The sequence below is a fragment of the Ochlerotatus camptorhynchus genome, unplaced genomic scaffold (assembly GCF_037179485.1).
Source record: "Ochlerotatus camptorhynchus isolate MF236.1 unplaced genomic scaffold, CSIRO-AGI_Acam_v1.1 ptg000379l, whole genome shotgun sequence".
Classification (NCBI taxonomy): Eukaryota; Metazoa; Arthropoda; class Insecta; order Diptera; family Culicidae; genus Ochlerotatus; species Ochlerotatus camptorhynchus.
In genome coordinates this window covers 1,407,882-1,460,886 of record NW_027040867.1, presented here as the reverse complement: position 1 = coordinate 1,460,886, position 53,005 = coordinate 1,407,882, and the positions used below count along the sequence as shown (strand labels likewise).

The 53,005-nt window shown below is 38.7% G+C and overlaps 2 protein-coding genes across 2 annotated transcripts in view; both read right to left on the bottom strand.

The window, feature by feature from the left end:
* Window positions 1-10,022: 10,022 nt before the first annotated feature.
* LOC135710370 (uncharacterized) lies at window positions 10,023-33,758 on the bottom strand. Its single transcript, XM_065232926.1, has 7 exons — window positions 33,584-33,758; window positions 33,368-33,519; window positions 33,134-33,302; window positions 31,967-32,161; window positions 20,209-20,364; window positions 10,434-10,767; window positions 10,023-10,351 (listed from the first exon to the last, which is right to left on the bottom strand). Exons 1-7 carry the CDS (start codon window positions 33,656-33,658, stop codon window positions 10,242-10,244), a joined length of 1,191 nt encoding a protein of 396 aa, XP_065088998.1. The 5' UTR covers window positions 33,659-33,758; the 3' UTR covers window positions 10,023-10,241.
* A 10,665-nt stretch (window positions 33,759-44,423) lies between these two features.
* The window catches only part of LOC135710363 (uncharacterized), a 16,398-nt gene continuing 7,816 nt past the window's right edge, over window positions 44,424-53,005 (bottom strand). Inside the window, exons 2-3 of the mRNA XM_065232917.1 lie at window positions 45,257-46,095; window positions 44,424-45,195 (exon numbers count right to left, since the gene is read on the bottom strand). Of these exons, the coding sequence (XP_065088989.1) occupies window positions 44,760-45,195; window positions 45,257-46,095 (1,275 nt within the window). The 3' untranslated portion in view covers window positions 44,424-44,759. The remainder of the gene's footprint in view (window positions 45,196-45,256; window positions 46,096-53,005) is intronic.

Sequence of the window (53,005 nt, the reverse complement as noted above, 5' to 3'; positions counted from 1 at the left end):
GGGAAGGAAATGTTGATGTAGTACTTACTTAACGAGAGGCCACCGACTTAGCGACACCCTCATAAGTGCTACGGAGTTGGAGGCTTGGGTAGGGTATTCGGTTAGGATTTACCTCAAGTTGGCGATGCAACCAAAAGTATGTATTTTTTATTTGTTGTTCAAAAACCAAAAGTATGTATTGTTTATTTAATCTCTCGATAGCCAGCTATCGAAAGAACACATTCATTTTGTTTAGTGATCATAAATTTTAAGAGTCATGACGGAGAGCTTGGGATTAAACCCATGATTTTCTACTCAGTAAGCAAAATCGATCCCTCCAGGGTCATCGAGCATCTCATAATCCACAGCGCTTCGCGTCAAAGTATGAATATATGGATGAACTATCTATTATTGAATAACTATTATTTACGATAATTACATGAAAGAAATAAAATATAAACTACAAACAAAACGTGCCTACTAAAATCTCAAAAAAGTATTCTCACAAATATATTTCACGCAACCAGGAATCTCAAAACCATTAGACGCTATAATGATACTCTGCACATGTTAGACACAAGAAGAGGCCAAAAAGCAAGTGTCCGACACACAAAACCCGCCAAATCCACTTGCAGTCACAATCAACGATTCTACGAGTCACGAGCGCTCACGAATCATAAAACCGCTGACTGCGACACTCTGAAAGCGAAATTCACACCCACCTTCCAATCTCCTCCCGCATCCAACAACAAAAACCTCCATTACAACATCTAACGAATTCAAAAGTCCGAAAATCACTCATCTATAGCAAGTGAGTGGAAGCAACCCTGCATGCAACCATTCTTCATGATACACTTTTTCTGCCTATCCTTCTATTAGGCCTGTGGACATGCGTTAGCTTCGAAACTTCTAACCAACCTGGGAAAATTTTCGGAACGCAACAAAAAAGCTTGAAAAAAACTTTCAAAAGTAATTACAAGTAAAATAAATATTGATTATTTTACGCAAAAACGAGCAAGTAGTATTAAATCTCTTGTATCGTATGCTAATGCTAATTGGCTGTAACAAAAATAATATGCTTAAATAAAATAATATATTAATAAAATTATATGCAAAATTTACTAGAAGATCATTACTTTTTTGGTGAGAAGTTTCTAATAAGCCCTCCCAGTTCCTAGGTATACAGAACAAATCTGATACTATAATCAGAATCGCTCAGTCTGCATGAAGCAGCCGATTTCATCAAGGAAGTTCTATTAACAACCAAGAATTAATCGTTTGAGGCATACTGAAGCATTAAGAAGGTGATATGTGTCACTATAGGAAATCATCATCGTTGCAAATAGAAAGAAATTAAACACAACCCTTTGCTTCAGTACCGTTAACCTCCATGTCCATGGGGAGGGCATCACTGCTAGTCGCTACTAGTCTCCCGAAAGACTCCCACCAGTGCGTAAAATAGACAGTGTCTTCTCCAGGTATACTAACAATTAATACATTTTTCAATATGTTATCTCAACTAATTTCTGAATTGAATTGTGTTTTATCGAAGACGTCATATCAAGAAGACTGGAAACTTTGCCAGAATCCAAGCGACATATACAGTAGCGCTGCGCTTTAGTGAGGTGGAAGCAACGCATAGAAAAATGAGCAAATACACAAACTTTTCTTCTGAGGATGTAATCTTTGCTATCAAATTCGTTCGAAGCATTTACCTTTGAGCGACAGATGACGCGATTGTACTAGTCGCATAGCGTTCGTATGAGAAAATGGAAGAGTTGCCAGTCTTCTTGATATGTTGTTTTCGATTTTATACAATTCGTATCAATGTTCGGTTTTATACAATTAGTATCAATATCCGTCATATCGTATCTTTAAGCGATCTTCGCAAGCACCACATTTCATTCAGGCTTTTATTAAATACATGTTGGGATTTCATGTGTGAGTAAGAGATGACACTGCACATTGTGCAATCCCCTTTAAAAGGTGCGTTTCATAACACCTTTTAAATTGAATTGCACAATGTGCAGTGTCACCTCTTACTCACACATGAAATCTGCCTCGACCAACCTGGCAGAACGCGCCCTAACCCTCACTGAACCAAAGGGCAGGGAATAGCAGTAGTGATTATTCTGTGCTAAACTACTGGTCTGGTTTCTGTGCGCCGTTCGAGGTACAAACGGGAAGAAATACCTCCGAATCCTGGCAAATACGAAAAACTTTACTGAATAAATAGATTACTAAACGTGTTTAAATAAAAATCTTTAATACACGGGAGCATGGGGCAAAATGAGTGCCAAAACACGTACTTTCCGTCTTTTAGGAGTTAATCAAAGTTTGTAGAACTGTATCGAATATTGTGAAAAATTAGGGAATTTAAACAAATGTAACGAATTTTGCAAAAAATCAAGGAACCGAAGTTCAGTGTTTTTCTTTAATCTCATTAGAGATGTTCAGAAGACCTCTTCGAAATTCAAGAAATCTATGCTAAATTCGAGAAATTTAATAGAGAAAAATTCAGAGAAAATCGAAAAATTAGGCGGTGCTTAGAAGAAATTCGGGAAACTTCATACAATGACGTTGATTTTAAGGGAATCTTGTTAATGTTTAAAAAACTTCATAAAACTTCATTGAGATTCAGTGTTCTGAACGGTTTAATAGACTTAAACTATCATTTGGAAAATCTGTTGTAAATCTGGAAATTTTGAAGAACTTCAGGCAATTTGAAGGAATGCAGATAACTTCGTAAGAATTATGAGAACTTCGAAGAATTTATGCAAATTATGCTGAAATTCCAGGAACTTCGTAGAACTTTATAGAAATGCTGAGATTTTTTTTAATAAATTTTGCCAAAATCGTAGAAGTTTAGCAAACTTTGAGGAAGTTCAAGAAACTACATAGAAGCTCAGGGAGTATTGTAGAAGTGTAGCATACTCTTCAGAACTACAGTCTTTGATTTGCGAACTTACTGGAAGTTTTGGGAACTTTGTTTTGCACCTTTTACAAAAATTCGTAGACATTCCTCCAGCTTAGAGGTCATGGGCGATCTAATATTTTGGCAGAATAGAGAGAACTTGAAAAAAAGTAAGGAGCTTGAAAGTGATGAAAGCTTGTAGAAGATGAAAACATTTTCAGAAAGTAAAGCTAAGGAAAATTTGTAGGCATTTTTTTTTGTTTTCCGTCGATCTTGATTTCCGTGCTGAGCACCAATGCAATTCTACCGACGCCGGGGTGAGAGGCAATCACGCTTACCACTACACCACCGGCGTCGCTGTTTGTAGACATTGATCATTATAGAGCATTTCCAGCCCAAAACGCAAACCGGTTGGTCATGAGTGTTTCCGATTTGAATGAAACATTTCTCACGTGTTCGCTGCTACTAATGGTTGAATTTTTCATTTAAATTAGATTTTTTTCTCCAGAGTAGCTTTTGAAAAGGGCGTATAAAAAAATGGATTATTTTTTTTTCAAAAAATCATAACTTGAAAATTATTGATCTGATCAAAATGGCATATGAGAAAAAGTTTTAGGTAGTTAAATTATCTTTGCGGAAAAAAATACACTGAAAGAAAAACTTAGTAAATTAGTATTTAAAAAACGTAAAACGATGATTATCTCAAAACACCCCCCCTTCGATCTTCATAATTTTTTTTTTCAAGAAAACTGAAAAAATGCCCTAATATTTGGTAAAGAGTGTATGCTGGTAACTTTCTTAAAAAAAAAATTATAATTTTTGAAATTTTTGTTGGTTTTTACAAGTTGGTGAAATTGCATATTTTTTAGTAAAATAGTAATTTATTTGGATTCTACGCATAATTTTCAAAAACTTTGTATAAAGAAACTTTTTTCTTAAGTCCAGCCGTTCTCAAGTTAATGCAATTTAAAAGAAATAATTATGATAATTTTCTACATTTTGGGCCATTTTCAAATGTTAGTCGTGATGTCCAGCAACGAGATGTTTTTCCATGAATATATATTAAAAAACAGACAATTCATTCTCAAATATGGTAGCTGTCAGACTTACCCGTTTCTATTTAGACGCAGCGGAAAAGAAACAAGTTTATAAGTAAATACTCTCAAATATACCCAAATAATCAACAAACCCACTCATGTGCCTTTTTTCTGTCCTCTATTAGTTGTTTACCTGTATAGAATTGTGTATGTCATAACAGAGGCTCAAAACATAAACAGGTAAACAAATATGTTATTAAACCTGTAATTGAGGTAAATTATCTAGGTACTTCTCTGACGTATACCATATTGTGCCTTAAGAGCTCATCCCGCGATATCACAACTACATAAAAAAGCACCCCGTGGAGGCTTCTTACACTCACACCTAAAAAAGTTTGCTATAATCAATTGTACCTAATGAAGATAGGTATAATGTCAACATTGTAATTATTCTGCTACATATATATATATATTGGGACGATCTTCACATGTTCCATTCAGTTCATCTCTCTTAGCGTTTCAAGTTAAAAAGCAAGTAGTTTTTTACGATGGATAACAATTTCAAGTGTTGTAAACCTCTACCTAAATCAAATTCAAAGCATGACACAGTAGCAGTTCAGTTGTTTATCTCAAAATTATTAGAATTTTTAAAGTTGCAAATAACAGTCCAAAAGTGTATTTTTATGTCAGATGTAGATGTAGATGTAGAAATTGAATGGCATTTTTTTGCAACTTCACACGGCAAAGGTCCTTGTGATGCGATTGGCGGTACCCTTAAGAGAATGGCAACCAGAGCAAGTTTAGCTAAGCAACACGAGCACCCTATAACGAACCCTAAACAACTGTACGACTGGGCAAATAGTCGTAAAGAAGATCTTCAAACAAAAATGTCATTTTGTTATGTTTCTACGGAAGAATACAAAAAGGCTGACACGGAATTTGATCCAATTTTTATGAAAGTGAAACCAATTCCTGGAACTCGAAAATATCATTGCTATATTCCAGTTTCAAACAACCAAATTGCAGTAAAAATATTCTCTAATTCAAATGATACACCCAAATTATTCAATGTATTCAAATAATATGAGTTGTAAAATAAAATAATAAATATATACTGTTTTTTATCTCAACCAATCTTTCATTTGACCACATCAACGTGCTTCTCTTCCGCTGCCTCTAGATAGAAACGGGTAAGTCTGACAGCTACCATATCTGAGAATGAATTGTTTGTTTTTTAATATACAATCATGAAATAAAATCTCGTTGCTAGACATCTCGACAAACATTTGAAAATGGCCTAAAATGTTGAAAATTGTTATAATTATATTTTTTTAATTCGCATTAACTTGATAACGGCTGGACTTAGGAAAAAAGTTTTTATATGCAAAGTTATTGTAAATTATGCGTAGAGTCCAAATAAATTATTATTTTTCAAAAAAATATGCATTTTCATCAACTTGTAAAAATCAACAAAAATTTAAAAAATTATAGATTTCTTTTTAAGGAAGCTACCAGCATACACTTTTCACGAAATTTAAGGGTATTCCATCAATTTTCTTGAAAAAAAAAATTATGAAGATCGAAGGGGGGGTGTTTTGAGATAATCATCGTTTTACGTTTTTTAAATACTAATTTACTAAGTTTTTCTTTCAGTGTATTTTTTTCCGCAAAGATAATTTAACTACCTAAAACTTTTTCTCATATGCCATTTTGATCAGATCAATAATTTTCAAGTTATGATTTTTTGAAAAAAAAATAATCCATTTTTTTATACGCCCTTTTCAAAAGTTACTCCGGAGGAAAAAATCATATTTAAATGAAAAATGCAACCATTAGTAGCAGCGAACACGTGAGCAATGTTTCATTCAAATTAGAAGGGGTCGAGACAAAATTGACATTTTTTTTAACGATTTGAGCTAGAAATGCTCTATAGCAATTTACCACCCTTCAGGATTTTTTTGTTGGCGGATCACACCTTTGCCAAATTGTATTGTATAGTGAACAAGAAATCTCGGTGACGTGATAAAAATTTTGACCGGTTGATTTTCACCGGTGATGGCTTCGACGCATAGGTCTACTTTAAATCAACTGTGCCTCATTTTGACTATCGAAATGGTGTCAGACATAGGTTTTCACCTTTTACAAAAATACTCATATCGAAGAGTTTCAAGTGGTTTTGAGCCGCCTTCACCCGAGTAGCACACTTTCATCACAATAAGTTACAGCAACTTGTTTATGACTGAACTAAGTCGTATATAAGTTTCTACAATTGATTTGTGACAAGCGTGCTACTAGGGCATGAATTTAAGTCAATAATCTTGAATTTGGGGGGGACGACAGATATTTAATTTAAACTTCTAATAGTCTAGCCCATTCTCATATTACATGGTTTCAAATACGTATCCACAGTCCAGAGTTTGAGACCACCATGATGAATTTGAGAATGTGTACAGACGTCGACTGTCAGCATCTACTAGTCGAGCTCATTACAAAAATAATCAAATCACATGGTTTAAAAAGCGTATTCGCTATCCGGACGCCGCTCTTTAATTTGAGTTAGTCATTTTTAATTTCGAAATGGCAACAAATATCTATTTTGAGCTTCTACTAGACGATTTCCATTCCAAAAATACCCAAATTGCATGGTTTCAAACTCGTATTATGTCTAGAAGCCGCCATCTTGAATTCAAGTCCACCATCTTTGATTTGAACCTATAATATGAACTATTATGCCGTTCTACGCATATCTGTCCCATGTTCTAAAAGTAACATCTGAGAAAATCGTGAATAATGTTTCCAATCATTTCTGCTCATTAGAAGAAATATAAGTTAAAATTAGTTAGAGCATTGTTCACATTTCAACAGAATCAATTTGTTTTAGTGAAAAGTACAGACATTACCTTCAATGAAATTAGTCAAGCCTATTTGTATACGAAAACAATCCAGTGGGACTGTTATGCCGAGAAATTTGCTCTGAAGTAGGAAATTATACGCATATCAATCCCACTAAGAGCTTTTACTTTCCGTGTTGCTTTGATGGCCACGATGCGTTTGACGTCTTTACGCTTGTGGTTGTGTTTACATGAGCGTGCTTGAGTTCTCCGCGAAGTTTTGAAAGTGAATAGTTTGCATAGGTTGGCATCATTAACTGAAACCAACAATAAGTGAGTAGACATTGCTGCAATCGTCGTTTGCTACATCTATAAAGCCAATAAGTACGGGCATCTTGAGAATAAACGATGAATGCTCTGTGTAGAACACAATAAGATTGTCGATCGTGGACTTCGATTTCAAGAAAGGCTTTGGAAAAGTTAACATACACAGTAAGGATTTCATTATATTCAACCAACTGCATCTACAGCAGTATATTGAGAACATTCTAACGACTAAATTTACGACAACGGATATTTTGAATCAGTAAACAGGAACCTTATTTTAACTACACAATATGGTAGCAGCTATCAACTAGATGAATGAACACATCATGTAAAAGAAAGTGCCATCATTGTTTACTGCGTTGCTTCGAGTTGGTTTTAGACAATAATACGTACTTTTTTAATCATGCCAATATTGGAAGACGTTTATACATCGTTGCTACATACAATTTAATTTAAAATCATGTTATTTTGTCTTTGGTTCATTTCAAGATCATTGCACTGCTTTTTATCAATTGGTTATTATTACTATAATAATGCACAGTTTGAAATGTGAGCTATAATATGGTATTTTAATATGAATTCCCGTTTCTCTTAATGGTGGGCGTTGGCCAAATTTGGATTTTTCAGATATAATCCTAAATAGGACCTAGATTATTTAATACTCTAGTAACCTCAAGTCCGTGCTCTGGCACAATGTTTCATTGTGATTAATCAACACTCAAAGGGGTAAAATATAAAATTTGGGGTAAATTTGAAAAAAAGGAAACTTGGAGTGTAGTGCGCCCACTGGACGATTCTGAAGCCTGGCCAAGTGAGTGGGGTATGGGTTTATTTGATTAAACGTCATTTCCAATGTATATATTGATACATTCAAACCATTGGCATTTGAGATAAGACAAAGATAGGATGCGGAGGGCCCGCTTAGGAGGAGCGTAACCCATGTTATGGTTTCCATTTATTAAATAGTTCAGATAGGCTAGAAATGACAGGTTTATAGTGAGAGAATGTACCATATTGGGAAAGCATAATTTTCATAGGCTGGTTCAGAGCGTCTGAGCTGTTCGTTTGTAGTTTGACCTTCCTTCAAAACCAATTTGGCTCTAAAACAATTTTAAACTTGTTCTGCATTATTCACATGTTGTAATTATTAAAAAGAGCTCGATATAAGATAGCCACAGAGGACAGACGTTGAGGCTCCAAAATTTCTTTAAAAACTTGTGTAAAGATTCCTATTCGACTTAAGCGCCACTAACGGCGACTTCCCCACTTAAAAAACCCTCTTTGACAACATGATGGCGCGGGCGTTGCAAAACTTACACTAGACACTAAGTGCTGGTAGCGCCAAGTGGCAATTTTCAGCAGATAATTTATCGATACTAGCGCCAAATTGGTCGAAAGTGATAAATGTATAGAGAAAATCAGGAGATGCTAGCGCTACGTAACGGCAACGTTTCCACTTAACTTTACACAAGTTTCTGAGCAAACTTGGACGTCTGGTCTCTGTGAGATAGCTTAATGGAATTAAATAGAAATGCCAAAATCTTACCAAGTAGTCTAGCTGTTCTGATTTCGGTACAGTTTGTTGAGGTCGGGTATAGTTTCTGAGTATGGATGCCCATTTTGAAATAACTCATATAAGCACAGAGTAATAGTTTTATTGCTACGGAACTTTCTTTTGGGATCGTCTTTTTTTCATACAATTCGCATTATTCATACTATATTAATCATGATCAGTCTTAGAAAACGTTATATGTTTAAGCCCCGTTCTAGATTTGTTTGTTATTCATATCTTATGCATTGCAGCTCGCGAGAGGTTACCAAATATGGGTTCTTTTTCTCATCCACAATAGTTTGGGGGGAGGGGGCGATCTGAGAGCTGAATAGAGGCAAATAAAATAGGAAACACAACACCATGACCCAAACGACTAACCAACGCATGCGGCTCACACTTAACTTAACTTAACAAATGGGAACACGGCCAGATTTTCAATAGGAAGAAGGAAAAAAAGCGAGAAAACGTAAGAGAGTAAGCAGTCAGGAAGGATTAGGCCATTTAGAAACAGCCAATTTATACTGGACGGAACTGGTAAGTAGGATAAGAATTGTAAAATGTATGTGCTTGCATGATTTACCTATTTTAGAATTACCTATAAGCCACATGGGAACCTCATTTCCTTCAATTACTACTCCATTGCAGCACACACCTAATAATGATTACTAACATTCATATAGTTTCAGCATTATCGACATTTATAATCAAAAGGTGAGTTGTAAAGTATAATTACCATGCATAGATATAAGTTAATGTACTAGAACCTGGACGGAGCCTACCCAGGGGAGGACCCGGATACGACCACCCATGACAGGTGGTCTAGAGTATCGCACGAGCTGACGAGTGCAACGGGAAGGACAGTAGGTGTATAAACTAGGGGGTTAGTCCCTAGATAAGCCAACTTAGCAGTTGGCACAGCCTATACACTGAACAATAACAATTACAATTAATATGAATTCCCGTTTCTCTTAATATTATTCATCATAAGTTAAACCTTCTATTTCTCGAAATGACTCATTGAGTTTCTTTTGATCATATAAATCCTGTGTCAATCATTCGTGCACTCAAATCGATTCGTTAATAAAATATTCAGATAACAATTCTTTGTGGGACAGTTATGCGTAGAATTTCTACATAAGATAATTAATTAAATGCGGATTATGTTTGCGCGATACTTATCCTCCGCGCAAATTTAGATTTTGAAGTGTTTGGAAAATTTTCCACTTATTTTTCTCTCCATTCAATCCACAGATAGAAAGATCGATTCTATTGTATTTCTAAAAGTAGGAATCAAAATTCTTGCGTTATGGACAACGTATGAGCTAATAATACAAATTTGTAAATGAATCTTTTTTGTTCACGCAAATAAAATCGATGATCAGTTTACAATCCACCCTGCGGAAAAAGTTTATTCATCCATACAGTCATATATCTACATATGGTGGGTCGTGAAATGCACGAGTTTCAAAAACGGTTAAATTGGTGACTGTGGCCCGCCATGCCCGACGGAGATGGGATTATGGAAAATAGACGCCGTATGATGTGGTTCCATTCCGATGGCTTTCACAACCTCACCGTCTTCGTCGCGTCGGTCGTCATCATCAATGATGGAATCGATAAACGAACGCAAATGGAATGAATAAATTAAAGAGAATAAGTTTGAATACAATTCCGGAGCTGATTGATGGCGCTGCTGTGGATTTGGATTTTCCTGTGGAAAAAAGAAGATGAAAAAAGAATGGTCCAGGGTTAGGGATAAACTAAGCATGTTTTTCCGGGTAGGACTTCAGAACCTGGAGTGATAGCATTTTTTTCCTGGTCACCCCAGGACGGTATTGGAGCTGCTGGTGATCCATTTGGGTTAGGTTGTGTAGCCATGGGACCACTCGTTGCTACCGTGCCATTGACTCCGGCTGGGCTGGGTGCGGTGTAAAGATATCCAATTTCACTCACAATCCAATCGTGGTACGGCTCAATCATGGTGTAGTAAGCCGTAGAGCGTTTTATCGAAGTGCAGCTCTGCGGATTCGAGGGTGGATTTATTTCCGCCAAAATGGCCACTAATTTGAAGTTACATATCAGAGCGGTGCCCCGTTCCTCGCTGCGCCTCAGGGAATTTGCATCGAGCTGTGAAAATATGTGGAAATCTGGTTATCGTTTTGCCCTGCTGATATTATTTGTTTCATTGAATTTGAAATTATTCCTGGGCTGCAGGGATTTGTTCGGAACGATGCGGGACTGAAATGTGTAACTTAGTCCGTGTGATCTAATTTACATATGTACACCGTATGGGTGCAGTAGGATGTGCTCAACATGTTGCTTGTTAATTTTGGCATGTTGATTATCTGGTTAAATATGGATGGCTTTACTTTGGACATCACATTAAAGAGTAATTCATGCACGGTTTTATTACGGAGTAGTTTTGTTCAAATGAATACATACACATGTTGTTTTATCCGGGATTAGAGGAATAAGCGATTTCAAAACAAGTCTCAATTAACTTACTGGTAATACCTTGGAGTAGGGCTAATAAGGAGAAGTTATGTAGAAATGAGGTCAATTTACATCAAGGAAATCACGCTACTTCGTCAAGAAGTATAGTAAGTAAATGTTACCAAAAATAAATCAGAATATTTATTGAGCAATTTTCACAGGAAATATAAATGTGCCTGTGTGATAGAAAACACCGATTAGAACTGCTGTAGCTCTTGAACTTTGCAAGGTCTTGGTAGTCCAAGATTGATAAAGACACTGGGATCCCCGTAACGTGGTGCATTACAAGTTCAAATCTACAACAGAACTCTACACGCTAAACAAAGTTATCTTACATTCAATATAAGGTTAGATTTATTATATCCTCTGCTTCAAATGTAATAGCAGTTCGTGCTATGAACTGCACTGTACAAGCAATGCATGTTTTTGTATAAAACCTTCTCGAGATAATTTTCTAGACGCAATGCATTTAGGGAAACAAACTTTGTTCGAAAAATTAGCTTAAATAAAAATTATAACATTATTATAAGAACCTTACGGTGACCACATTACAAAATTTGTTCATGTCAAGTAAAAAATTGCATATTGTGTATACTTTTCATACAAATCTGTGATGGAATCTTACATTTCCCGGTTGGGTGTAGTCATAACTACTTCAAACTAGGGGAGCAGGCTTTTTATTGAGTAATCAAAGGAACACATCTTAGTCTTTGGTACGTTATACGCCTTGTTGATAGTGACAAGACTTTTAGGTTGCCACACAGAGGATGCTCATGGAACAAGGAAATGGGTTGGTCTTCTCTTTGATTCATAATCTTCTATTTGTTGTTCTCTGAAGCGGTTAAGACTAAGGACCTGATGCATGGTTAATATCGGTATCATTTTGATTTTGGAGTTGATTTTGTCACCAAGGTATCCAATTTTGACTGTCATTGCGATACAAACTCTCCAATGGTCTCACTCTTCTAAGATTGATTGATTTCTTTATTATAGAGACTTTCACACTCTTGTCTTCTAAGGGTTTAAATAGCGAGACCATACATTTAGAATCGGTTCCTTGCAATAAAGACAAAAGAAACAACCGCAGGGCTGATAGCAGTGTTAAGCAATAAAAATAGTGAACTAGTGTCTAAAATCAACTAAATAAGTGCCTGAAAAGTGACCAAAATGTGACCTAAACATCGATCGATTTTCTATCTTTACGCATCAGGGATGCCAGATTTGAAGATATGCCTTTGTGAAGATGTTTGAAGACACGTAGAAATTGAAGAAAACTTCTGAAGCCTTTTGAATTTTACGGCTTTTTTGTGTGCTACCTAGTGAGCAACTGCCCAACTAAACTGTTCACTACTGAACGGGTCTTGTCCATTTGCACAACTTTTCTGAAATAGGAAACTTCTATCTGGACACGACCTCAAGTTATCACTAGAAAATTTGTATTTTTAATCTGGCGCGACCTAGTGAATCGATTGTGAACGCCAGATGGGTATTGTCCAACTGAATAACTTTGCCGAAGATTGTATTTTTCTATCTTTTGTAGTTCAAGAGCTATAATAAATTAAAAAAAGATAAGAAATTGTTCACCGTGTGCTCAATACACGACGTGACTGCTCGCGTAACCATTTTTAAATGCGGGTTCCGGAAGGTTAACATTTTTTATCGGCGCCTGCCAAAACCAAAACAATCTGAATTGTAAAATTTAGTTTAAAAAAAAAATCAACGTTCAAACTATGGTTCGAGGTCCAGCGTTGAGTGAATCAGAAAATTGACGTTGGCTCAAATTTACTCATCTATCGAGTAATAATATATGAAATACAATTTAAGATTATTTCTGTTAATCATTGTTAAGCTCAAAACGTAATATTTTGCATTATCTATTGATATAACACTTTCCGAATTTGTTTAAAAGTTACACGTTTGTGAATTGTGTTACATAAAGTAATTAAAGAAGAATACCTCAAAATGTTTATCATATATTTAATTTAACTAAAACAAGCTGCGATTCAAAGTAAAAAAGTACTTTTGCGGATCTTGATACTTACTTGATCATCTAAGGCAAACATACTTTTGAATATAAAAACCAACAAATGATCCATAACAAATTTAAAAACGCTCCTTAAAAAACACCCAAATGAACCATAAAACTCCAGTGAAAATCCCTTAAAATGTGTGAATGATCCATTAAAAATCTCACTAAGATCCATATTTTCAGTCAAATTTAGCAACACAATTGAAAAAATGTACCGCTAAATATTTAAAGAATGAGCATTGAAATTGTAAGAATTACCCATAAACATATTGCAAATGATCCATAAAACATCCAGCAATGAACCTCAAACTAATGAAAGTGATTCATAGAAAATAGTTGGCGCTCTTAAAATATATACTACCAATAATCGCATATCAGTCCCATCTTTGCTTGATTTCCTATCCATATGGGACTGATATGCGATTATGAGCAGTATAGGTATGATCCATAAATTAGACATATACTGTTCATGTTTTGGACACTAACGTTTTGATTTTGTTCCATAAACCTTGAAATGATGTTCCATTGTTTTTTGAGTTAGAAGTGCGAAGCGACGGATAAGCGTCTAGAATTAGCGTCCATAAAAGATTCTATAATAATCTTCTTAGTACTCTGAACACGATGCCTCTGGTCAAATGTGTAATGGCAAACTTGTAATGTTTGAAAAATCATAGCTCAGCTATTTATTGACGAATAACCAATCTATGGGCGTTAAGACTTTAAGATTTATTCGGTATGAATAGGTTTAGAATCTATTGATAAATTGCTGAGTAATGATTTTTCAAACATTACCATTATCGTTCCACATTTTACCGGTTGCATCGTGTTCGGAGTGTTAAGAAGCATCCTACGGAATATTTTTTAGAAGCTTCTCATAACAGTAAACCTGAGTAGCTACACAGTAATGGGGCAATTTTCCAAGGTTAATGGAACAAATTTTAAAAAATAGTGTCAAAAACATGAACAATATATGTCTTATTTATAGATCGTCCCTATATTTTTAAGTGCGCAAGCTTGATTTTCTATGTATCACTTTCATTAGTTTAAGGTTCATTGCTGAATGTTTTATGGATCATTTGCAATATGTTTATGGGTAATTCATGCAAAAATGCTCATTCTTTAGAAATTTAGCGGTACATTTTTAAAATTGTGTAGCTAAATTTTACATAATTTATGGCCACATTGATATTTTTTAAGGATCATTCAAACTTTTTAAGAGATTTCCTGTGGTGTTTTATGGATCATTTGGATGTTTTTTAAGTAATGTTTTTCAATATTTTATTGATCGTTTTATCAATTATAAAGGTGCATACTTAGGGCTGCCATCATCTAAATAGAATTCATTGCATTTGAAATAATACGAAGTTGAAAATTGGAATAAGCTTGTAAATCCGTTGAGCCCACTGTGCACTAACACAACAACACTTTTATACTTACCTTACCTTTCTATTCACCTTACCTTTGTACACCACACCCAACGCCGCAAGAGGAGCGCGAACCATTATAGTATCTCCTGGAACAGACGAACTCAAGAAGGATCAACCGTCACTCCTCATCCATCAACATACTTGGTTCGTGCGGTCCCCGAAAAATGACGATTTTGCGTTCAAAGTTCCTGGTATTCCACAACTACAACAATTTACCAAATGCATTGTCCTGACGGATATGTCGCAGTTTTTCGACTCTTTGGGTCTCACCGGTCTGAATTGGGACGATGGACTTCCGGAGACTCTTCAATCTTGGTGGCTGTCCTTTCGAGAATCGGTCTGTGTCATCCGCGATCTTCGTATACCACGATGGGTATTCAGAGATTATGCAGTAAGGTAAGAGCTGCACTGCTTTGTTGACGCTTCTTCAAAAGGATACGAAGCATTGCTTTTTGTAAGTAGATCCCAAGGGTCGACTGCCACGCGAACAAGCAATCTTCTCATAGTGAAATCCCGGGTCGTTCCAATCAGCGGCTATTCCACGTTACGTTTCGAACTCACCGTACCATATATCCGTAAAACCACGAAGTTTAACGCCAAAATCACCTTCTGGTCGGACTCAACGATCGTTTTGCACTGGATCAACTCCCCGTCGTCATCGTGGAAAATATTCGTATCCAATCGAATAGCAGAGGTCCTCAAAACCACAGAAGGCTCTCAATGGCGTCACGTTCCAACGCTGCAAAACCCTTCCGATCGATTTTCTCGCGGAGTACAACCCGAGGACAACAGCAATGATGCGTTTTGGTGGCATGGGTCACTAGACTGATGCAAAATTTGAAATTTTCGCTCCACAGTACTCACACGGTTTCAAATCAGGTCCTGATTAGCCTCCCAAAATTTAAACTCATTTGGCAAGAAACTGACTTGCCACAAACTATTCGAAATTTAAATGGAAATTACTATGGGAAAACCATACTTTTTGTTCATTGTCTTCTACCCATTTTCCATATTGCTCTTTCGAAAATTTATATAACTACTCTTACAGGAAATTTTCTAAGCTACAACTTTGCCCCATATCTTTTTTCAGCCAAATGTCAAACTAAATTGTTATTAATTGTTTAAGAGATTGATAATCTTATGGCATGATCAAGCAGCTGTTCTGTGGGCAACACTGTATTCTGCAGTGTGACATAGTAGCCATGATATTTGTGCTCTATTCTTCGCACCAAAAACACCAATGTTGCCTGCTGAACAGTTGAATGAGCATAATCATAAGACATCAGTGACATGAATCATTAATATCTTTTGTTCCTTACATTTGATTGAAAAGTGGCAATGAACAAAGTTGTAGCTGAGAAAATTTGCAACAATCACTGTTATCAATTTTAAAAGCATAGTGATGTGGTGAATTGCTAGATAGATATGAACAAAAAGATTAGTTTTCCCATAGTAATTCCCATATAAACTTGAAATGGTTTGTGCCAAGTCAGTTTCTTACTAAATTAGTTCAAATTTTGGGAGGCTAAGCAGGACCCAATTTGAAAACGTTTAAGCACTGTGGAGCGAAAATTTCAAATTTTGCATCAGTCTAATGGGTCACCTAATACCTGCTGTCAGGACCAGAAGCCTGACCAGCTCCAATAGTAGCATTAACCTCGACCGACATCCAACAACAAACTGTCGAGGAGCGGCCGACGGTCACACTCGTTTGTGTTACGTTCGACGATTCGCTCATCCAGGACTTTTCGCAACTGTCTCATCTTCTTGAGGTTGCTTCGTACTGCCTTCGTTTCGCGAAGAATTGCCAATTGCCGAGCCATCCTCGAACTTTCGGGGGAGTACTACAATGCCCTCAAATCTCTCATTCGAGTTGCACAAGGAGCAACCTTCCATCAGGAACTGCGAGTCTCTGAAAACTATGAGAAAAGCAGACTTCAAGTCTCCGCTCAAGGACATTGACGTGATGATCGATGACGCAGGGCTTCTTCGTTTGAACGGGTGCCTAGCGCAACAACTGCAATCGCAATCCGATCCTGTTACCTGCCGATCATCATCTCTCAAGGTTGACTGCCAGATCAATTCATCATCAAACTCTTCACGCCCGGCTAACACAACTGCTAGCGGCCATTGAGCAGCTTTTCTGGCTGATCCCTGGTAGAAACACTTTGCATTTTGTGAGTCGCGTAGGTCGCGTTCGCGTTATACGCTGTGAAAGCTGCATCTCGTTCGTCGGCGTGTTCCGAGAGATAAAGGAGATGCGACAGCAACTCGTCCAGCAGCTGAAGTCTAACGAGTGCCTGAAAAAGGGTATCGAGTTCCAGTTTATTCCCCCGAGAGCACCGCATTGTGGTGGGCTATGGGAAGCAGCGGTAATGAGATTCAAGCACCATCTCGTCAGGATCATCGGCTCATCATCTTACCACTTTGACGATTTTCACACGGCTGTCGCTCAGGCGGAAAGCATCATGATTTCACGACCCTTAACTCCACTTTCCAATCATCTTAAAGACCTCTCCGTGCTCACCCCTGCACATTTCATGCTGGGCGAACCAGCCTTCTGGCTTACCGAGCCAGACTACTCAAGCATTCCCATTAATCGCCTATCCCACTTCCAGACGACCAGCGAGCCACTAACGACTTGTGGAAGCGCTGGTATAAATAATACATCGGCCTGCTGCATTAGCGTCCAGCTAAATTAAGGAAGTTCCCTACCGATTTCGGGGATGGTGCTAAGGTTGTGTTGAAGACCGACAACGCTCCACCCAGTCATTGGCCTCTCGGACGCGTTGTAGCGGTCCACCCAAACAAGGACAACAAAGTACGGGTAGTGGATGCCCGCCCTCAAGTCGGAATTCGTCGTTGTGCAACAACAGAGCTGTGTCTGCTACCGATTGATGACATACCAGGTGACACAGCAGCTGGGTCGACTGATTCAGCTCAGCTGACCGATGAACCTTCTTCATCTTCTGTCGGTTGAATGCTGCGCTTCAATGGGGGCCGAGATGATGCGGAACTTGATACTTACATTACCATCGAAATAGAATTCATTGCATTTGAAATTGTACGAAGTTGAAAATTTAAATTATTTTGTAAATCTGTTGAGCCCACTGTGCTCTATTACAACTAAACTTACCTTACCTTGGTACACGAAGGCTGAAATGAAACACGACATACGCACAAAAATTGGCGCTGACAGCGGCTCAGTAGCTCTTTACGCCTATGAGAAAATCCATAAGCAAACGTCAGACTGTGCGTGAAACATGGCGGACTTTGTACTTCACCGAAAATTCCCATAAGAAACGGTCTAAATTAGCTGGAAGAGCAAATTTTTCGACGGTGCCGTCAACGCCAATACTTACCTAACACAACAGATATGGAGACAGATTAAACGAATACCAGAATCGAAAGGTTCATCAAGCAAACCACTAGCAAGCCAAATTCGACAAGATCCACCACAGTACTCAACCGACATGGTTTCACCGTTGGCTACTTTTAACATATTTTTGGAAGAAAATCATAGCAACACTGAAGCAAATAAACTTGAGAATTTCATAAGGCTCGACACATAATCTCATGGTCCATGGTTCGGTTTCAGTCTGCTCCGTTTTATATTTTTTTTTGTCAACATTATTTTTCATAAGGCAAATCAGTGAAATTCATACTGATTTCTTGTGGCTAAAATTCATAAGTGGACCTTACATCCATTTGCCTCAGTGAAACTGCGCATGGCTTTTTTTGTGCTCCATCGCATCCGTTCGTGCTCCATTAGTCATCGTATTAGTCTTCGTTAGTGTTTGGTACAAAGTGACAAGAAAAGTTTGAATGCTGGTAAATTGTGAGTGCTTTTAGTTCCATTGTTCACAGAAATCTTAATTTGTATCTTCTACTGCAGGTTTGCATCGACCATGAGCATCCTAAAAAGTTGAACTTGGTATAAGCATAGAGGTAACTCTAAGACTAGTAGGTCCCGAAGAAAAGTGCTCAAGTTTTTGACTCAGCTCTGGTACTATCTTCGGTCCCAAGTTAATCGAAACATAGGAAAATCCACGAACCCCTCATTTTATCTGTTAAACTTTCATGGCAAATCAAAACAAACATTGTTTCTTTTCCTTTATTTAACGTCGGTCTCTGTTCCGCAATCTAGTGCCAATCACCGACGGACATCGATTGCCATCTATTGACGGCAATCGAATGTGCAGGAAGGCAGCTTCCACACCTGCGTAGGATATCGCACCCATTCAACACACATGGGCCGGGACCAACGGCTTTACTTCCCTTCCCAAGGAAGACGTGACCAGAGATTTTTATGCCTCTGAAAAATCCCACCGACTTCTTCTGGGATTGAACCCAGACCCATTGGGGTGTTAGAAAGCAGTCACGCTTACCACTACACCACCGACGTCGACTAAAACAAACATTGTGTAGTACTAGAATTTCGATTAGAATGGGGTACGTTAATCGATTTGCTTGGGACCAATAGGCTAGTCAAGTAGTGAGCCAATTTAAAATCGATAGTTTCGTATTGATTGTTGGTATAAGTAAAGTTTACCTATTCCGTTCGTTAGGTAATTTTCACTCAATGAATTTTTGATCAGGATTACTCAAAATTGAGTTTTATTGTTCAACTTAATTTACCCAGCCCCACTGAACCCAAGTGTTGAGTGATAGGAACTCAATTTTCGGTACGGGGAGACATAGGGCCAACATGATTATTGAAGCAAATATCTCGAATATACAGAAAATGATGACAAGAATATGTTCGTTGAACTCTTGCCGTAATATGTATCAGTTTATCAGTATTAATAAGTTTTTTTTATTTAAATAGTACTGTAAAATTAAGTGTCATAAATAGTAGCAAAAACACGTTTTTAAAAATTTTAACAGGCAAACAAAAGTTTGAACACACTTTTATGTGAATAGTAACGGTGAAAAAAATCTTTAGCCATACATATGAAGGACATTTTGATCATATTCAAGTGAATTCCTAATAGCTACGATACATTTACATATTTTTACCAATTTTTTAACACCCAGCATACAGTTTACATTGGTCTATTTTTTATTTAATTTTTGTTAAATTAGATATCAATTTTAACCAACCATTTCCATGTCAGTCATAAATGTATTATTGAAGAATATATTCACATGCTTCAAATGGTTTACCTAACTAAAATGTGAATGTTGTAAAGTAGGCAAATATTTTTTTTTTGATTTTTTGGCCCATTGTTACCCCTACTTACTGTACTTAAATTTTTGACAAGTAAATAATCCAAATTGAGCTTATACTCCTCAAAAATACGTTGTGATTATCGCAAAACAAAGTGTCCAATGTTTGAAGTAACTTTTCGATACACCCCATAGTTAAAGCAAAGGAAAAAAAAAACCATTTGAAAATTTATCTCTCGTGCAAAATGTTGAAATCATCATCATTTTGCCAGTTCTTGTGTTCCCAACACGGATAATAATGTAAGATTGCCAGGTCACCGGGATAAATAGTCTTCAAAGTATGCGTTTTTTGTTTTACATGCATACCTGGAAAAAATTGCATCCACACAAAGTATGAATTGTAGCACTTCAGTTAGAGTAATACATTGTTATCACATAAATTCAACTTACCCAGCATGACTGTGGATTACTGAACCGATACTCGATACAGGTTCCATTCCTACCCACTGCGGTTTGACCTACAGCAATCGATCCTCTCTGAGCGTCACAAACCCATTTTTGGAAAAAGCTAACATTTCTAACCAAAGTGTATGGGTAGTCGGAAACCTGCAAACAAAAATCCAATGCTTTCAATTGTGCCAACAATGTTCGAGTATAATTTACTGTTACGAAAGAATTTTATTACCAGCGAGAATTTTAAATTGAGGCAAAGGAGGAAATTAATTGCTTTCTGTATAGTTGATTCTGAATTTTTTCTGACTTTTTTTTTGCAGAACTTTCCAAACTCCTCTAGCAACCAATAAATTCCACAACGAAATAAAATAATCCTCACGTAACTTTCTCCGCATCCCGGAAGTATCCGGTTTCCCCGCGGGATGACGAGATCGGTGGGAGAACGACAGAGTGTAGGTTAGGGTGGGTCAATTTAATGACCTCCTACTCCCCTCCTACTCTTTTGATCTGTATTGGGGTGCCGAACAACTGTGCCAAATTTAAACGAATTTAGCTACGATCTGGATTTTGGGAGAATTTCATAGTTTGTATGGGAAACGGAAGAAGACTGTTCAGTAGTTTGAAAAACATTCGAAAAATGCTCAATTTTTATCAAACCTGAGCTTTAGATTGATAAAACTATGCAGAACAACTTTGTCGAATATCTGAAAACGATTCGACCTTTACAAAGAGTTGTTACCCTTTTACTATATGTCATGTTACATCGTACCCTATATAGTAGGGGGTGTATGTGTGTGTGTGTGTGTGTGTGTGTGTGTGTGTGTGTGTGTGTGTGTGTGTGTGTGTGTGTGTGTGTGTGTGTGTGTGTGTGTGTGTGTGTGTGTGTTGTGTGTGTGTGTGTATTCAATCTAACCCCCACTGGCCGGCAGTGTTATGGTCATTGTTGACATTTATGGTCATTGTAGACAGCTTTAGTCCGGGAGTTAGAAGGTGATAGCTCTATTGCAGATCCAGCAACCCATTTCAGAATGTCTGGAGAGTCACGCCCATTCCGTGGTTTCTTTCACTTACAATAAGCCCCGCATATTTTTTTTTAATAATTGGAAAGCTCTCACCATATTCTGCTCTTCCGCCGTCGTTGATTACTTCTTTTGGAATCCCTTGGACTTTTTCTCTAACGCTTCGTATTTCATTCCGTGCTTCACCGGCAATTTCCTTCTGTAGATCGTCCTTGGTTGGTTCTAATATGATTCCGCCTTTTTTGGTCGGTTCCATTGAATTGATTTGAATTGCCATGGTGATCTGGGACGAGGCTCACGTCCAAAGTCGCTGTTCCACCGAGCGCTCCGAGTGTTCCAGAAGTGACAGTTTCATCAGATTCCCCAACTAACCATAGTCAAGCAAAGTAAGAATATACAAGCTATATTGCGACTATATGGTTACTTGGGTACTCATATGGGCCGTCAGAATGGTTCATCGGTTGCGAAGTAAAATATTTCTGAAAGTGATTTGATTATATCCTAACGTTACCTCCATGTTATATCACAGACAAGCAGACACAACACATTGAACATTTATCATTGTAAACCCTACCGCCATCTGTCGTACATACTTTGATGGGCAATACACTCAACAGATGGTTGTAGTGTGTAAACGTCAAACGCTAGGGAATTGATTATGTGCACCACAAGTGGCGGTACTACCAACTAAGAAACATTTAAATTGACCGTTAAAAACGATTTCGATGAAGGTTTTAAGAGTGTTATGTCTGCTTGTCTGTAATCATACCTTCACTATCACAACTTCGGGTAATCTGCGAAAGTATTTGCATTTTTCTCAGGCACTTTTGATTTAACTGCAATTACTCTCTTATACTCGAAATGTGCCGCGACCAAATTGGCACAACAACGCCCTATACGCTCTCTGACCGAAGCGCAGGGTCGTACCCTATACAGAGGGTGGCCCAAAATAACACTTTGCCTGGAAACCTGGGGGCTTATCCGTCAAATGTTAGCCAAGGGTAGTAGAGGTAGCCCCGATGAGATTTTTTAAAACTGTCGATTTTTCATAGCCACATCTGAGCAAATATTTTGAACTAATGCATCGAAATTTAGTGCAACCCAACCATTTTGCATATGTTTACATCTTCCTTGGGGTCCCTTCTACATGAGAAAAAAAATTGTTAGCTGGTCGTGCACCTATTTTTCATGACATTTTTTTTAATTTCTCAGAAATATAGATTTTTTGAGCTGCATATATCTAACTATTGCGTGGCTAGAATTGGATTCTGGAAAATATGTGTGGAATGATTTCGGTTCATGTCGGTTTGTCGGTGGTTATCGTGAAGAATGATTCGGAGTCGGCTGCTCTCACATTTACTTTTGGTATCCGAGATAACCTCGATCGAGCGTCCGGTTAGTGCGATTAGTCAGGATTTTGTTCACGCGGGTGTGGTGTGTTCCAGAAAGAATATTTAGATACCGTAAACACGTTTGATCATGGAGTGTTATTCCTTGATTTGTTTTGACTTGGTTTCCGTACTAAGTACCAATGCTACCGACGCCAGGGAGGCGAGCTCCCACACCTGGACCCTACCTATCGACCCATCAATTCATGGACCGGAGACCAACGGCTTTACTTCCCTTCCGAAAATCCCGATAAGATAGTGGAAATGAATATTGTGTCGGCCTAAATACTCCTAATATGGACCCATACATAAATTCAGTAATCGACTAAATTTTCAATAATATTCATTAGTACCGTCCCAATGACGCGTTTATCTAGATAAATAGCAGATTTTTAGCGATGGGTTCAATCTTAGATCCATAGGCCAACATTAGAGCCATTTCCCCTATGATTCATTTTGAGGGAGAAAACAGATGTCATGATAGCGATCGAACATACAGGCTTGGTACTTGACTAGATTTCGTCTTGTTTGGAAAAAAGTTGACAAATCCTAAACCCTTTTTCCTAGCTCCATGTCTGATTGTCGGTCACAGTGATTTGTTTCGATGTAAGAGGCTCAGTTGTCTAGTACAAAAGTTTTTTTTACTGGGCATATGATCACAGGTTCTATCCCAGGCACCTTTATTACCTAGTTGAAAGGGTTGCATCCTTGCATCATTGCTTTGCCATACTTCTAAAAATAGCGTTACTTCTCAAAGTGATTCGAAAATATCTAATTCATACTTTCCGCTAACGAAAAAATCCTTCGTGTGAAAACCATACACTCATTAAATAAATCACATAATCAGTGAAAAATATACATGTGAATTTTTTCAAAATTTTCATATGATCCCATAATTCAAAATTGCTCCAGTAAATCACATGAACCTTATGTGTCCAATGAAAGCTATATGATTACTCACATGGAATGTATGATGTTATGTGATATTCAGATAAAAATAATTAATTTTGTTATTGGAAAAATATCATGTGCGTTCCTAATAGAAGCTATGTGAAAACTTTTTTCAGTGTAGAGACGTAGAGGTATACAGTAATGACGGGACTGAGTCTGTCCCTATTGAAAATCTTTTCTAATGTTCTATAAAACCCATGCGGTTTTCCAGTGGTCTTATTGAATCAAAGTATATATTAAACATCCTTCTTGAAGAAAGATTTGGAATTCCGGTTATGTGATATTTTATATATTAGTTTGATTTGGAGGCTCAATTGCGTTTGCTTTATGGAGCCGATGATTTGTTGTTCATTGTTTGTAACAAATTGCACTCAATTCTATGTCTAGTTGAGTTGGGCCGAATACTCGTGACTTACTCGAGGTTGGAAGGGGTACATTGTCGAAGGATCAGGGGGAGGAGGGGTGAGGTTTCGTTGTCTCATCAGAGCGTTGTCACCAGTATGAACGGTAGTGCAGTATGTAAAATTATTAAAATATAAATGTCTGATGCGGGGAGGGGCTGTCAAAATCGGGCCATTACTTGGTTTCTTGTGAGAACGGGAATCGAACTAACAATGTTCTTCCCGATGAAATTAAGGACTTCGTTGGCACAGATAATGATCTTGAATGTACGGGTACACCAGCAAAAAAAACTTACTCTTATGAATATTCTACTCAAAATTAAGTTTAATTCACGTAAATTTGAGAATATGCAATTTACTCAAAAGTAACTTATTCGGCTGAACTATATCGTTGGGTCGAATCTCTCGTTCATTTTTTGACAACAATAACGAGTGCAAGTGAGAAGCCCAGCTAAGTAAAAAGAACTCAAATTTTGGATAATATTTTTTCTCCGTGTGCATAGACCTTCTTGACGTGTAATAGTCTTTCTCTCTCTAGCACACATGGATGAATTAACGGTTTGATTTCCCGCTAATCTGTTTTCCTCTTGCTCGCACTTGTTCGATTTAAATTGTGTAATTAAACGTCAAAAAGCTCTATAGGAGAAGAAGAAGTGCATAAGGGCGTTTGCAATGCTTTTGTTTTTATATGGACGCAATGCTGAGTTGCAGTTTCATGATCGAGCACCAGATTCGGTTTTATATCTGAGTGGGTTTGAAACACGAATGGAACTCTGTTTCAAATTTCTTCGGGTGTATTTATTAATGTTTCTCGTAAATGTTCAGAAAACTTCATAGAAGTTGAGAAGATTCAATAGAAATTCGGGAATTTTACAGAATTTTTGGGAACTTCAAAGAAGTTTTAGGATATTTTAAAGAAGTTCGGAGAACTTCATTTAAATAACGAAGAGCTTCACAATAAGAAATTGGATAACTTCATAGAGAACAGTAAATTGTATGGAAATTGTATTTTAAAAAAGTTTCAGAGAGTATCATTGAAGTTTAGGTAATTTCAAAGAAGTGGGAGGTATTTCATAAAAGATCGGGGAACATCATAGTAGTTCTGAGAATTTCTTAGTATATTATAGAACTTCATGGAAATCCATGGATCCTCACAGAATTTCATCAACACGCTTGCGTCAAGAAGATATTCTCTCATATGATACCAGGCTGCTCAAAAATTATTCTAATGATCTTCAGGTGATCTAAAATCTCCATGAATTCCTTTAGATACTTTTCAAGACTTCTGGTGGATAAGGTATCATTCTGAAAATATCCAACTATCCAAAAATCTTAATTACATCTCTCAGATATCCTCTCATATGATACTAGGCAGCTCAGAAATTGTTCCATGTGTTTTAAGATGTCTGTAAAGTACTCTGAATATTTTTTCAAGACTGTAGGTTGATCAGGTACTATTCTGATGAAGATCTTAAGCTATCCAACAATTCAAATTTTCTTCTCCCAGATATTCTCTCATGATACCAGGTGACTCAGAAAATATTCCAAAGGCCTTCAGGTGATCAGAGATCTTTAAAAACTTCTCATGATGTTCTCATGTCTTCAGGTTGATTTAGTATTAATCTGAAAGGCTTCAACTGCCCAAAAATTTAAATCACGTCTCTCAGATGTTCACCCACGATAGATTGACGAAGAACTGCTTTATAGGTTTTATTTGGATACTAACTTTTGATCATTGAATGTCATTTCCCAAGTAACAATTTAGGTTTTATGAATGTTCTGTAGACCATGATTCACACTTGTAGAATGCTTTAAATCCTCGATAAAACTTTCAATGTTACTTGGGTATGCTCCTAAACAAACTTGATTTTTGAGAACAGAAAAAAATATGAAAAATTGAACATCTAACAGGCCATGACATATTATCCTCATATAGAGTTTCTGATCAAATTACAGACCTACTATGGACGCACTTAACCTCTCTTTTTCGAACGGATATGAGCCCAAAAATTGAGTTACTCTACTATAGATGATTTATAAATTTATTTACCGTTGGATTTGATAATTGATAAATTATCGAGTTATTGTTAAAAATCTAACACTGCTTCTTGATTTCTATTTCGTTCTTCGAGTTCCAATAGGACATGATCCAAAGTGTTATATTGCAACAGATGGCACGTTTTCAGTTGAACTTTTGGGGCAATCAAAGCATTCCGGCTAGCCATTTATACATAAAGGGTGATACGGTCAAAATTTGGTCAATATCAACTTGACGTATTTCTTTCAATTTTGCATTTAAAAAACCTGAACACCCCTCATTTTGAAGGTGTGTGTGTGTAGAATGTTGCTCCTATTTTGATTTTGGAATTCACTCTTCAGTTGTCAAAATGCCGTCCAAGCAAGAAGAGCAGCGTATCAAAATTTTGCTCGCGCATCGCGAAAATCCGAGCTACTCGCACGCAAAGTTGTCAAAATCGCTAAAAGTTGCCAAATCAACCGTTACAAATGTAATTAAAGTGTTTGGGGAACGTTTGTCGACAGCCAGGAAGTCTGGATCGGGGGAAAATCGAAAACCGGAAGCCGCTGAGACGACAAAGAGAGTTGCCGGTAGTTTCAAGCGAAACCCTAACCTCTCTCTCCGAGATGCCGCAAATAAGCTGGGTGTATCGTCTACAACCGTGCATCGAGCCAAAAAACGAGCCGGACTATCGACTTACAAGAAGGTAGTGACTCCAAATCACGATGATAAACAAAATACGACGGCCAAAGCGCGATCCCGGAGGCTGTACACGACGATGCTGACGAAGTTTGACTGCGTGGTAATGGACGACGAAACCTACGTCAAAGCCGACTACAAGCAGCTTCCGGGACAGGAGTTTTATACGGCAAAAGGAAGGGGAAAGGTAGCAGATGTTTTCAAGCACATGAAACTGTCAAAGTTCGCAAAGAAATATCTGGTTTGGCAAGCCATCTGTACCTGTGGCTTGAAAAGCAGCATTTTCATAGCTTCCGGGACTGTCAACCAAGAAATTTACGTGAAAGAGTGTTTGAATAAACGTCTGCTGCCTTTCCTGAAGAAACACGGTTGTTCCGTACTGTTTGGCCGGATTTGGCATCTTGCCATTACGGTAAAAAGGCTATGGGGTGGTACGCCGCCAACAACGTGCAGGTGGTTCCCAAGGACAAGAACCCTCCCAACACGCCAGAGCTCCGCCCAATTGAGAAATACTGGGCTATTGTCAAGCGGAACCTAAAGAAGACCAAAAAAACTGCTAAGGGCGAGCAGCAGTTCAAGGCAAACTGGCTTTCTGCGGCGAAGAAGGTGGACAAGGTGGCTGTACAAAATCTGATGGCAGGGGTCAAGCGTAAGGCCCGGCAATTCGGATTTGGAAAAGCGGAAGCCTAACTGAATATTTTTCCTGAATTTTATACTAATTGAACTTGAAAAAGAAATTTAATTTGATTTTTTAAATAAACGATTTCACCGATTTACACGCGTTTTCCCTTGACCAAATTTTGACCGTATCACCCTTTAGATAAAAAAAAATATTTTTTACTACTATACATTTCCTGTTAATAACTTTTTAGTAGGGTAGACCACTACTTCAGCCTTATCGTCCATTTTGGGCCTATCGAGCAGAAAACATAAAATAAATCCATTTTTCTCAAAAACAAAAGAAGCGCTCCGAAGGAATCAATTTTTATCTTCATCCGATAGGCCGAAGTGAATTCAATGGCGTTTCAATGTACTAGGTCTAATTTAGAATCCGTAGGCCGTGTTTGGGGTCAAGAAGCAGTGTTAGATTTTTAACAATATCTCAACAATTTGTTTCTATTTATGTACGGAAAGGTAAATAAATTTAGAAGTCTTTTTCTGTGAAAACATTCCATTTTGTTAAAAAAAAATCCACTCAAAAAATAGAGGCAACCCACCTTTGCGGGTTGTGCTTACGAAGCCCAAAATTGGATTGCGTTTTCAACAAGAAAAAAACATATATCCATGTATTTTTTTTTGAAATTTACCACCATTCTTCCGAGAGCTCGGAAAGTAGGAATTATTTGAAAGTGATGCACATGATTGAAATAAATAAGTACAAACGAATTTGCTGCCGCGTAGTGATGGATAGCATAAACTCAGTGTTTTACCACCGACGAACCGACATACTACTGGAGCATTTCTTTTGTCCGAAATTTGATTTGTCAAATGAGCGTTTATCTGCCAAACGGGCGGTCAGATCTGTCAAACGAGGTGAGACGCAAACCAAGTCAGTATCAATGTTACGTGTGTTCGTGTCCTTGCTCATGAAATGTCGCGATCGGATGAGTAGATGGCGGTAGTCCCAAGTAGCATTTATTGTTTTATTGCACTCTATTAGTGGTTATTGAGATCAATTTCATAAAACCGCCAATAAAATTAATAGCTCCAGCACAACCTTTTGATAACCGCTATAAGATCGTCATACAGCTTAGTGGACCACTCTTGATAAGGTTTATAAAGCATGTTTGAGAATCACAATAAAGCTGTCTTAAAACCTTTTGTCAGGAAGCCTCATACTCTACAAAAGGTTCTCATAGCCTCTATAAGAGTAATATTGTATCCAAGCAGTTTTATTATGCTTTGGTGAAAATCAGTTATAAAGCCAATTTAATTTGTATTGGCTTCAAAGCAACCGCCATAAATTAGCTTGTTGTTGTTCTGTTCTGCTGAAACTTTTTTTTTTCCAAATGGAAATCTTTAGCGGTAAAAATAGGTTTGAGTGTTGGTGTCAAGATCACCATGCAATCAATTTTGTTTCATGGCGACATTAGTGAAAATCTTAAAGAAAATATGTTGCTTTTTAGAAGTTCCAAAACATATGCGCTTGAAATGTTATCGTGTATATTGAGATAATATGAGCGTTAAATAAATGCGCCTCCAAAATAATTCAAGTTAACAAAAAAGATTGTTTCAGAAATCAAATGAATTTAATGGAATCACCTTAATTTTACAGAAAATAGATCTAAATACATAAATTCATACCAATGCACACTGGAAATCATTTCGGATCTCTTATTTAGCCATTATTTTATTGAAATTTCTTGGATTTTATTCCAAGGCTAATGGCATTTTCATAATGACAATATGGCGACAGAGGACAGCAGGCAAGAAAAACACCAGGCGCAATTTCTTAAAATGTCTAATGCTTACATTGCACACTGGGTCAGGAATGCAACCTAGCGGAGCAAAATTAATAACTCCGAAACGAAGCATTTCCGCGACTTGGTGTCTTCGACAAAATTTCTCGTCATAATAAGGACCATCTATTGACATAAACAAAAAGTTCAAAACTCTTCCGCAAAGATGGCGTCACAATCTAACTTCTTTATATGACGTTTTGGAAACTTGATGTCTTCGGCACAGTTGTTTATCTTGACAAAATGAACAGCTCTTTTAAAGACGTAAAATTTCCACAGTCTACTGGTTCCAAGTTATATAGAGTTAAAGAAAAAAATGTCGAAAATATGGTTTTTTTTCTGTTTCGGTTTTTTTGCTTATAGCTTTATAATGTTATATTTTTCTCTTATGCAAATACATTAAATAAATAGCTTTTGTGAAGAAACATACTGGATTAAGCTTCAAATTTCAAAGATATTGTTGAAAAAACGAAAAAAAAACACAATTTTTGAACTTTAATATCTCCCAAAGCGCAAAAAATCGCAAACTGACATTTTTAGCAAAAATTAAGCAATTCTCGATTAACAAAATATCAACATTTGAGAGAGGTATATTTTTGGGTCAAGATAAACAACTTTGCCAAAGAAGTTAGATTGTGGTATCATCTTTGCGGAAAAGTTTTGAACAATTTGTTTATGTCAATAGATGGTCCTTATTATGATGAGAAATTTTGTCGAAGACACCAAGTCGCGGAAATGCTTCGTTTCGGAGTTATTAATTTTGCTCCGCTAGGTTGCATTCCTGGCCCAGTGTGCATAGGATGAAAGCAGAACAGAAAATCATAATGCATGATTTTATTACGAGAACTATTTTCTTTTTACAAGAGCAATTCAAGCTGAACTTTGCATTAGGTCCTAAGTAACATTGATCGATTCCCTTCGTCGACTTTCTCTTTCGTTAATAGCTTATTTACCGAACCGTTTCTTGATGTGTTTGTCGTATTGGATGCTAGATAAAAGCTTCTTTTATCGATTTATGTGCTGAAAATACCTGGGAATGTCTTTACATGACCGTGGGGATGCAAAGAGAAAGTTGACGAAGCGAATCTGTCAATATTACTCAGAACCTAATGCAATGTTCAGCTTTGATTCATTTTTTATTTGAGGGCAAATGTATATTCCTATTCTACGGGTGCAACCGATGAATTTTACAAACATTTAGAAAAGTTTTGAATGGTACATTAACCTTTATGAAAAGTTATGCGTGATTTCAACCTTTTTGCCCTAGGACTGTCACCATTCCATGTATTTCGACCAAGATTCGACCGTGTCACCCCATGTATTTGCGAGCGAGAACGGAAGAATCATGGAGATTGCTGACGTTTTTCTTACGCACACTACGTCGCGTATACGTATACACGAAATGTTTTCATGCTCATGCTAACAATTTTGTTGATTTTCTTTGCGCTCCGCTTGGAAGTACCGGAAAGTTTTTATTCTTTTCTATGTTGTAAAAATAAACCACCTATTTACATTTCTGACAAGTTGCAACTGAATGCTTATAATTGTTTTAAAATAACTGTTTCATGGCCAACTAGTTTTATTGCGCTTACTTATAAAGCAACGATAGGATTTATTTTTTGGTTTTATAAGGGCAATTTATATTACTTTTTTGTATACTTCAAAGCAATCATAAAACCTTTCATAAGTGAAAATAGCATAAGCATCAGGTGGTTTTTTAATTAGCTTTATAGAGGTTTTGTAGATAGCTATAAGAATGTTTCATGACTTGCATTGTATATGACCGTCATAAAGCTGTAGGTAATGGTTGCAGCTGCAATAAAACCTTTATAAATTTTGAATATAGCCAAGCAGCTCTAGATTTGTTACTTGGGGTGTTTAACGTATTTTAAATATGGCGTCTTGGGCAAGATTTTAAAAGTAGCTTCTATGAGCTGTCACGTCGGTTGGCTATAATTTGGAGGGTAAGCCCCCAGATAGCCAGACCATGAGCCTTATTACGGGTGTCTCTACACGGTGATAAGGAAGTGATACTCAGAATAAGGGCCGTGATTGCCGTACAAATCAAATGGGAATCACTTCACCGTGACGACAATTGACAAGTTTTCACCGTGAAGTGACATCCGTAATAAGCCCCCATGTGTTATTTTGAGCCACACGAATATATAAGCTTGTAGGTATGCACCTAATACCCCGGACAGACTATGGCTTATATCATGTAATATACGCTAGCTTGCAATGAGCACAAATACATCTAGTTTTCACTGGAAATCCTATGTATGAGTGCTCATTGCAAGACAGCCTATATTACATGATATAAGCCATAGTCTGTCCAGGGTATAAAGTACACATATATTCATATATTGTGCACAAAAGTCGAAACGATTGGCAGTAGTTTTGATTCGTTTACCATACATTTCCTCGTAAACAATTTAAAATATTCTTGAAAATCCAGTTCGTAACCAAATCCGTTGGTACTGTTGTTGGGGACTCCAATACAGATAGAAAGAGCAGTTGGGCAGGAGGTACACACTTAGAAATACCTAATATTACACGTGATGGAATCCATCTTTGACATAAAGGATGAGACGTAAACAAACATGTTATGCAAAATTAAGTGCTCCGAGACTTAAAAGCTTGAAAGTTCGTTTGATTGAACTGAATTTCGCGTCAAAATTGACGCTCGTATATGTCAGTCTCAGAGCACCTAAATTTACATCAATTTTTCTAAGTGTGTATGTGATCCATAAAAACATGACCCACCCTAGTGTAGGTGCTCTGCCACAGGACAGGGGCAAAACAACGGAACGTACTCACTCACCCCGACAGAGTTGTTATAAATGTTTATGAAACAGTTTTCATTAACTTTGTTGTTAGTTGCTGCTGCTGTTGTCTGCTGCTGGTGATGAGCGGAACCCGGTAGGGATTGTGGGTGCGATTGCTGATGTTGTTGTTGTTGCAGCTCTATCCAGCGAACCGAGTTCGTATTGTTGTACAGCGGCATCGAGCGGTCAAGCTTATCACGTGCAAGTGGTGCCATTTTGCAAAACAAGTCATCGGCCAGCGCCATCCGGAGGTTGTCCGGCCGCCATGCGAGGTGAAATGGAAATAAAAGTTTATTAAATTTATTAAAATTAATTTTTGTTTTTCTCGGTTCACGTTTTTCCAGCTGGTTCTGGATTGCCGTCAAAGTGTGAGGTGCTACCTATTACTTGCATCGGGCGGTCGGAGGTTTGACCTGGAGCATAATGAATGATGTGCTAATATTATTAATTATAGTTTTGTGTATTTCCTGGCACTCGGGAATGACACGTGGTGAGAATTTAATTTGCAGGTTATATGAGTGCAGTGTGAGTAGCAATGGTTGTTTCAATAAGCTAATTATTAACATTTTCTGCCTGCTTAAACAAACCATACATGTCACAGGAGTAAGTTGATGAAAATAGTTTGATTAATGTATTGTAACAGCTTATAAAGGAGTAAATCCACGGGTTCTTGAGCACGATAATACGTGCTGGGGTAGGTTTTAGTTGTAGTTGATGACGAGTTGCTGGATGATGTAATATTCAAGATAATGTTTGATTTTTGGCAAAGAGTTTTGGTTTTTTGTTTCATGATGTATTTTTTATAACTGAAAAGGTCATCCAGTTTCTTATCAAAATTATCTCAGGCGTCGTTTCAATGCAAAGAGCCATTTTTGGGCTATGATTTATTGAAGAATATCGAATTCGCCATTTTGAAAAATTAAGTGGCAGTTAAAATGGCCGAATTCCTGCACAACATTGGTTAATTGCCTCTGTGAAGTTTTATGGAATCCTGAGTGGTAAAATCTAAAACTCGTTTATTTTTTCACAATTTGGCCTGGAACTGCTCTTTAGTAAAAATCATCACTTTTCGATTTTCTGCCAGAGGCAGGATCAACAATTGTTCTTTGTCCTCCAGATTTGACTAGTGTTGTGTGGGCATAAACATTTCAAGCATTACTTACCTTTAGCAGGGCGATATCATTCTCTCCTGTTGATGCGTTGAATTTTCCGTGTGATATCACGGACACAACATTCCGTCTAAAAGTACCTTTTGCCTCTTCTCCGTAATCAGCTTGATTCAAGTTGATATTTCCAGCGATGATGAAAATTTCACTTGGATTAATGGTTCGGCTGTAAATGGACCGATACGATAACATTCAAAACCATGAACATCTTCAAACATAAGTATCACGTACCTAACTCTGGTTTGCATATCTTGCACATGCATACAATTGGCAGTGGTCAAAATATACTTGTCTCGAATGATAATCCCATTGCAAATTTGCTTGGAAAAGCCATTAGATGCAAGGTTTCCCACAATTGTTGGCACACTGGATCGTATAGATACCTGAAAGACAACTCCGGACAATTACCTTCCAATTAAACAATTCACCAGACAGATGGACTCTTACCTGATAGGGAGCTAAAACGTATTGACCTTTCAGCAATGAAATCATTGACAATATGGACCCAATCGCAAGCCACATATCGATCAGCTATGGCTTACACTTTAAAACCTAAATGTTAAGCTGGATTATTCCGGCAAGCTTCCAAAATGGATGTCGGAATCGGATATTAATCAGTCGCAGTGTGTCTGCCCGTTTTGGGACGTTTGCTGTCTACGTATGCACAGTAAAATATGTATGCACAGTAAAAGATGCAATCTCAGGCAGCATCCGTAAGACGAAGTGTAATCTGGGTGAACTGATAATTAAGCTTATCTTTGTTCAGAGTTTGCTTAGTGCTATAAGTATTCATTGTACAATAAACAATCACTGTTTCTCTGTGTGATCGTTTGTTGAAAACTTGCATATTTGTGCTGTAATGTGATAACTTGGATCCATGAACCGTTAGGTATAGGGTACATAATTAAGTTTTATGCAGTTGGATTTCTTTTTGTTTAGAGCCAACTAGCTATGTTGATCTTTGAACAGCTTGCTTTAATTTCGAAAAAAAATCATGCCTAACAAGCTTCCATAATATATTTAAGTCTTTTTTTTATCAATTCAGTTATTAAGTAAGTATCAAATGTTAAAAACAATGTTAATGGAGCCGAGTCACATTGAATAATTAAAAAAAAACATGTATACAAGTTCATGAGTTCATCTTGTTCTTTCAGGGAGGTGACTTGAGTTTGGTTCTGCTTTTTTCCGTACCCGAAACTTTTCTCAATCTGTGGGTCGTGACCCACAGGTGAGTCACGGCCAGGCGAGTAAGAGAGGTGCCACAGTCGGAAGAAGTGTTAGTTTGTTTACTTAAATGAACCATGCCCATTTTGTTATGGCAAGTTTGCTATAAGAAATGCTCCTCGTGTTTATTTGCGAAATTCACATCAAAGATTGATTAATTGCGTAGGAAAACAGTTTGGCACGGCATTTGTGACCAGCATACACCTTCCGGTCGTATGAAACAGGTAAAAAACTGTCCAAAAACGCAGATAAACATTTTTTGTTTTGAATTTCTGTATAGCAAAATAGTGAACTTCTCGTAAACATTAACGGCAAAGAACTCACCAACACTGGGAGACCGTGAGTTCCTGCCCACCTGTCAACTCCCATCTCGGGGTCACGGTTGGTTTTAAATGGGTTGCAGAAGGGTATGATGGTACAAAATGCACCGTTTAGCAAACTCGTCAATTGCTTGTGTATGGAAGCTAAAATCAAGGAAAAAGTAATTGAGTATGGTTCATTACAATGTTTTCTACGAAAATCGAGTTATTTCGAACTCCAAAACGATGGTTTTTCATGAATTTCAAGGCATTTTTTAAATTGATTCCAAAATGATTTTTTTTTCCTTTGGTTTGTTTTTCCGTCGATCTTGTTTTCCGTGCTGAGCACCAATGCTACCGATGTGCCAGGAAGGCAGCTCCCACACCTGGACCCTACTTATCGACCCATTAACTCATGAACCGGGGACCAACGGTTCCAAAATGATAGCGGGGTAAAAAAATTGATTCACGGTGTAATATGAACCACAATATTTAGGCAAGATGCACGACAACAATGGACAAAACGCACCACAACATTGAGCTAAAATTCACCGCTTGATAAAGGTAAACCATAACCTGCAAGTAAATAATACAAAGTCATGTATTTCAAATGATTATTCCTTTATGTTACATTAGAAATAACGTCTCAATAAAGTGTTAAACAGTCATTAATAAGGTAAAACGAATTCGTTTTATTGTTTTGTTAATTATACCGTTAAAAGCTTTTTAATTCGTAAATTAATTTATTTGTACAGCCTTAATCGAATAAACTTTTCAGTGAAAAATTATCATTTGCGTTATACATGCTTAATATAAATCTTAAATCTAAAGTTACATGAATTGAATTGAACCAAATTCTTGCGGTCGTTTCGAGGTTAGTGGAGATTTACAATTTTATGGATGGGGAGAGGGAGAAGAAGATTTGAATTATGATTGACGATACAAATATTTCACTATTCGTAAAACATGAACATATTTCTTTTCAATTACAAAACCACCCACACACAAAATACAAACTGAAAAAAAAGTTAACCAAACTATAATCTATGTTTAATATTCTTCAACAAAATATAAAAGAGTTTCAAAAACCGTCTATCCCATGCCTGCCCTACCTTTCTAAACATGTTTTGACGTAGGACTACGTCTGTGATTTCTATATGGGGGTACACTTTGCGAAAACTCAGCTGCTCCTGGACCAATTTCAATAATTTTATCACCAATCGATCAGAAATATTTCTACGCATCTGTTAAGTTTAAGACTTTATAATTTTTCAAAATGTTACTGTTGAAAATTTCACGAATGTGCAACTGTTGCTTTGATAATTAAAATTATCACCGATTGCCTGCGAAAAGCGATTTCCCTAACCCAGATTTCAAAGTTGAATTCCATCCGGTCTCACCAAACGGTGTTTTTTTCAATCACCGCGTGGTAAGTGCACACTTAGATATAACTATTTTTGCACGAGACGTAATCCAATGTTGACGTAAATTATGGTACGTAAACAAACATGTCATGTAAAATTAAGTGTTCCGAAACCGAAACATACGCAGCTCGACGAAATTGCGTTTGATTGAATTGATTTTCTCCTTTCTTTCAACTGATTATTATGTCATATGGGCCGCTTGCATGTGTCGATCTCAGGGCACCGAAATTTACATGTCTTTTTCATGGTGTGTGGTGGTGTTCTCCAAAAGGCTCCCCGCAAGCAGCTAGCTATCAAGGCTGCCTTCAACCGCTGATCGGATTCAGTTCCAATCACCGTGTATGGTGGTGTCCGGACGTCGGCATCAGCAGCAGCAACAGCCGTGCTTTCGGCGCGTGGCGTTGAACATTGTTCTCCAGTACACAACGAAAGGCTGCCTGCAAGCAGCGAGCTGCAGCCCACATGAGCATCCATAGAAGGAGGAAGAAGCCGCACCGCTATTGATCGGAATCAGTAGTTCTTCGTGAGTCGCTGTGGGCCATCTATGTCAAGCGCGTCATACTAAAGCTTGAGCTTGAGCTTGAGCTTGATTGACCGCCCACGGTTGCTACTCTGTTATTGCCAGATCAGCTGTAATTACACAGAGAACCAATAGACGATGCTTGGGACTAGCAATCATCCTCAATGTGTAAAAACTGGTGATCTTAAATTAGGCAATACCAGCGCCGGCCGCGCCCGAACACAGGTCAAGAAAGGAATGGGAAGGATTGTGTTGACATGACACTCGCTTTGATGGAAGCCGAGAACACCTCTGCACTTCCACGAGGAATCACTGGGATGTTGGATAAGAGGGTTGGGTTTGCAGCAGGGTTCGTTTTGGTAAACGATAAGCTGAATTGATGTCCTAACGATCATATAACGCGAAGGAGCTTGGGACTAAACCCACGTTCTTCTGCTCAGTAAGCAAAAACGTTTGCCACTAGGCAGACGAGCACCTTTTTAATCACCGAGCTGCTGTTATTACCATGTAGTCATATTAACAAATAAAACGATTGACGAATCTTGATTGTGGATGGGCCTGAGAATAGACTCATGATGTTCTGCTCAGTAAGCAAAAACGGTTGCTCTAAGGCCACCGAGCCCCTCATATCACATAATACCGTTGCTCAAATTTGTGTGTCCATTCAAACCCGGAACCAACGACAACAACGAGTTTCGCAAAATACACGATACACAAGCGATTTTACCATAAATCTCTTTGATATGTAAGGACCTGGGACCGCGTTTTTCTGCTCAGTAAGCAGGCCACTGTAACCGACGATCTTTCAAATCCGAAAACTAAAAACTACGAAAAAGTACTTAGGCCTTCATTAAGTTCCACTTTCACGCGACGTACAATGTTTCAATTTGCTCTTTACGTATTGTTCAGGCTAGGCCCTTTTCAAAATTTACGCGAGAAATACGCACAATCGTCACCTACCTCGCAAAACTGGTTCCAAACGACAACAAAGGCATAAGCAACGATGGATTGTTGAACTTTGCTGGCTCCGGTGGTGTAGTGCAGTAAATGATGTGATGTATGAAATAATGATGTAATTGTAATTTTGTAATTTATCAGCACACACCCTGGTCGACCACTGTAAACCAATCTGCCGTTCAGCGTTTTCGGTTTTTGTTTCTGGATCTTTAGTTGCCTCTGTGATATACTTACTTGCGGCATACTATTTTGGGACTGTACATGAGCGTGTACCATGTACGGTAGCTCATCTCTCATCGTGATGGTGGGACATAGTAGACAAATTAGAGAGAAAACAAGGAGGTATTAGTATTAGTTATATGTAAACAAACAAAACAAAAGTTAGATAATGCGGCACTGTAACTACTACTATTTTAGAGGTATGATTCGTCATGTTTAACTCAATGTTTCAATTGAGGCAAACTATCTATCTTACAATTACAAAAGCAAACCTAAACTTACAATTATATGCAAATGCAAAATGAAACTTGACAAATCATCGTCAATTCCCTTATTCCAGGGCAGGGCCTGACGATTTGAATCTAATTTTGATCAGTGAACGGGCACCATATGGTACATTTTCTCACCATGAACCTATCATTTCCAGCCTATCTGAACTATTTAATAAATGGAAGCCATAACATGGGTTACGCTCCCCCTAAGCGGGCCCTCCGCACCCTGTCTCTGTCTTATCTCAAATACAAAATGCCAATGGTATGAATGTATCTATATATAACTTGGAAATGACGTACAATCAAATAAACCCGTAACCCACTCACTTGGTCAGGCTTCAGAATCGTCCAGTGGGCAGTGCACTCTACACTCCAAGTTCCCTTTTTTCAAATTTACCGCAAATTTGATATTTTACCCATTGAGTGTTGATTAGTCACAATGAAACATTGTGACAGAAGTTGAGGTTACTAGTGTATTAAATAATCTAGGTCCTATTTAGGATTATATCTGAAAAATCCAAATCTGGCCAACGCCCACCCTAAACCTAAACCTGTTCTAATCCACCTGAAATGACTAACGAATGGAAGACTTTGACTACCCAGCCATGCAATAGTCTCATTCCGTGCCTTATGGCAACTTGATGATTCTATTGCGCTCATCTTCTGGCACCACCCAGGGGAGACTTGGTCCTGTACCCAATGCTTAACTTATCTCCATTCCACTCAGCTACTCGCAATTTCTTGTGATATAGTGGGCGGAATTTTATTATATGAGACAATTCAATGCAGACGTCTTTCCAAATTTGGCAGATCGACAGGTAATCGGTGAGTTACCACGATAGTTGCTATTCAACAACTCGACAACGTCCCATCGTCAACGCCTGCTATGAGAATTTCCCATAGCAGACGCCAACGAAATGACGTCATCGAGCTATCGATCAACTACCCTGGTTATCGCCTGGTACCTTATAGCACGATGCTAGGAGGCGAACCGGAAGAATCGATGAGCTACCTCCCCCTCTATGTCAAGCGCGTCATACTAAAGATTATAAACAGAGAGAAGATGGTAGGTAGATAGTTCCGTTAGAGTACGGCAGTATGAAAATTGAATAGCAATTGAAAATGAGCGAAGGGCCATTAATCCGACAGTACAAAAACAAACGCACACCTTTTGCCTAACCCGTACGATGTACGCGGAGATTTGAAGTATGTCTATTCCTACACAAAACACAACAGGAGCTTGGTTGTCTACCTCGAGCCCACAAAAAGCTTAATTTATAGTCGATGATTTCAACAACTGTGTCATGTTTTGCACATAATACATTTTTTTTAAAAGAATCAGTTTGTCAATATATGATTTTGTAAAACCTCAAGATGAAAACAAGCACAATCTGTTATCCGTTAGCATTGGAGGAAAAATTATGCATGTTTTTCTACAAGTGGAAATTGTACCCTAGGGGTGCACTATGGCCACTACTTAATGCAACTTGGTCTTACGGTATTTTATTTTTTTTGAACATAGACATGAATTTAGCTGAGCTAATAGATATGGTTTCAAGGTATTGTTAGTGTAAAAAGCATTAAATTAAAATTACGAAATTGAACCGCAATTATCTAAGAAAATTATTTATCTTATCATAAATCAAACATCTTAACGAAATCCTAAATGTTATTGAGATTTAAGAGCTGAATATTATGAATGTTATTAAAGAGGTTTTCAGCCTAAAGGCTTATTCGTCTCTGGAAACAATTGGGAAATTAAGGTTAAGGCCATTCTAAAATGACACGGTATTTTTTTTTGTGATGCCACTTCTCCCCTGTTGCAGCATTTGGTCTCAAAATCTTAACTCTTTCTGGTTCAGAGATCTTCAGGGATGATTTTTAAGGGTAGCAGTAGCTTCTAGAATTTTCACAAATTCGAGGAAGTTTAAAGATCCGTAAAGGTTAGTTTCTATACATTCAACAGAGCACCACGAGCTTCAGAAAAAGTTTAGAGAACTTCTAACATATTTTGGGCACTTTGCAAGAGGCCAAATATTGCCAGGAGAGGGTAAATATTTTTATGAATGTTGCATTTATTTTAGGGCAGTACCAAAAACTTTTTTTTTCATTCGTTTATTTGTACAGATTCAGTCGAATAAACAATACCAAAAACTTGAGATGCATAGCAAAATTTTCAGGGTAGTTTTGAGAACAGTGTAGGATAGAGATAAGAGGTGAATAAATTGGATTCAAAATATGACTTTGAAGATGCAATTCAACAAATGATTTAAGTGTGAAATGTAACCCAAGTAAGATACACTCTCTCAAGTTGTTAATTGAGTTAGTGTTCGTGCTCTTTTTCGCGGTGTTTGGTGAAGCAACGCACGACTCCATCGTTACGCCATCCTAGAAAACGGCGATGAACCGAAAAAGGATTCCTGGAAGGCTTGTAGGAGAAAATCGAATTTTACATCGGTAAAGGTCTCAAGGGCTCCATGGGTCTGTGCTCTGAAGGCATCATTTCCAGCGATGAACCACGTCGAGGTTCGTCGAGGCCGTCGAGGCGTTGCTGAAGCAGAAAAACGTGGAGTATTTCTCCCACGATATTGAGGCGACAAAGCCGCTCAAGGGGGTCTTGCGTGGCCTTCCCGACTTGGAAACAGTCACACTGCCAAATGAATTGAAGCAACATGGACTCAAGCCGATCAACATATTCAAGATTAATCGTCATGACGCTTCACGTAAGTACCGCGACCAGCAGTATCTGATCCACCTGAAAAGGAATTCAATATGCTTTAAGGGCCTTCAGAGCATTCGGGCCCGTTTCCACATCGTGGTGATTTGGGAACGGTACAAGCCAGTCCACCGTGATGTCACCCAATGCGTGAACTGCATGCTGTTCAGACATGGAACAAGAAACTGCCACATGGCTTACCGCTGCAACAATTGTGGCAAGCAGAACGCACCTGATGCCTGCGAAGTAATGGAGGACGAGGATCCCAAATGTGCCAATTGTGGGGCAGCAAATCGGGCAACCAGCAAGACATGCCCGAAGCGAGCGGAATTCATTGCTATCCGGAAAGAAGCCTCTACGCAGAATCAACCTGGCCGCAGAAGGGTGCTAGAAAATAACGGGCAGAACTTTCCTGCCATCCCGCAATGGCGCCAAATTCCTGTGGTTTCGCCACTTCCACTCAACAACCGTTTTGCTGCTCGCTGGGGTACCTAACAGTCCGGCAAACTCAAGTCGTCAGTCATATGCGACAAACACTGCATCCCGAAGCCCCCCAACGGCCTACAACGGTGGAACTTGTTACACTCGTGACAGAAGTCATCATGATCCAGCGCACCTGTAGGACCCGAACAGAACAGCTTCATGCTGCCGTATCCCTCATCAATAAGTATGGCACATCAAAATTGCCAAATGGAACACTTGCTCGCTCAAGAATAAGGGCATCGAGTTCGCTGAAATCCTCAACGAACGAAACATCGATATCGCAATCATCGCCGAAACACATCTGAAACCCGAGATTAACGTGTTCCTTCCCGATTTCCGGCTTGTAATTTGACAGTAACCAAAATGGTACCATCCTGTACAATGATCTGCAAGAAACGCAGTACATCTTGAGTCCAAGCCGGAGACGAACCAGCCCAGGGCTGAAAGTCTCCTTAATAAAGATATAAAAAAAAAATATCTTGAGTCCGGACACTCCCACCCGGTTGAGAAGGTTCGGTGCACACGCCACCTTTAACATCTATATCAGCAACTTGGCCAAAAACATCTCGCAACCTGTGGTTTACCAAGAACTCAGCTCAGACCACTGCAGTGCACTGGGGGCCGAAGTGGGTTCCTCCGTAAACCGATTCGAAGCATCCCGACGCAACTATCACCGCACCGACTGGGCGCAGCTTCAACGCTGTGTTGAAAGGGCCTGTTCATAAACTACGTAGACAGTTTTTTGGGATTCTTGACCCCCTCCTCCCCCTGCGTAGACAATCGCCCATACAATTTTTTTTTTTTTTTAATTATAGTCACTTTAACACTTTCGGGTCATTCGTGACTTGTCCGGGGGTGAGATTTGAACTCGTGACTTTGGCGTAAGAGGTATGGATGTTAACCACTACACCAGGGTCGCCCCCTACAAAATTTTTAAAATTTGTATGGACCGTAGATAATTTTCAACACCCCCCCCCCCCCCCTAAACTGTCTACGTAGTTTATGGACAGCCCAAACCAGTATCGAGCCGGAAATGACCGACGACATCGATCGATGTCTGCGCTCCATCAATGAAGCGATTTTCCGGGCCAGTGAGCAACATGCGCCAGTATCGAGGTGAGTAATACTCTAAACCTTTAGCGGACCACTAAATACCTCATTAGACTCCACACCACCATTCGTAGGCAACACCAGGATGCTCTCTCCCAAACTTTGCTAAGCCGTTCTGGAAAATGCCAAAGATTTAAAAAAAATAAACCTCGGCCCATCCCTCCCCTTTCCTCTCTTAATCAGAATTTGGATACATCTTTACTCTTTACCCCAATTAAAAAGGACAATGCTCTTGGTCAACCCTTTGTGAATTCACTTAACCTTGGTGAGTGCCACGAGCCTGATGTATCGGAGGCAATGTCTCGAGTCGCTGCAAACTCCCGTAGTTGACCCTGACGAAAGTAGAATATCGGCTGATGAGGTGATATCAGCCATTAAATCAACCGAGAACATGGTGTCGTTGGAGTCGTCTACCTCGAGTTGAAAAACTTGAGTGTAGACTTCTTCGAGTACCTTGAAGCGATCTTTTATAAGTGTTTGGTGCTTGACTACTTGTCCTGCATGCTGGGAGTTAGCCCCAAGCTTGCCAAAGATCCTACCAGTGCCAAAAGCGATCGCCCCATCAGCTTTTTATTCTCCATCTCGAAGCTATTCGAAAGCTGATTCTCAACCGTTTGCTGTTGTTCTATAACGAAAATAACATCTTCCTCAACGAGAAATTTGGGTTTAGGAAAGGCCACTCTACCATCCACCAACTCGCACGGGGTACTAACATCATCAGGGGGAACAAGTCCATTTCCAAAACATCTGCTATGGCGTTGTTGGACAATGAAAGACAGAAGGCGTTCGACAATGTCTGGCATAATGGCCTTGTGTACAAGTTGCTGTAGTTGTGTACAGATCATTCCAGGTCTTCTTGAATAATTCACCTTCTGACCTTCTGTGATTCTCCAGGGTAGCCTCCTTGGTCCTATCCTCTTCAACGTCTTTATTTCAGATGTCTCTTTTCTTTCAGGGTGTGGGTCGAATCGTCCGTGTTCTGACGAGAAAACACCAATCAGGTCTTGATGTTCTGACCGACCATTTCAAAAGCTGTATGATTTGTATCAATGCAGCTAAAACACAGACCGTACTATTTCCGCACTCCAATTCATCTCGGCTTGTCCCGCCTGGTAAATTAAAAGTCCACCTTGATAATACTCCCATTGAATGGGCAAGTGAAGTCATATACCTTGATCTCACCCTTGATAGCAAGTTGCGGTTCCGTTCCCATGTGTACAAAACATCCACCAAGTCCAACATCTTGATTAGGTTGCTCTACCCACTTATCAACAGAAAATCCACCCTTTCCTTAAAAACAAGCTGCCGTGCACAAGTTCCATCACCTTAAACTTCAAAGGATCCAGAGCAAGATCCTAAGGATGATTCTCAATAGTCCCCCGCGGTCCGAAATTGTGAGCTCCACCGCCTGGCTGGTCTTCAGACACTGGTTCGAAATGTTCAGAGACGCCGGTCTGAGATCAAATCACCGATCTTGCTAATTAAGTTAAGTTATTAGTAGTTAGGTAGGATAGTTAAGCTAACAAAACTATCCAGCTGCAAATTTCACCAAACGGTGGTGAGATTGAGTTTCATAATTTTTACTTTACACCCGAACGCAACCGAAACTTCCATAGCGCTTCCACAGTCGCTTCGTATTTGCCATCGGTGAAGAGAAAAAACAGATAGCATTATTATACCTTCTCTTTCTAAGAAAACGAGGTGCAACGGAATCACTCTTGCCTCGATTCAACTCTTAGCTTCAACTTTACACGTTCGGAATAGCAATATCAAAGTAGCTGGTAAAATAAATATCAAGCATGATATTTTAATCCAATTTCACACGTGATATTGAGAGCGAATGAGAACGGAAAAATATCAATTTGCTTATGATAATGCCATCACTGATCATGAGATTGGGCCCATCTATAATAAATTCGATTTTTTTTTATTAATCTATGGGTAACATATGGTTAGTTTCGGATGATAATGAAGAGGAGACCTACATCGTTCTATAGGATTACCTCCTCTCCTATATTTAGTATACTTATTAAATTATGCATGGACCCAGTTTGTGGGTAGCAAAAGCTTCTTTATTAAGTTTTATTTTTTAACACATGTTTTCTTTATTTTACAGAAGTGTGGTAAGTGTTTGAGTAGAGAAAAGCCAGTTTGAAGTAATTTTTTTCCCTAAATACGCATGCCTTAAAACATCAGCTCTATTCACAATGGGTCACATTATTCGAGAAGTTTAGAATGACGTTTCCTGCCACTCCAACTTAGCAAAGGACAATATTTTGATTTTTTTTTCAGAATCTCGAAGAAATGGGGTTTTGTTTATTCTCAGCTTGAAAATCTAGAGTTCATTGTTTAATTTTCCTAAATTCGCTGGTAGATGGTCGTTCTTAAACTGGTGATGATTAATTGCCCAATTTTTTCTGATCATCGGCTTTCAAATTTCCTGGAATACTTCCAAACTGGCTAAACTTAGGAACCAGTGATAGTCTTCTCTCTTGAAAATCACACTCTCCACATTGATCCCCATTAGCAGCTTGATGTTTGTCGTACTTTTTCAGCCAAACTAGGTGAATCAACTTGTAACAACATCCACATACAATTGCAATGTATCCCATATACCGGAATGCCAATCTCGTCCCGTACAGAGCAATGAGATATCCTCCGAAAAACGAGCCAATTCCTTTGCCCAAACAGAAGTGCACCATCCCGGAGACTCCGATCAAAGTGGCAACCAGGCTGTTTGGAGCCAGTACAGAACAATAAGTGGTGGCCACCACCCACATGAAGTAGCAGGAGATTGCTTCGTTCAACTCCACCGGGAAGCACCAGAATGGATTACTGAAATGATTATCAATTATCAGAGTCTTGAGCAATGTGTTGGTAGGTAATTTCCACTTACCTCATAAAAGAATAACCTAGGATTCTGATGGCGTGTGCGAAGAATGCCATCACCAGGAGATTGACATGTCCTGCCCATCGAGTGATCGGTCCAGTGAGATACATCATTGGAATACTGGCAACAGTCCCAACCGTGTAGGTCAACCCAAGAAGGTAGTTGGGAGATCCCATTTCTTTCATGATCACAAACAGATAGCTCTCAATGAATCCCCAGAAATTTCCCAAGAAGAACAGGAAGAATAAGAACATCAGTACATGTGGTAGACGAAGGATTTCCCACAGATGCTTCATGATGCTTTCCGAGGGTAACTTCTTGCCAACCGGAAGTAGAAATACCGATATTAGCGATAGTCCTAGCAGAATGTCGTAAGTGTAGAAGGCCGGTGTATAGTAAGTACTGTGGCTATCTTCGGAGTAATAGTCGATGAGCAGCCCGGTGAGTGGAGTAAAGATGGCCATTCCAGCACTGGAAAACAATTTTTCCTGACCGAAATCGCCCCCATACTGTTCGATCATTGTCAGGGCGATGGGATCGGTGATTGTCAGGCTTGCCGAAAACATTGCAGAGGCTATGAATCGGAACAGGAGGTAGTACCAGAATGTTCGATCGTATTCCGTAGTGTTGGGGCATTTTAAGACCATTGATGAGATATTTGCAATTTGGGATTGTTGTAAAAAGCAGTTTGGGAGAGTTATTATGCCGCAATATTTTTCATCATCATCTGCAGTTGCAAATATCTCCAACTTTGTGCCGTTTCTTGTGGCCAATGTGCATTTTTCCACGAGTTTCTTTTCCATAATCGATAGTGTTGGGCATCCGTTGTTGCTGCATGGTTCATTCTGCAATAAGAGATAAAAGCGATAAGTTTTGCTCTTTGATTTGGCATTAGAATTTGTAATGCATTAATTATTCCTATTTTCTGGCTGCCATAAAAATGTGACATGAAAATATGTAATAGATGACAAAACTCATGATTTTTTATTCAAAAAAAAAAAAAAAATTATGCTGAAAAGTGAAAAGAAACTATGCTGATGGAAAAGCAGAGCCAAAGTAGTTACGCATGTCGTACACTCGCACGTGTTAAACGTTGCCCCCCAACGTTCAACACGTGCGAATGTATGATTTTCAACTTAATTGCCCTAACAATTATCATTGGAAACAATCACTTCAATCGATGATTTGTCTTAATTTCTATCTCACCCACGCAAACAAACACCATCATTAGGTATAGGAATCTTTCTCCTACTAGTTGGTGCTGTTAGTTTTTGTGAGTGAGCTAGCAGTTGCCACAAATCGTCGATTGTAGTGATTGTTTAAAACATCAGATACGTCGATTTGAATAGTTACGCTTGAATTAACAATGTTGGTGTTATGAGGGTTCTGTAGACTATGATTTAGACTTGTAAAATGCTTTAAAACCACGATAAAACTTGCAATGTTACTTGGGCGGGACCATCCTGGTTGTAATTATGTTGCTTCAATACCAGACGAAGATACGGACTCTGGTATTCAGTTGGACACTGTATTCACATAGCTTACCACACGTATGTGTAGTTCCCAAGCAACACGGATTGTCATAAAGAAGTTGAAAATACTTTGTAATGACTAACGCAAAGAATCACTAATACCTTAATATACATCATTTAATACATTTATACAACCTAAAAAGCGCAAGACGCGGAGCTTATACAACTAATTAATGGTCTTATAACATGTTTTGGAAACATCATAAAAACCAGCGACAAAAAAAAAAACCAATAAAAAATCTTGAGCATGGGATTCGATCACTGGTCCTTGGCGCGGTAGACTTGTTTCTACCTAACTAGACCAACACCGCTTGATGAAAGGTTTGTTATAAGTATCTATCATGTTCTTGCCAATGGCATGAAAATTATTTTCTCGTTCAACACGCCTTCGATACGTCATGAAGACGTTTTGTTAGTAGCAAAGCGTACATCTAATTGCCAGAATGTTATTTAAACGTATTTTCAACTCCTTATAAGACAACCTGCACATTTTCAGTTGTATTAATTTATGAGATGTCATAAAAAAGTATTTTCAACTTTCTTTATAACAAACCTCCGAATACCTCATAAGAAACTGTCAATCACTGCATGAAGAGACAGTCCGGCTCAATGGCACCGTCAATGTTTACGTCAATCTGGATTGATTTTGTATACGACAAGTTTTATAGGGGTATTAAAACAGTAAGATGCACGTTCAAATAACATTTAAACATAGAAGCAAAAGAAAACTATTTTAGAAAATGTTGAATCGAAAAAGTATGATGAAAACATCTCTAAACCTCATATATAACGTAGGATGTTTTCTGCATCTCTTATAATACATTTATACAACAATCCGTTCTAATTCTTTTTCAAAAGATGTTTTATGTGTTACTTGGGTTACAAATGTACGTATGGCATAGGACGTGATTCAAATAATCAAATGGAACACAACGCACGAGTGAAACATTGCCATTGCCATTGCCATCATAATTGAAACACACTTGAAGACCGAGACGAACGAAACAGTAATTTTTGAAACTTCTACGTTCCCAACAGTTTTCTGAATTCAATGGAACTGTTCTTAAGTTCTAGAAATTTGCTTGGTCGAAACTTCCCTAAAATTCCCACAATTTTCCTGATAATCTTGGTCTGAGTTTTATTTATTTATTTATTTATTTATTTTATCTCTCTGTGGATCTCTAAATCTGCCAAAGATGTCTTAATGAAGCTGGACAGGGAAAAGCCAGTTTAAGCTAAGCGATGCTCAAATTGGCGTAAAACCCCTGTATATTTTCCAGCAAAGCAAAACATTACATAAAGTAACACACAATGCAAATACAGTCATAAGGTTAAAAACATGGCAGCTTTGGTCCAGCAGCGTCATTGATCTGAACTGCCTTTTTTTTCCTTGATTTGTTTTCCGTCGATCATGTTTTCCATGCTGAGCACCAATGCTACCGACGCCAGCGAGGCAGCTCCCACACCTGGACCCTACCTATCGACCCATCAACTCATGAATCGGAAACCAACGGCTTTATTTCCTTTCCGAAGGAAGGCGTGATCAGAGATATTATGCTCCAGAACATCCTGGTGGTGCCGACTGGGATTGAACCCAGGCTTGCTGGGGTAAGAGGTAATCACGCTTACCACTACACCATCGGCGCCGCTGATCTCAGTTGTCATCCAGAAGTAAGGCAACCACCGAAAAAAAAGAATTCAAATCCAGTAGCACAGCTTACACAGCCTTGAACAAGGTGTACAGTTACTCACCTACTGCATACAATTTCTTTCGCATCACAGAGTTAGATTCGGTTGGTGAGACGATTCCATATGACAGCAGAAGGAACATGTAAAACAAAGATATCGGATACTTCGTTGAAGCGTGAAGCCATGAACCGTATCGGGTCGTGTTGGCAGTATCTACTATTGCGGAGCTCCAGATACAGCATATTATGTCTACGAAGGGGGTGTTCAGGCACAAAGACGCTTATATATCCAAGAATATCTAGAGCATCAACCTAGTTCGTCAGGACCTTAGTGATGAAAACTGTTTGCTGGTTAGACCTACACACTTAGAACAATCATGTAAATTTACGTGCTTCAAGAGTGACATATACGAGCGTCAATTATTCCATAAATTTAGTCATAACAGAAGCGAAATAAAGCTCAATCAAACGAGTGTACCCCATTAGGCATAAATACGTTAGGCATACGGACGTTAGGCATACGGACAATAGGCATAATGGACGTTAGGCATAGAGTCATTAGGCATAATGGACGTTAGGCATAATATAGATTAGGCATAATAGACGTTAGGCATAAAATACCTTGCTGCTGTGTAACTCTAGAAACCTGTTTCGAGCATGGTAAACAATGCTTAAATTAAACTAAGCGTTGAATAAAAAATGATACAAGTTAAACAAACATAGTTTATATAATAAGCACAGTTTGGAATCCATTATCCATCAAATCATAAGTGACGTAGCAACATATTTACTTAGATCCACGATTAGTAGCGATAGCGGTTTAGTAATCTGGCAATGAAAACTCAGCATAGTTTTGAACTATATCTTGAAATCAATCGCATCTAGAAATAAAAAAAATCACACATTTGTTCTAATATATTTTTACACACACATTGCAATTGTCAAAGAAGAAAAGGTTTTCCTCAAAGAACAGCTCATGAAATAAAGAATGGTGAATTCTGTGATTTTTCATTCAATAACAACAACAAAACAGCTAAGGTTGAATAAAATATGATGCCGAAGAACAGCTCATGAAATGAAGAATGGTGAATTCTGAGGTTTTTCATTCAATAACAAAAAAAAACATACCATACGAGTTGCCGAAACAAACAAGGAACTGTGGCAAACGTACCATCTGGAACCCAATACTTTGCCTATCCAAGACGTCGCAAGTTTTCATGAGTTCCATAAAATTAAGGCTCTTTCATTATTGTCACCGAAGTCAGCAATCAATAGACGGTCCCCATTATCATCCTTCTAGAATTTATCGGGTAGATTATGCCTAACGTCCATTATGCCTAACGTCCTTTATGCCCAACGTCCATTATGCCTATCGTACATTATGCCTAACGTCCGTATGCCTAACGTCCGTATGCCTAACGTCCGTATGCCTAACGTCCGTTTGCCTAACGTCCGTATGCCTAACGTCCGTATGCCTAACGTCCGTATGCCTAACGTCCGTATGCCTAACGTCCGTATGCCTAACGTCCATATGCCTAACGTTTTTTTTTTTTTTTTTTTTAATCTTTATTTTAGAGATTTTTAGCCTGAGGCTAGTTCATCTCTTAATATGCCTAACGTCCGTATGCCTAACGTCCGTATGCCTAACGTCCGTATGCCTAACGTCCGTATGCCTAACGTCCGTATGCCTAACGTCCGTATGCCTAACGTCCGTATGCCTAACGACCCCAATCAAACGTACTTTTCGTCGAACAACGAACTTTTCAGTCTCGAAGCACTTAATATTACATGACATGTTTGTTTACGTCTCATATTTTTTTTATCAAAGATGGATTCCGTCACATGTAAAATTAGCTATTTCTAAGTGTGTACGTTTATCCAGTGCTTCGATACCTAGCAGAATACAGCGATGTTCGTATGGCGGCAAGTTAGAACCGTCACGCCAAAGTAGATGTCGCAGAGCTAAGCGCACAAATTTTGTTTGAATCGCCTCTATTCGATTCGACCATATATGGACACCAAACCAATATAGCGATTTCCAGAATGTAGCAAATTAGGGCACACTACTGTGATTTTAGGCATAGAGGGTCATCGCAAGTCGATGTGTGTGAGGACGAACTTCACGAACGAAAGTGAGGTGATTGAGAGGTGGAAGCAGTACTATGACGAACACCTCAACGGTGATGGAGCAGAAAACGAAGGTAGCACGGCAAAAGACCTGGGAGCACACGCAGAAGACGACAGGATACCGGCCCCTGATCTTCAAGAAGTTGAGGAGGAGATCGGTTGGCTGAAAAACAACAGAGCAACTGGTGTAATTGCCAAGATTTGTGAGGAAGAGATATTACCGGAGGAGTGCATCTACAAAAAAGGCGACAAGTTGGATTGCTGAAATTACCGCGCGATCACACTCCTCCAGCGCCGCCTACAAGGTACTCTTCCAAATTGTATGCCGTCGCCTGTAAGAGAGTTCGTGGGGCAATACCAGGCGGGATTCATGGGTGCCACGCTACTACGGACCAAATTTTCGCGATTCTTCAGGTACTGCAGAAATGCCGCGAAAACAACTTGCCCACACATCATTTGTTCGTCGATTTCAAATGCGCATACGACACAATCGATCGAGATCAGATATGCCAGATTATGCACGAGTATGGATTTCCGAATAAACTGACAGGATTGGTCAAGGCAACGATGGATCGAGTGATGGCAAGATGATGGACTTTAGTGTCTGCTATTCATCATCGCGTTAGAAGGTGTGATAAGAAGAGCTGGGATATACAGGAGTGGCACGATCTTCAGGAAGTCCATCCAGCTTCTTGGCTTCCCCGAAGACATCGACATCAAGGCACGGAACTTTTAGACGATGGCGGAAACATACATCAGACTGAAGGCTGAAACTAGACGGATTGGACTTGCTATCAACGCATCGAAGACGGAATACATGAGAGGAAGAGGTTCTAGGGAAGGCAATGTTAGCCTCCCACTCCCATCAGATTGAGGGTAACAAAAACGAGGTGATCGATGAATTCGTGTATTTGGGCTCACTGGTGACCGCCGAAAATGATACCAGCAGAGAAATTCAAAGATGGTAGGGAATCGTATCTCGTTTGGACTCCGGAGGACGCTCCGGTCGAATAAAATTCGCCACCAGACGAAGTTCCGAGTACCGGATGATAGAACGAATACCACATCATTTATGGACATCAAGGGACCCAGCTTACTTTCTTGAGGTACTCCATACGTAACCCTAATTGTGGATAAGTGAGATGATCCAATCTTCCCCCTCATAGATAGATCTGACAGTAGACTGGCCTACATGTGAGAAAATTTTAATCATTTTTTTCAACGGGCCAACCCCTAGATTTGTGCCATTAGGTGAGAAAACCACTCTCTGAAAATTTCAGCTCATTCGAATGTAACACGAGCTGGCGCTTTTGATTTAAAATTTATATGGGGATATTGGTTGAAATGTAGCGGCATCGGTGGTGTAGTGGTAAGCGTGATTATCTCTCACAGGCCTGAGTTCAATCCCAGTCGGCGCCGCTGGGATATTCTGAAGCATAACATCTCTGATCACGCCTTCCTTCGGAAAGGAAGTAAATCCGTTGGTCCCGGTTCATGAGTTAATGGGTCGATAGGTAGGGTCCAGGTGTGGGAGCTGCCTTCCTGGCGTCGGTAGCATTGGTGCTCAGCACGGAAAACAAAATCGACGGAAAACAAATCAAGGAAAAACAAATTTGGTTGAAATGTATGGAGAAATAATATTCCTTCACTCTTTCGTGCATAGAACTGGTTCAACAAACTCGATTAAGCTCTGAATTTCAGCACACGTACCGTATGCGTGATAATGTTTGCACCATCGTACAAATAAGGTTCCCGTTTCACCTGTGCATACAATGCCTTGGTTTTCTTTGCATGCACGTAACCTATAGCTCATACAGTAGGGGTCTGTTCATAAACTACGTAGACAGTTTTTTTTATTCTTGACCCCCCCTCCCCCTGCATAGACAATAGTCCATACAAAAAATTAAAATTTGTATGGGCCGTGGATAATTATCATCCCCCCCTAAACTGTCTACGTAGTTTATGAACAGCCCCTAGTAGTCTGTGTATAAAAGAAAATGATTTACTTAGTTTGACAGTTGCACCATGACGAAGTGGCAGCGTATTCGTGATTTGTCGCAAAAAACATTTCAATCATCGTGGGAGTGTCCCGGTGGACCGTCAAAAGGGTTATAGACCGAGAAAAGAAAGGACAACTATCCGCGAAGGTGGCCACAGGTCGTCCGAGGGTTATCGCTGCTATCAAATGGAAGATTCGAGTGAATCCAGTGCGTTCAATAAGGAAAATGGCAAAGGAACACGGGATCAGTGACTTTACGGCACGGAAGATCGTAAAGGAAGATTGCGGGTTGAAGTCGAGGGAACAAAAAAAAAACTCACATGATTACCAACGGCATCCGGGAGCTACGAGTCGAACGATGCAAGAAAATCTTGAACTTCCTTAAGCGAAAAAATCTGGTAATCCTGTT

What these genes read in the sequence shown, in the direction of transcription:
- LOC135710370 (XM_065232926.1), bottom strand. Translation starts at nt 33,658, where the DNA reads ATGTGGCTTGCGATTGGGTCCATATTGTCAATGATTTCATTGCTGAAA. An exon ending in GATATGCAAACCAGAGTTAG is followed by an intron (nt 33,303 to 33,367) that starts GTACGTGATACT and finishes GTCCATTTACAG; the next exon opens with CCGAACCATTAATCCAAGTG. An exon ending in TTTATAACAACTCTGTCGGG is followed by an intron (nt 20,365 to 31,966) that starts GTGAGTGAGTAC and finishes TTTTGTTTGCAG; the next exon opens with GTTTCCGACTACCCATACAC.